Below are 70513 nucleotides of genomic sequence, written 5' to 3'. Positions count from 1 at the left end.
TGAAGTTCAATCCCATTTGGAATCAGGAAGCATCTCCCCAGGCCCCAGGTGTGGCTGGCTCCTGCCTGCAGAGTAGGGCTTGTTGTCCTCCTAGGTGCGGGGTTGTGGCTCCTCCTTCTGGCTGGAATAACACTCTGGCTGGTGCTCTAAAGCTGGCTGTGGTTCCACGTGGTCCAGTCTAGTGTCCACACTGAAGTGACCTTGGTGGACTTGGTGCCCACCATGCTGGGCACCTCTGTAGCCACACAGCCTTCTGGGTGCTGCTTACAGCACGTGGAATCAGGGTAGGTCAGGAAAACTAAGCTTCAGTGACCTTCTCAGCCTGCCCATGCAAGGTGGCCAAGGGGCAGGTGCATGTCCAGGTGGCCATAGGGCACTTGCCCTTCATTTGACTTTACTTAGCTTGTGATGGTTCTCCCACTCTGAAGTGGAAGACTTAAGAAAGAGTTTTCTCTTTATTTTCCTTCCCAGAATCCCTTGATGCAGGCAGAGCCAGCTTTTCCCTTCCCTTTTCCTACCCAGACCTCACTTACGTAAAAATTCCATACAGCATCCAACTCACCTGTAGGGAACCAGCCCTATGTCACCTGTGGGTACCCCAAGTTCGGTGGGACAAAGGAATGAGAAAAAGACAAATTAAGAGAGAAAGTGGGACCAGGGGCCATCATTTTATTACTCTGGAAGAGATAGCGAAGGCCCTGAGCTCTGATCATCCACACTATTTATTGATTACAATCACTTTGATCTACAGGGTACAAGTGGAGTGAATCAGTGAGCCAGAAGTGAATCAGTGAACTGGAACTGGTTGACAACATCCCAAGGATTGATAACAGTGGTGGTTTATAAGTTTCACAAAACAAGAACACGTGGTTATCTTTGGCTTATTATCTGTGTACAGCTGATGGAACTCGGGCCTTACAAGGAGCCTACAAGTCTGGCTACGTCATAGTGCTACGAAGGGGTTTTAGGTCCTTGGGCACAATGTTTATGGTAACACAGCCTAGGTCACCCTGCACTGGAACATGAGGCATGGAGAGGCCTTCCTCCTCAGAGGCCTTCTGCAGTTTGTTGTTCCTTGTTTATGTGTTACTCCTAACCAGTTTATGTAGACGCTCTGTAAGTCCTTTCTCCTTTGCTGCTTTTCCCAACACTCACCAAGCCTGGCCCTCAGCAGACTCCTAGAGATGATTCAGGAAGGTCAATCCTCTTCTTTCAGAAGCAAAGCCTGGGTTGCTACCTCCTGGAATTGCAGCAAACGCTTGCTACATACAGAACCAGGAGCTGATGATTATCTGCACCGCCTTTTTCATTCTTTCTAGAACAAACCAGAAGCTTCCATATCAACCTAGCCATAATGTCAGGCCACCTCTCTCTCCACCTGTATTCCTGGGTTTGTTCCCTTGCTCCTAGATGGCTTCTTCACATGGAAGCTGGCTGGTCCACCATATGGTGAATGTTACCCTAAGTCCATGAAGACATCAAAGCCCTCTCCCACACCAAAACCACCCGTTCCTTGCTCTTACGTATGGATTCAGAGCCCTGCCACCAGCTCCTCTGTACCGCCACACTCTTCAGCCAGAGGCAGCATTTTAGTCCCCTTCCTGTTCCCACCCTAGCCTCCTGGGAAGCAATTCTTGCCCTCTCTATTACCCCATTCTGCTAGTAGGGTACCCAAGTCCCCACCATCACTCCTCTGCCTTCCCCACTGTCAGGGGCCAAAGTGCCACAGATAGGTTTCTGCATTGGTGACTGTTTTGAGCTAATTCTTAGTTTCCATCCCCCTCAACTTCACCTTCTCTAATTTCCTAAGCCTGTGCATCCCCAGAAACCTGAACAGCTTTAGCTGTTAACCCCTTAACAAGGATATTTTGCATCTCAGAAAACATAATCGCTGATCCTTACAAAAACAGCATTTCTGAAGACTTTTGCAGTCAGAAACCCTAGCTTGGATTCCATTAGCCCCACCTAGTCTCCTTTAAGTCTCCTGTGAACCAGACCGTAAGGAGGCAAGATGGGTCCCCATGGGTCCCTACTTTGAAGGCCTTTTTGTAGGCATTTCTGCTGGGAAAACGCTCTCCTGCATCACACACTGAGGTTTGCATAAGGCCCTCCACCAGGCCTTCTCTGACCTTTGGGAGTCCTGTGGCTCTGGGGAGTCTAAATGACCAGTACATGGACCAGACCCTGTCACTGCCTCCACCCATCTGCAGCTCTCCACCCCAGCTTCCAACTAGGACAGCTGGCCTCACTTTCAACGGGGCCCAGCTGTGCTGCTTGACTCCTCTGGTTTTGGCCCCCATCCAGCCCCACTGACTTCTTGCAGCTTGTGAATCCACATACAATATTTAGGACAAACAAGATTTCAGGTAACCTTCAGGAGACTCCAGAAAATCCAAAGTGAAGAAGAGCCTGAAGACCCACGAGGAACCCACCTAGAGGAGATGCCCTTCCCACCCATCGATGTTTCTGGTTGGTCAGAGACAAATGTTTTGTGATCACTCTTGAGATTTCTCGAATCTCTGAAATATCCTTATGCTATCCCCTTCTCTGTTCTTAGCTGAGTCTCCTTTAAGTGGCACAAGGCCTCTGTACTTGACTGGGAGATAGCAGAAAAGCTCCCATCAGCAGCCGCTGTCGAGGGGCAGGGAGAGGAACCTCAGAAGGGTGGGTAGCTGGTGGCAGCTGTGAACAGAAGAGGAAGCTGTGATGCAAGGGTAGACGAGCCCCCAAAATTGGGGCTTAGTCCAGGAAGTTTCTTGAGTTCACCCAGGAAAGAATTCGGGGTGAGCCAGTGGTAGAAGAAAATAGCTTCATTAGGCAGCAGCGTTTCAGTTCCATGACTGTCCCGTCCCTGTGGATTAGGGCTACCCTGTAGGCAGCATGTCAAGAGTAGCACCTCAGGGACAATTGTGCAGTAGTCTTGACACCTGTTTTAATCACATGCAAGGAGCGGGTAGATTATGCAGAAATTTCTAGAAAAGGGGCGATAACTTCTGGGCATTGCCCTGGCAGTGGTAAACTGTCATGGTGCTGGTGGGCATGTCTGATGGAGCGAGAGGTGCTTTCAGTGCTCTTCCGTGTCGGCCAGTCTTCAGTCTGGTCTGGAGTTGAGTTCTGCCTCCTACATGAGCTGGCCCGAGATCCCAAGGCACGAGCAAGAAAGGGATCATGGGGAATGGACCCAACATCAGAAAGGAGGACAGGGCCTAACTGGCAGGAGCCCTGTCACTCAGGGAGACAGGGGACAAGGAATGAGAAGTTAGTGGGATAGGGAGCTGGGGTGACATGGGGGCAGGTTTGGAGGATGGCTGGTCCATGCAGAGGAAACCCCAACGGGGCACCTTGCTCGGAATTGGAGATGCTCACCAATTCTGAGCCTGATGGGCAAGGGTGAAGCGTCCAAAGTCATGGCTCATTCTCCATTTCCTGGATCTAGACACTGAGTCCCAGAGGTTCCTTGAGCCTCGGATTTGAGTGTTCTTTGGGGATGCTATGGGAAAAGGATGGAACTTCCATTAGTGATGTGGGGCCCAGCTAAGGCTGGGCAGGCAAAGAAGACACAGAGGTACGTGAAGGGCAATCTGCTCTCCTCTGCCCTTTCTCTCCTTTGTGGAATTCTGCTCAGCATTGCCCAGCAGATACATCTGCACGGGAAGGACTCCAGCCCCAAATATGCCCACTCAGACCAGTGTCAGTTTGGGGTTCCTCTTTCCCAAGCCCAGAAATTTTCTCTCTTAAAGAGAAACAATCCAAAGTCCCTAGCGAGTATAGAAAAAGGGTAAGCACTTAGATGTCTTAGAAGAAAGACATGGGTGTTATCAGCTAATTCCATGGTGAAGTTCTGAAGATCTTCCCCGAAGATCCCTCCCCAGTCCTGGCTCCATTTTCCAATATTTCCTGAACTCTGAGGTGGGGGAACCCTGTGGGCTGGCGGGTAGAGGGGGATCTCAAGGTGGCCTCTCTTCCTTTAACTCCTCATTGTGTTGGGAGCTCTGCTGTGGCAGTGATGGTGCAGCTAGGAGAGACAATGGAGCTGGGACTGTCGTGCTAAAGCTGGAAAGGGGTCAGGGTAAGCCTCCATCCAAAATCCCCAAAATGCTCGGGGGCACGGGCAAGCAGGTGAAACTGCCCTGCCTGTGCACAGCACCGCACTTTCCACTCCAGCCAGAGGCCTGGGACCACGCCTCTCCCTCCCCGGCCCTCAGAGCCTCTCTGCACTGTCTGGTCCTCAACAGCAGCAGGCCTGTGCTGGGTAGGGGAGCAGGACTACACAGTGTTGGTCCTTATTCTTCCTGCCTGTGAGGTTCAGGCTCAAATGAAACTGGAGTTGCATCCCATTTCACAGACCGCTTAGCATACCATCTGTGACAGGCAAGCAGTGGCAGGCCCAGGCCCAGGAGGGATTTTCTACCAGGGCCCAGCAGGCCCTCTCCTCACTGAGCAGCTCCCCTACAGGGAATCCTGGGATGAGTGACAAGGAGGTTTGCTAGGACCCCACCCCACATGAGACTTGGTGCCTTTCCGTGTGCTGTCATCCAGCCACTCATCCATTCAACAAATACTCATTAGGCACTGTTGATGTGAGCCCTGTTCTAGGAGCTTCGGGGGACAGCACAGTTGAGAATGGCCACGAATCTGCCCGCATGGAGCTTCCCTTCGAAGGAAGCAAGAGAGATGCCCAACAAAGAGAAGGGATGGATGAGATAACTCCAGACCATGATAAGTGCTGTGAAGAAAACACGGCGACCAGTGTGACGGAGCAGACTTGGGGGTGGGCCCAGGAGCACCAGCACTCAGAGACGGCCTTTTCAAGGGGGACATCTAAGCGGAGCTGGAGGCACAAAGACGAGCCAGTAGTGCACAGAAGAAGAAATGTTTCGGGAGTAGCCAGACGGTTTCTATTCTGGGAGTAAGTCTATACCTCCTGCGGTTGCAGGAGCATAAGATCACACAGGGAGAAGGGGAAAGAGGCCCAGGGGAGGAGGAATGGAGGGTGGAGCAGAGGCCTCCTCCCTAGGGAGAAGTGGCTGGCCATCCTGCCCTCCTGAGAGGCCTCTCTGGGCAGTGTCTGCCCGGCCTGTCTCTGATGGGGTTCCTGCCCTCATCCTCTCACCCGGAGCCACCCCTGCTGCCTTTCCGTCAAACTAGTATCACAAGAGAAGAAGCATAACAGCTTAAACCAAGCCCTGGCTAAAATCACATCTGAGTTCCTCTCCCCCACTTCCCACTCTGTTCTGTCCCCTCCTTAAACTGTAAGACAATGCTAAGGATAATCTATGAATCCCTCGTTGTTTAGTTCAATCCCACAGGTCTTTATCGACCACCTGGGATGTGCCGTTTCCAGGCATGCCAGAGCCTGGCCATGGACCCCAGCTCCAGGCCCTGGACGGGGTGTCCTACCTTCTCCCCCGGTACCCCAAACCTGACCGCTTCCCTCCTCAGTTCTGTGCCCTGAGCTGAGCTGGCAGGGATGACAATGGGTTCTATGTCCCCATGGTCTCATATGCAAAGCAGCGACCCCAAAGCTCTCATCTTGTCCAATTCAGATGAGAGGTCTGACTCAGGAAGCCTCTTGGATCTGTCCCTACAGTGTCCGAGCCTACACCCTTCCTGAGCAGACTTTCCTCTTCTTGGTTCCCTCAACCCCCACCCTGGGGTGCCTGAGCCTTCTCTACATTCCCTTGGTCCCTTGAGGGCTATAAGTGCCCGGTCTAACTCCTTCATCACCTCGGGGGTCTCATCGCTTCCATCCAGAGATGCCTGCCATCACCCTGTCATCTGTTGTGAGAGCAAATGTCATTGCTGTCTCCAGCAGGTACCAGGCTTACTCAGTACCCATTCATATTGAACCATCAGCCACCATTACATACGCAGGCAGGTAGCATGTAGGCCAGCTTCCCCGATTGCCCCCACAACCCTTCATTTATCCCTCAAGTCAGGAAGGGCAGGGCAGAAGGAGTTTATCACCTTGCTAGACAGAAAAAGATGCCTAAGGAACTCTTAGAGAGTAAAACAGAGTGACGCCTAAACAGAGCGTGCTAAAAGCTAAATGAACACGGGCTGCAGAAAATGCTCTATGTTGCCAGAGGACTGGGGTGACGGAGGGCTGGAGTGGACGAAGGGGGCTTCGTGGAGGGTGAGGGCTTCATCCAGGCTTTAAAGAGCGGACAGAGAATGAGAAGGAAGAATGGGAAGTCACAGAGTCCTAGATTCCAACGAAAAAACAAAAAACGTCGCCCCACTCTTTAACAATGCCGATGCCTCGGATCCCTATCAAATCAAGAGGAGCAGTTTGCTGAGAACAGGGCTCCGCCTCCTGCCGTCCTGCCCGCACAGGCTTCACCTCCCCTTGGACAGTTCACACCAGCTGAGAGCTGCTGGGGCTAAGGAAGCAGGTGGGGAAAGGCTCTGGCTGCAGGAGCTCAGGTCACTGGATTTGGGGGCAGGCAGAGGGAGGGAGGTAGTGTGTGTCCACCTCATTTCCAGAGAAGTGGCTTTACCACCTGCCTGGGAGTGGGCTGACATGGGCTCTGTGGTTGAGGCAGGCAGGTAGGCAGGCAGGCAGGCAGCGGGTAGGCAGGGGAGGGGAGGGCAGCAGCTGGAGCCACAGCCAGAGACAAGCCCCCAGAGTAGGCCCGAGGCAGCCTGCAGAGCTACAAAGAATGGCTGCAGAAGAGAGGTTCCGACTGCATTGCTGAGCCTTTGCTCACCAGTGGCCCGGAAGTGTGGCATAATCTCCCAGGCATCTTTCCCTGCTACCCCCCAGGCCCAATGCCCACCCACAGCCTCCCTGAGCTGGCCTGCACCGCCACGGAGGTCTGCATGACCTCACATCTCTCCCTCTCTTCACATCATGGGGGTCTTCCCAGGCGGCTCCTCTCAGCCTCCCGCTCGCCCTCTCCTCAGCCCCTTTATTCACTTGCTCTTGAATTCCATGATCTCCAGCTCCAAATCAATCCATACTGAGCAGGCGTCGCTGCCACCCTCTCCACAGGCCCGAGGCCGTTTCAGGCTAAACCACAGTTCCATTCTATCCCTCCCGCCCCAGGCCTGGAGGTGTGCATTTCAGCACCAGTGCTTCCATCCCACTCTCCTGCACATCCCCAGTTCCAGTGCAGACTGCAAGACACAGCAGCCCTCTGAGACCAAACGCAAAGGCTGGATGAACGGCTCTAAGCTGCTGGGAGTGGAGCGCGAATCAGGGCAGTTTTTCAACCAAAATAGGAAAAAAAAAAACAAATCAGCATCAAGCTGCACAAGATTCTGATGGGCACCAACCCTGTGATAGTCAGTGGTCAGGAAGCTGTGGAAGGGATTTGAAGAAAGTGGGGCAACCATAGAAGTGACCCACCGACTCTGACAACTGACAGGCCCGGGGAGGGGCAGAAAAGCAAAGTGTGGAACAGTTTCTCCACAAGCACCCTCAAACTAGAAAAACAAGGGCTGGCGTGGAGTGGTTGGTGCGGCATCTCCCCGGAGGCAGGCAGGAGAGGTCGGGCGATGGCCCTGCTCAGTGGTGAGTGGCCACAACCGAGCAGAAACTCTGCAGTAAGACAGAGAATAGGAGGCTGCCAGGGTCTGGTTAAGCACACAGTTCTACTGTACACAGAAAGCAAACCGCTGCGGCAAAGCTGTGTCTTCCTTAATCCCGACATCCGATCTTACTAACTGCCCTGAAATATCCCCAAAGCTTCCTAGAGGGCTGTCCCTCCAGGGGCACCACTTTTCTGGGTGATGATGAGTCCAGTGACTCCTCCCTGAGTGAGGCCACTTCTGCCCTTGGTATGAAGCGCCCTTCTCTTGGCTCCGACTACCAACTCTCTTATCTGGACTAGATACCTAGGCACAGCTCTTCATTAAGACACCTGGCAGCTCCCTCAAATACAGAGTTTCCAAATCCACAGAGAGGGGAGAGGAAGTAGGCTCATTCTCCAAAGGGACAGGCCCTGGAGTAGGAGGGCTCTGTGGAGGGGCATGGAGGCTCCCGATGCCCATGTGATGATATTGAATGCTCTGGTGGCAGAGGGGGCCCCAAACATACCCCCCTAAAGCACCAATTTCAGGAAGAGGAACGATGATGAAATGTGGTCATTGGTAAGGGGAAAAATCAAAAGGAGCTGTTTAAAGAGCAAAAACTCCACAGGAAGGCTTGGAGAATATTTGAAAATAAAAAAGGAAAAAGAAAGCTGTGTCCTGCAGAACAAAAAGACGAGGCCCATGACCGGATGTCACAGGCAGCTAAATGTAGAGCCTTAGGGGCCCTTGTGAGCAGGAGCCTGTTGGGAGGCAGGGCTGGAGAGGGGGCAGCTCCCCACCTGTACCTGAGGGGCTTCTCACAGACTCAGAAGCAGGCACTAAAGAATGTTCAGCGCTACAGAAGGGTCCCATCAGCCCAGAATGAGGGCGGGGTGCACAGAACCCCAGAAACACATATTTTGCAAACGAATTGACAGACATCCATCCAGTCTGCTGATGACGCACAGAGGTGGGGGAGAAGGACCGTTGACCACCCTGTCCACACCGGCCCTCTCACATCCAGAGCCTGGCCATCCCGAGTAGACACTCTAGCCAGGAGTGATGCCTCTACCTTTCTCGCCAGAACTTGGGCAAAGTGCTGGTCACAGATGATGTACACCCAAGTGCTTTGACCACAAGAAACTTCTTTGATCATAGATACTATGATTATTGTTAATGTAACACTATCATGGAACACTAAAATTCCTTTTTCTGGTCCAGACGTGCAATATATCAGCAGCGTTTGCCCCCAAGCCCCCAGCAGGGCTGTTTTGAATCTGCCGCACATCTTTGGGCATATTATAAAAAGGTAACCCCCTCTGGGCGGACCCAGGGCAGCTGGACCCTGCTTGGCCTGCTGCGTGGCGCTGGGTCTCTGCCCCTCAGAAGAGCCCCCAGTGGGGGGTACAACTTGCAGAGCCACGGGTGGAGAGCGGAGGCTTCCAGAGGGGAAATGGCCTGTCGTGTTTATGGTTTGGTTGATCATCTGAATGGAGGACAGGGGACCAGGACAAAGATCCCTTCCCCAGAGCAGGGGACAAGAAGGATCATCACCACTTTGACAGTTGCCGTTTCTGGCTGGCTAGAGGGTGGACCAACAGCTACCAGAGGTGACTGCAGAAGTGACTGGCCTTGAAGCCCAGTGGACTTGCTTCATGTTAGTCTTTTTGGTTTTAAGTCAACTTTTGGCGGAAATTGAATAAACACATGGAAAAAATGCACACGTGTGTCATAAATTTCCAGGCCAGTGCATTCCAATGACTGCATGGACCCATGTGACCAGCATCGAGGTCAGCAATCAGAATAGTACCAGCCCCCCTCCCTGGACCTTCCTGTGACCTCCCTCGACAAATGTAATCCCTGTCCTGAATTCTAACCCCACAGATTACGTTTGCCTGTGTTTTGAACCTTACACAAATGATTGTTAATAATATTTAGCCTTTTTATGTGTGACAGTTATGTTTGGAAGCTGTATCTTGCTATTGTATTCCATTGTAGAAATACATGATTTATTTATCCATTATACTGTTAACGGGCATTCGGGCAGTTTGACTTTTCAATGGACTTTTTTTTTTCTGATTACAAAGATAGAGTCACTGCAAAAAAAAAAAAGTTCCCATTTTCCAATCTCATGGAAAGTTCCAGGGTCCCTCTGGTTCTCGACATCCAGGCTTCCCTTTCTTCCTTCACTGCTTGGAGCTCCTCTCACCAGCGTCCACCTCGCTGGGCGTTCGTCCCTACAGCTCAGGTCAGCCTCCTTTCCAGCCTCGAAGCAGGCCAGTGTCCGCTCTGCCTTTCCACCCCAGCTCCACAGGTGCTCAGGCTGCAGGAAAGCTGATCCCGCACAGCCACAGTGCCAGGAACCTCTGCCTCCCTCCCTCCTCAGCTGGGCCTCAGGGCCTGCCCTTCCACTTGGCTTTGATCAGCTGCCTCGCCTCTTGCAAACTCCTCTGGGCTTTCTGCAACAGCTAGCCAGAAACTCAGAAAATATTCTCAGCCGCTACTTCACTGAGGAAAGGAGGTCCCAGAGCCCAGCGGCCTTCGCCTGCCTCCCACATGCCCGTTGACAGGACCTCTTCTCTCCCGAGGTCTGGCTCAGGATCCTCCTCCCCAGCCTCTCCAGGACTTGACCCCTGCAGTCTTCTCTCTATATCCAGAAATCCCAGCCCCTCCCGTCTCTAGGGCATCTTCTCCTCAGGCTGCTAGTGGCCCACTCCTTCCATCCCTCCTGGGGCCACCAGTGCGCCCTCCACTCACCCCACAGCAGCAGCTGGAGCTGAGCTCCCCAGCAGCCTTGCTAAATCCACAGGACACTGCTCAGGCCTCCAGCACATAATCTCTAGGTGGCATTTGACATTGTCACCCACGCTCTCTGTTGAGACGCGTCCCTTGACTTCAGTTTTTCCTAACTGCTCTCTGTACACTGGACCTCACCCTTTTTCCCCCATTTTTTTTTTTAACCAGTTCCTTCACCTGCCTCTTAATGACAACTTTCTCCAACATTCTGGGTTAATCTCTTTCTTTCTGGGACTTCTCTGTCAAGTCAGAACATGGAAAACTCATGCCTGTGCCATCCCTGGTCCCACCCTTCTTCCAGAATTCAGGCCTCCTATCTAACCACTCTACCTGGAGGTCCCAGGAGAGCCTCAGAGTCTCAGGGCGTTTCCTTTTGAATCAAAGCATATTAGAGTTTTTGCATTTAGGGAGTAAGCCAACAAGTGTTTTTCGCAATATAAGCCACACAATGTAGAGCTCAGCAAAACCTTGGCGGGTGGGCTACAGAGCAAACAGTCTGTCCTTCCCGAGCCTCCAGGCTGCCAATCATCCTAGGTAGGGTGTGTGCTTCTGTCAGGGAGCCAGCGGGAGCCAAGACCCTACCAAACCAGGTATTTTGGACAGAGATCAGCGATCTATCGTGACAAAAGTTTGGGCCTGCGGCAGTGAATAGAAGACAACCTAAAAGAACAACGGATGTGCAAGGTGGGTAAAGAAGCTTTCATATCTGACGATCAGACTCAGAAAGGGCAGCCAGGCCAGAGCCGTGCCTTCCCCTGAGGGATGCAGGCAGTCCACGCCCCCCAGTGGGAGAGACCTGGAGAGATGTCCCTCCGACTTCATTTTCCTGGTGCAGCCAGCGCCTCTGCAATGCAAATGCAAGATGTCGGGCACAAGGACACAAGGATCTCGCTGGGAACAAACCCTGGAGAAGAATGTGAGAAAGAGCAGAGACGGGGGGACTGTATCAGCACCATTCAAGACATCTGAGACAGACTGAGGATCTTCATGGACACTGCACTAGAGACCAGGAGGTAAACTGGAAGGACCCAGTGACATTCCTGGAGCCTCTGTCCCCTCCGCTATGGACCCTCCTTTTGTATTGTCTGGACAAATTGCCAATGAAGCCCTCACTTGAGAGGGTCTATGTGTTTGTACCAACCTAGGGAAGGCTAAGGCAAGGCAGGGGTGGGCAGGACGCAGCCCACCCGGCTTCCTCCCCTTCCACGCCATCCCTAAAGTGTCAGAAAAGTATCTCCTAGCTAAATGAGAAAGCCAGTAGAGGCGTGGGGTAAAGATGAAACAGGCAGGTCCCTGGGGGCTGGGTTTTTAAGGAGGAAGAAATCTGACACAGAAAGATGCAGTTTCAAAAACTAAGGATAAGAGAAATGGTTTATCAGAAGCAAAACCCTGAAGCAGGGCTGAGCATGTGTGATTCGGAGCACAGAACCATTACAGTGGGTTGGTCACAGGAGGACTGCTGGAACCCGTCTTATTGAACGCTATTTCTAAAGGGGAAATGGGCTACACGAAAGACAAATGGCAACTGTGGGTGGTTAGATTTCCAGCCACAGGGAGGGAAGCTGCAGGAGGCCCAGCCCAGGGCACAGGGAAGTAAATGACAGAGTGGACAAGCGTAAGGTGTGGCCTTGAGATGAAGAGGAGGATCTGGGCGCTTGTGAGAACAGGAGAACAACAGAAGGGTGGGGCCGCCAACTGAAAGCAAAATAGAGCCTCATCTGATACTTCACACAAGCAAGGAGCTTCTCACAGGACACCTGCTCACTGTCATCGGTGAAGCGAGATGCCACGGGGCTTTTTCTAGTCCAGAGAAGGTGCCAGGAGCTGCGGATGAGGAGAATGGGGGTGTTCCAGGAAGAAGAGGGCTGGGCTGAGTGGTGTGTAGCCTCCACCCAGTCTTTTAAGGATATGGCAGCAGGGATCATGAATCAGCCTCCAAATTCTACAGTATCAGGGCTAAGGCATCCCCCGGGCTGCAAGAACCCATTGAATAAAGCAGGTAAGCTCTTTGCTCTGGAGAGTTTTCCATGCTAAAAATAAATTTGAAGTAGGACATAGATCCACTCAGAGAGAGCCCTATAAAGGTAATTGTTCAGTCAGTTACAGATAGAATTTCTTGTTCTACTTCTAGTGGAGGGAGCAGTGGGACCCTGCTGGGGGCTCAGCAGCAGAGGGGCCTCGTCCTGCAGCTGACTGTGACTGTCCTCAGTGACGCTGCCCTGGCAGAAGCTCTAGCTGTGGCCTTTCTCACGTTCCAGGCCACACAGTGTGCACTGCATTGCTAGCTGCGGGCTCTTCCTGTGTGCGGTGAATGAAAGCCAGGTGAAGAGGCTTGGTTTGTAAGAAACCAGAATGGTTTCCAAGCAACCATGAGCCTACTGGTTCCTGCAGAAAGCAGTGTGCACTCGTGAGCTGAGCCCGAGGCTCCAGAATGGGCCTTGACCAAGGCCAAGCCCGGGAAGGGGTGGCGGGGAGGCGTGGCCAGGCAAGAAGTCACTCCACACTTCCAGTTCATGGCCCAGGCTCCAGGCACAATGCCCACCCCCCACACACAACCCCTGAGAAACCACTGGCACTGTCCGTGAGGCCCTTCTGAGAATCCTAACTGCTCGGACCGCGAGCATCCGCACAGTGGGGAGGTGGGGAGGAGAAAGGAAGGAGCCCCATTCTCCACAACGGTGTCCCTTCCTTCTCCCCAAAGGAGGCCCTCAGAGCTTAACTACATGTCCACATTCCCGCTCCGACCCTGGAAGCAAAGGCGCTTCCAGGACTTTCTGCTTTCCTCTCTTCCACCCTGGACCCTCTTCTAAGCAGCTTTGCCCTATCCCGCCTGTAAGCCTGTCATTATCCCCTAGGATGACCTACTAAAGCCGCTCCTCGGGGCCACCTGCAGACTGGAAGAGTAATAGATCTTCCTTCCAGTATCCCCTTTCCTTCCAGTGTCCTCTTTCCTTCCAGTGTCCTCTTTCCCATTGCTCTCTCTTTCCCTCCTGCGCCTCACATCCTGCTGGCCTTCTCTCCCCTTCCATTCTGGGAGAAGAAAGGGCAACACTCCATCACCTTCTGGCTGGCTGATGGGACACCGCCCAGCCTCGAGGCCATCACAAACTTTCCAGAACAAAGGGAGGAAAATGTTTCCATCAATGACTTTCTACACAAATGGCTCCTGCCTCCAGCCATTCCAGAAAGACCATTCCAGACTCAAAGCAGCCTGCCTGCCCTCGCAAGCAGAATCTTCTCGACTGGCAGGTAAGCCAAAGGCTCCAGGTCATCCACAGCTCCATTTGGAATCTAAAAAGCAGAACTTGATAGCAGCTGTCACGCTGACGGCCACGAGGACATGGGGTGTCTGCCCCACCCACTCCTCAAGGGACAGGGAATGAAGACCAAATAGCCAAGCCAAGTGACGGAGACCAGGACACTCAAGTCAAATGACGAGGTTGGTGGTAGAGGAAATGGGACTGGTAAAAAAGCAGGCGACGCTAGAAAGGGGAGCTCAATCTGAAAAGTAAATGTGGGAGAGGCCAATGTGTCCACGTGGAAGGAAAGGCAGCCTCCCTGAGAGCCACAGTGTGAGCCGAGGCCGTCTCGTCATCACCACCCACCTCCACCCAGGCTCTTCTGCACCACTGGCCCCACCGCTGGCCCCTGGACCTCTTCCTCCCCATGCTTCAGAGTGGCCCAATGGCAGGAAGAAGCCATCAGAGGGACGGCTGCCGTCTAATGGGATCCCTGAGACCTGGTGGAACCAGATGTGTCTGTGGTTGCCTTGCAGTAGCCCTGACTTCCGTGGGGTCACATTTCCCGCTGTGTATGACTGTCCTCCAGCCCTGCCACTGTGTGCATCCACCCCTTCCCTCAGGAATTTCCTGGGGCTTCTGCTCCTGCGTTCGCCACATCTAGCTCCTCATGGAGCCCTGTATCTTAGCACTGTATCTGCTCGGTCCATTCCTCTTTAGCCTTCTTGTTTCTCAGCACTTTCATTCAGTGGGCGAGGGCCAAAATCCAGGGCTGGTCACAGAGAGTGCCACAGCCCTGGGGATGGAGCCTCATGCTATCTGACGGCAGAGGTGCCCTGCTCCTTGCCCTGCCCTTTCTTTCATCCTGGTAGCAGCCTGTGAGCCCCGGGGGGCTTGGGAAGGCAGGCCACGTTGCAGGAGGAAGCCGAGGACACTGACTTCCTGACGTCTCTTCCCCTCATCCAAAATCTGCCCTTCCCTGAGGGTGGCTCCTCTTCCAAGTCTTCTAAAACAGCAAGGCTCCTTTCTTTAGCATCTCCCTCAGGCGAGGTCTCCAGGCCTGTGGTTCACTGGCATCTACTGGCATCTACCCCTTCATAATGATGCCTCCTCTTCCCTTGGAGCCCTCTCATGCCACATGGCCGTCTTCTCATCTTCATCTATCAAAACCCGCTGTACCTCCACATTCATGTCCCCATAGGAGCTTATTAGAAGCGTGCCTGCACACAGTAGACACTCAATAAATATTTGTTGAATGAATGAATGGAGATCCCCAGTCTCAGACTCACCAATTTCATCTCTGCCCCAGTGCTGCTCAGCCTAAACGACGTTAACAACCCCCAAGGAGGCTTGTTGCTCATCTCCACTTCTGCAGCCCACCCCCAAAGCCAAACCCTGATCCCAGCGTCACCTACGCAGCCCTCACCTCGGCTTCCCGCCACTCCCTTCTCCGGCCAACTTGAAGCTCTTCAGTTCCACATCACGTTCTTTCTCCAGTCAACCTGTTTAAAACCGTTGGTTCCCTATTCCTTATTCTGGGCTTGCCTTGCTGCTCTCCAACCTCGGAACCATGGGACCGTTCATTTTCTCAAGCCTTGCACCTTAGCTCTGCCAAGAGAAAAGCGCATAACCACCAGTCTCTTCCATCACAAATGTATGATTCCCAGCTCAGCAGGGCGGGGCCCCCTCGGCTGCTGGCTAGCAGTCAGTTTTGCTAACTCCTGCTGGCCCTTCTCCCCACAGTTCCCAGAGTTTATCATTGCCCTCAAACCCTTGTCCCTGTCGGTTGACAACGTCCACTCTTAGTTCACTGACAAATCCCCCGGCCATCAGTTGTGAACTCCCCCCTCCCCATCCTGCCGCCAGCCCTCCTACCTCACTTCTCCCGCCACCTCCGATGTGCCCCCCGCCCTTCCGTAGGGTTATGCCTCTGCCTGGGCTTTGGGACGTGCTAGCCTTTCTGCTCACCCAGGCTGGCCCTCCAGCCAAGTATCCCTCTCCCCAGATTTCTGTTAAGTTCCCTCTGCCTTCGCCTCCCTCCCCTCAGCCTGCCTCTCATTAGATTTAAACCCTCCCTCCAGTACCCCGCTTCCTTAAGCTCACATCCTCTTTCAAAACTGCCGTTTATCAGAAACCTCTGGAAGGATTTTCACAGCCTGTGGAAGGCCTGTCACCCTTCCTATCCATCTCATCTGGTGTAACTGGTCTCCTCTCCCCCCAGCTCATGGGTCTCATCCCCACCAGAGACTCAGCCCCCTCTTCGTTGCCACATCCTACAACCTTTCCTTTTCCTTTTTATTACGGAAGAAATACATTCTTATCTCAACAACACTAAAGAGATAGTCAAAAGCATGAGTCCCTCTCATCCTGCCCTGAACGGTGTTCAAGGTGGAGCTGGCGTCTTCCCAGACTTTACTACACACAAACATAACGTAGTTTTATGCACACATGCAGAAGTGGGTCTCAAAAACATAAATGAGATCCCAGTACATGTATTATTCTGCAGCTCGCGTCATAATTTTAAGCCATGCACCAACCTGGTTCCACATCAGATCAGTACGCACGCCTGGCCACACCCTGCGAGGCTGCACTGCACCCCATTCTGTGGATGTGCCACGAGCTGAAGGACTCCCCAGTTCGCAGTCACTCAGGTTGCTTCCCATTTTTTTTAAAACACTACCAGGCTGTCACAACTGTCCATGCATCTTATCCTCACGGAGTTCTGTATTATTTCTGTTGGAGAGAATCTCAAAAGCGGCTCTCCTTTTTATTTCTATTTAATTATTTGATTTTGTTAGATGGCCCTCCAGAAAGGCTGCACCAGTTGAAACCCTCAGTTCCCTTTTCTTTGTGCTAGGTGTGCACTTTATCTCAGCCCTCCAGGGTGCCCCTGCCCACGCCTGGCCTGGCACCCAATAACCGTTCCCTCGTGGCATCTGCAGCCACAGCCCTGCCTGCCCCTTCCAACTCTGCCCCCCCTCCATGGCATAGACATTTCTCATTGAGTGACTACTTTGGTCTTCTCGAGCCTCCTCTCCCTCCCGCTCCCCCTGACACTAGCGGTCTTCCTCTGCCTGCCCTTCACTATTGTTCTGTAAGTTTCCCTGCATTTCCCCCGCCGACGTCTTTATGCCCCTGGCTGTCGGATGGATGTCCTGCTCCCTTCTCCTCATCTGTCTTGTCTCCCTGGGCCACCTTGCATTGTGGAATAGGGCAGCCAAGTAATTCAAGCAAACTGCCCAATGAACAAGAGCGACACAGGTGAGTGTGCGTAAGAGGAGGGAACTCACATCGACCCTGGCATTCATGCATTCTACAAATATTTATTGAGTATCTATTAAGTGCCAAAGGCGGGGAAAGATGTTCAGCTGAATTGGGTGAGGTCTGTCTTGGAGGCGAGAGAGACATTAATCAAATAATCATGCAAATCAATGTTGGGTTTCAAGTTGTGCTGGGTGCTATGAGGGAGTGGCTCACAGACATGTCCCTGGCAGCGCCCTTGCCTGAAGGGGCAGGGAATGTGTTATCCAGGGACTGGCATTGGAACTGGGATCTGAACAGAGGACAGGGCTTGACCAGATGAAGCAGCAGAGGAGGAGTTCTCCACATGGGCCAGAGGGCAGTGAGGCACTTTACAGAGGCCTGGGAAGCCTGGGGGAGGACAGCAGGCAGTGGGGGAGAGGAACTTGTGTTTGTGAGGCAGCTGCTCTCGGCCCTGCCTGCATTTCTAGCCAATCTAGAAATAAAACAGGAAATAACTCGCTCCCCACGCTGGCCCCTCTGAGACCAGGAGACCCTGGGTTCAGCATTCACCGATGGGAAAGAAGGCTTTACCCTGCCGCTCGCTGAGTGTGGTTATATCCCTACACTCTGCCTTGCAGATGCCATGCTTTCCTTCGGCTGGATGCTCAAAAGCCTCCTAAGTCACTGGAGAGAGAAAGTCAGCCTCTGGGCCACAGGAAGAGGGACAGGCAAGGGTCAGGACAGTTTGGCTTTTGGCCAATCCACTCTCGTGTCACCAAGCCTGCCCCTGGCTCCCAGAGGCATGCCCTCCCTGTCTGGGAATGTGTGCCGGGCAATGCTTTCTTGCTGGATGTGTAGGGAAGGGTTCTATTTTTTCATTTACTTAGTGTGCTCTGCTCTTGGAGTGTGGGCACTTCTCAATCGAGGCTAAGAAATGTTGATCCCTGTGGATAAAAGAGAGCCACTTAACGTGGCCATCGGCCACTGGCCCTATCATACAACTTGTCTCTCCAAATGCTGGAGAGAAACCTCCACTGGCTGCTCGGGGGTTTCCATAGCAGTCATTCTAAGTGGCAAGACATGCGACAGAGTCTGGAGCCCCAACCCAGGTGCCCTTCAGCCCTTCAGCCAAGAACCACCCACTCTTCCCAGAGAGGCCACATTGCCCTCCAGCCAAGGAACCCCTTTCTTTCCTCCCTAGGAAAGAAGTTCTGTCCTCTGTCCCCAAGGAGACTGCATACCCCTCACCACCTCCGCTGAAGATCCTAATATGTTAGGTGGCCCTTCTCCTCTTCCCAGTACCTGCCCAAGTCTGTGTTTAGATACTCAAGCCATATGCAGTTTACCTTGAAATGTAAAGGCCCGCATAGTTCCCTGGCCATCTCACACCCTTGTTGAAAGCCAGAGGCTCATGGACTTAAAAGTTCTTAAAATTGAGGCCAGCTAGTTTCCACCCCCATGCCACAGCCACCCTGCACATATGAGGAAGACAACATTACTCTATTGAGTCTACCCTCCTGCCCATCTACACTAATCACCAACCACTAAGCCTTGCCTGCGGGAGTCCGAGGCACTCACTAGGTCTCTGACTCAAGCTGGAGTGAAGAGGAGTTCCCTGCAGTACCTATTTGGGTTACTGCCCCTTCTTTCTGGATTTTAGCTCTGAAAGTGTGGAATGCGAGAGAGCTCAGAGATGATCACTTCTCAACCCGAGAAGCCTCCATATAGTTCCATTCCATTCCAAAGACCTCTGATCAGGAGGAAAATGACTATTGCAATAACACAGCACTGAGAGATTCTGAAAGAATTAAGCCAGGCCCTTTAGGAGATCAAAGCTTTCAGGAATTCAGCGCTCAAGTTAATTCATGGAGAAAATGACGTGTGGGTAATTTCGGGAATCTCTTCACCTGGGCAGACTCCCCCCAGCGCTCTCCCACCTGTTGCTTCTGATGCCAACCAGAGGCATTGTCTGAGCCCAGGCTGGGTTCTAGCCCCGGGTCAGACAGGCTAGAGTCCCAATGATGATGGAATTCAGCAACCTTGGTTCAGCAGCAGAACCTGACAAAACCTCTTGTGCCACAAAGAGGGGGCAGCCCCTCGAGGTCAGCACCTGCCAGTGAGTGTGGAGCCAGCCTTCCAGCCAAGAACCACCCAACCTGCCCAGAGAGGTTCTTACAATACTTAAATCTCCAAAATTTACCTTCTGCTAAAATGCTTGGTCCTTACAAAACACCCTGTCCTTACAAAACTCTTACAAGATTTGACAGAGAGGAAGCATCGAGTGGGTGAGGTACTTTTCCTGTGCTGCTCCTCAGTTCCCAGGTAGGCTCATTGAGCTCAAACTATTCACCCAGGGAAGGCAGTATGAACTAGCTTTACCCTGGCCCCTGACCAGCCTGGCGGTGGCAGCTCCAACTCCATGCAGACAGGAGCTGGGCTGCCCTACCTGGAGAAGCCAGCCACCCATTCTGCCCAGGAAGGTCTTGGGTGTCCCCAGAGGCCCTGCTCCTTCCAAAGTTGAAAGCAATGGTGATCTGCTAAAGACACTGGAACTCCACAGGAAACTGCTGAGAAAAGGAGGGAAGGAAAAGGAGACTCTTGGAATATCCAGAAAACCAAGTAGGGAAGAGGATGCTTAAGGGAAGAGAAGGGGCTGTCTCCTAGGGAGTGGTCTAGGCTCTTCCTGTCACTGACACCCAACTTCTGCCCATTATCAGAGGTGCATATGTCCCTTGGTGAGGGGCAGGTAAAGACTCCAGCAGAGCTTCAGCCAACAGAGCCGTCCGCCTGCTGCAGGGGAGGGTGTGTGTGTGACAGGGAGGGCTGGAGAGGGGGTTGACTTCCACCACTTGTCGTTCTAGGAATCCATGGACACCCTTATTGTGGCTGCAGGCCGGTGTTTCCAGGGGCGCTGTTGTCCTAGGTGGGAGAAAGCGGCTGTGAAGATGCCAGCCTACTGGGGACAGGGGTAGGACCAGGTGTGCAGCCTGGGACAAGGGGCAGAAGAAGCAAGCAGCACTATCAGTACTTTTTCCTTAACACCTGGGTGTGGGTTTGCGTGTGCATTTCTTGGCCAATAAGGCATCTTAGTGCATGTTTCAAGCTGCCATTGTGCCATAGCTAACCCAGAATTAGAACCTAAGCAATGCCACCTTAAACACTGTACCTTGCAAGCACCAAGAAAACCGGTTTTTTTCCAAAAATAAGTTGTACCTGCTGCCCCGTTTCCTTTGTGATAACTCTTTGCTGCCCTGTTTTCCTTGCAATAACTGCTGACCTTGGCTTCTGTAAATAAAAACAGCTAGCTTGCTGTAAAGTTGCTTGTCCTGCATCCCCTTCCCCCCTTGGTCCTAAAACCAGGATGTGGTTTTTCAGTTTAAAAATCCTGCTCCCCCTGAGCTTGGGGCCATGGGTTGGAGAGACGTGAGTCCTCTGTGGCCACCAGCAATGAAGACCCTGCAATTTGGCATACTTTTGCCTTGGTGTTAATTTTTTATACTCAATCTGGTATAACATTTTGGAGGTCCCACAGAGGTTTTATTTATATTCCTCCATCAACTGGACAAAAGCCCTTAGAACTTTGCCTGGGCAGCTGCTCCTGCCTTGGGGATCTCTGGGGGAGGCGTCCCCTGATGATGTTCCAGGGCCCCAGAGTTCCGGCCCTGTGACGAACAAGTGACCATTCAGCTGACATTCGCCCCAAATTCCTTCAGGGTCCTGGAAACCTCCGGAGGTAAATCTGTTCTGGGTCTGAAATCTGGGGACTGGTCCATCTGTGTCTGTAGCCTGAGTCAGGGGACCGGACACGGTCATTGCAACTCTGACCAGGCAAGCCTCCCCGAGACGTCGCCTGAGGCTCTGGTATTTCTGTAACCTCTGATTGTGTGGAGGTTCTGGTATTAGTTTTCGGTTGTTTTCTGTAACCTCGGTGTGAGTGAGGGAGTGAGTGTGTATATATGTAGTCCCACAGCCAGTAGGCTACGGGGCTTGTGAGGGCCTTCACCCACGGTTCCATGGGAGTGTCATAAGGCATAACGGTGATTCATCTCAGAACTAAAAATTCTGAGGTGACCAGGCCCGGGGTTTATATGGGTACACCGTAGCCAAGATGTCCTGAAATATCCCTCCAGGGATGTGGCCGGGCAGGCATCAGACTGGTCTCCCATCTGGGGGCACCCATCCTTTGCCTGTCAATCCTGTATGTGGTTCTGCCTTTATTGTAAATTCACCAGTTTTGTTAGACTCCTGTTGGCTGATATACAGTGGTTTAGACCTGTTACTCTTGAGGTGGATAATGTTCTCCATTGGCTAAGTGACCTCTGACTTCAAGGAACTCTTAAGTTTACACTCCTGGAAATAACTCTGTTCTCTTTCCTTTTCTTCTTCTTATTCTATCTTTGAGGCCTCATTCTTCCTTTTTTTCATGTCCGAGAAAAAATTCTGCCCCCAACGACTTGGATGTAGTTTTTTTCTGTTTTAGGGAATTAAACCTTAAATAAGAAACTACCAGCCCTCTTTGCTCACTTACGGTGAAAAGGAAGTAATTGTCTCTTCTGTCAAGAAAAACTGGGTGTTGTTATGAGTGTTGCCCAAACACTCACCACAGGTCAGCAGTGGCACCATCCTGACCGTTGGGAAGTAGGCTGCCACGGTTTAATAGAGAATGATTGGTAAAACCTTCACAAGACTTACTACTGGCCCTTTTGGGGCTTCTTAGGAAAATCCTATCCTTACCCTTGGCCCCTTCTACCTGTTCCCTTGGCCTGTACCACAGACAGACCCGTTAATTTAATTATACTTTCCCTGCAAGATCTAGCTGTAGAGGCACTCTTAAAAATGGCGCCGGGGAAAGCAGAACATAAGTATAACACCTGCCAAAATTGGAAATACCACAAAAGCCACGAGACCCCACTAACCATTGAGAAAAAGTAGAGGAGAGAGGAGACAGAGAGGAGAGAAGAGACAGAAGACAGGAGAGAGGAGACAGGAGAGAGAGAGAGAGAGAGAGAGAGACAGAGACAGAGACAGAGAGAGAGGAGGGAGAGAGGAATTCAATGTTTTTCAGTGTTCCTGTGTCAAGGCGACCAAAAGCTGCAGGGGCGGGTAACTCAAAGCCGGCCCAGCGGCTGCGAGCTAAGTTTTAAACTGATATGAAAAAGCATTTTTTTTCCTTTCTTTGCCGGCCGCCAGCCCCACTCGGCTTTCAGGCAGGCCACACCACCTCAGGGTGCAGTGTTTGTATCCAAAATACGACTTAAGAAAGTGCTCTGCCCACCTTTACTATAAGTGGCCTGTTAGTATAGTAGTTAAGGTATAGAGTCTGCAACTGCAAGGTTGCTGGTTCAAATCCTCAGTGGAGCCAGTTTAACAACAACAAAAAAAGCCTCTTGGGAAACTTCAGAAGATGAAGGCTACAGGACTTTATGTTTAGTATAATTTGTCTTGCTTAGAATTGGCTCTCTCTACAGCAGAACTTTTCCATCTGAATTGGCTTAAAAACAAACAAACAAACAAACAAACAAAATAGTTAAAACCAGTTCTAGGCCCCCAAGAAAAAACAAATGGGGTCATCTGGCTCCTGGCCCTGCACCCTCCTCCAATGCATGATGGCCAATCTCAAAGTGGGGTTTTCAGGACAATACGGGGAAAAATTAACACTGGGAAAACTTCGCACATTGTGTGAACTAGAGTGGCTGTCGTTTGGAGTGGGGTAGCCTGACACTGGGACCTATGACCCAAAAATCACCCAGGCTGTATGGAAAATGGTCGCAGAAACTCCTGGACACCCTGACCAGTTTCCATACATTGACCAATGGTTGGATTTAGTCCAACAACCCCCTCCATGGCTGAAACACTGCATAAAACAGGCCGGACTTCAGGTTATGTTAGCTGGCCCAAAAAAGGTCCCTACAGTGCCGACCATTCTCCCCTCCTCAGCAGAGGATCAAGAGTTACCTCCACCTTACTTTAGACCCTCTGGACAGGGGCCCCAGCACCTCCCTCCAGACAGTACTGGTAGCCAGCCCTTACCCTCTGAACAGGGGTCCCAGCTCCCCTCTCCAGACAACACTAGTAGCCAGCCCTTGTCCCCACTGCATACCCGCAGTGGGACCCCACACCCACACGGGCTTCTTCCCCTCCGAGAGGTGCACCCAATGGAAGACAGAAGCCAGGGTCACCCATTCTTTGTCCACATCCCCTTTTCCTCAAGTAACTTGTACAACTGGAAGGCTCAGTACCCTCTGTTCTCTAAAAAGTCTGGCATTCACAGGGCTCCTGGAATGCGTTCTGCAGACTCACCGCCCCACGTGGAATAACTGTCAGCAGTTACTTCTCATTCTGTTTACCACCGAAGAGAAAACCAGAATTCGACAGGAGCCCTTAAGTCCATTATAGGTTCAGTGGAAGGTACAATAGAGGAGAACCGGGGCTGGATTAAAGACATTTTTTTCCTCTTCCAACACCTTGGGGTCACCAGGCTCTGAACACTTTTCACCCTTATCTTTTAGCAGGGGTTAAGTGGGTGGCTAGGAGGCCCACACCCGGGCCCATCCTGATGTGTGGGTAACACCCCCCATGGGCACCGAGGAAGAACTGTCCAGACCCCAGGCACAACCAGTGCCTGAAAAATATCTTAGTTTATAGTGATATTACTCAGCTGTTTCCTTTATATAATCCTGCATGTAGTCGGAGCTATACTGACACATTTAGTGCTAATTTATAAAGTCCTACTGTATAACCATATAGTAGCTTATAGTAGGAGGAATGTCTGGAGCAGTCACAGAGCAGAAGCAGTACATGGGAAAACAGCCAGACCAGGACAAGAACCAAAGACCCAGGCGGTGGCGTCCCTGCCTGAAAGGACATACGCTGTACAGCAGGCTTGGAGTAAGAGCCTCTCCTCCTGATAAAGGAGTTGTAGTACCTTGCATCCAATTCCTGTGGAAAGTAGGCCTCAGGCCTGAGATCCTGGAAGTAACCGAGGGAGAAGAACCCCTCTGGTGTGACCAGCCACAGGGGCTGTACACCTGTCAGTCTTATCTCGATTCTGTGCTAGCTCAAAGAATCCTCCCATAAGTATCTTAAGAAAAAAGCACAAGTCTGTCAGCTCCCACTGCATTAAGCTTACAATATCCTTCTATTAAAAATCCATTGAAATCTCCAGCCCCCTACTGCGCACGGCCCACCTCCCTGCCTGGGTGACACAGTATGGTGGCCCCCTCGCTTGTAACTCTGCCAGCCTCAATTCTGTTCCCCCAGGATGGTGGATTCTGCCAGACACAAGGATTGTGGTACCCGAGGCTCTAGGACAGGCTCTAGTTAAGGACACACACCAGGCCACACACTTAGGACAGGCAAAACTAACTGAGCTGCTGAGGGCCAGATATCACATTCCATGTCTACATGAATTTGTCAGGGAAACTACAGCTCGATGTGATGTATGTGCCAGGGTAAATGCAGGAGGCAATAGGTCTAGTCAGGCAGGGATAAGACTTAGGGGTACTAGCCCAGGAGAACACTGGGAGGTAGACTTTACTGAAATAAAGCCCCCAGCGTGTGGCTATAAATTCCTCCTTGTGTTTGTAGACACCTTCTCTGGATGGGTTGAGGCTTTCCCTACAAGATCTGAAACTTCACTGGTAGTAGCAAAAAAGTTGTTACAGGACCTGGACCCTCGGTTCGGCTTGCCCCTGACTGTGGGATCGGATAACGGCGCTGCATTTACAGCACAAGTTTCTCAGGGCCTGGCCAAGGCCCTGGTCATATCTTAGAAACTACACTGTGCCTATCGCCCCCAGAGTTCAGGGCAGGTTAAAAGGATGATCCAGACCGTAAAAGAAACGCTAACAAAGTTTATCCTAGAGACCGGTGAAAACTGGGTCAGCCTGCTTCCTTTTGTCCTCCTCCGTGTCCAATGCACCCCCCCTACCAAAAAGGCTTCTCTCCCTTTAAAATTATGTTTGGAAGGCCCCCTCCTTTACTCCCCAGACCTGCGGATACCATACATGCTGAGGTCCATAACCATACACTCCTTAAGTCCTTACAGGCATTCCAGTCTGTTCAATCCCAGGTGCACCAGCTCATCAGAGACACCCGTCCCACTCCAGTGGACCTCACTGCCCAGTTGACACACCCCTTCCCGCCAGGAGACTCAGTCTTTGTTAAAAGATTCACCGCCTGTGGCCTCACCCCTCGTTGGAAGGGATCCTACACAGTCATCCTGACCACCCCCACCGCACTTAAAGTGGATGGACTAACAGCCTGGATTCACCACACCCACGTCAAGACTGCCCTGCGGGAAGGACAATGGAGCATCGACCACTCCTACCTCAATTTGCTAAAGCTAAAACTTATGCGCTCGCTATTCACGGTCACCACCTTCGCCTCTCTAATCTGTACTGTCAGCCCAGATAGATGACCCCCGTTAAAACCCCGCCCCAACCTAACCACTCTATAGGGCCAAATGCAGGAATTGTACTGCCCCAGATATCCCCTTCCCTTGCTGCCATCACCCCCTTAACTGAGGAAGCCCCCCTTTTCTCCATTGTTACTCCCTTCACTCAGCCCCAACGACCCTAACTTTAACTGTGGAAAGCCTTAACTTCTAGATTTATTGTCTTCTACCCACCACCTACTTAACCAACCAACCTGGGTTTAGGTATAGACTGTTGGTTAAGTTTAAATCTTCGACCTCCATTTTACACGGGCCTAGTGGCTCAACTTCCTTTAACCCTGTCTAACACTCCATGCTCTGGAAAAATACTCCACTTAACTTTGGTAGATCTTGAGATAAAGGGTAAATGTTACCACTCCCCTGATTACACCCTCACCAATTCCCCTTACAAACACTTCTGTAATAAGGCTCTTCCCCTAAGTTACAACGGAACAAATTTTTTCCTAAAACAGGGTGGGCTCTGCACTGCCCTCAATGAACAATGCTGCTTTTATGTTAATAAGTCAGGCCTTATCCAGGACAGTCTCTCCTTAGTCAGACAAAATTTAGAAACCAGAAGACGGCTCCAGGAAGCCTCAGAAAATTGGTATCAAAAATTGTTCTCCTGGTCCTCACGGCTTACTTCCCTACTTACTGCAATAGTGGAACCTCTAATCCTACTTATACTAGGACTTACGGCTGGACCTTTCCTCCTAAACCAGTTACTCAACATAATCCAGGCACGAATCAACTCTGTAAAACTAATGGTCCTCAGATCCCAATATGAGCCCTTGTACCAAACTGAGCAGCCCCTCCAAGTACAAGGATCAATGATTTGATTCAATGTACAAAGAAACCGGGGGATTGTGCCATAGCTAACCCAGAGTTAGAACCTAAGATATGCCATCTTAAGCCCTGTATCTTGCAAGCACCAAGAAAACCGGTTTTTTTCCAAAAATAAGTTGTACCTGCTGCCCCGTTTCCTTTGTGATAACTCTTTGCTGCCCCGTTTTCCTTGCAATAACTGCTGGCCTTGGCTTCTGTAAATAAAAATAGCTAGCTTGCCATAAAGTTGCTTGTCCTGCATCCCCTCCCCCCCTTGGACCTAAAACCATGATGTGGTTTTTCAGTTTAAAAACCCTGCTCCCCCTGAGCTCGGGGCCATGGGTTGGAGAGACGTGAGTCCTCCGTGGCCGCCGGCAATGAAATTTGGCCTACTTTTGTCTTGGTGTTAATTTTTTGTACTCGATCTGGTATAACACCATCTCCTCCTTTTAAGCCTCCTACTTAATATCTGCTATGTGATTATTTACTAGGAACAGCTGTTTTGAGTTTAAAGAGTGCTGAGCAGAGATCTTTTGCTAACCAATTTATTTTAACAGGTTTAAGTCTTTACTACAAACCCAATTTCCCTGCCACTGGAAGCCTGTACTCCTACAAGCCTGTGTTGCCCAGATCCCCAGCTCGCCCCCAGCTTGCTGCCTGCTCTTTAGCCCCTCCCCATCCTGGCCTGAGTGCCTGCCTCTCTTGGTGTTTTAATTTATTCTGCATAAGTCCAATCTGATCTGGCGAAAGAATCTTTCCTTCTGACGTCCGTCCTCAGGATGGACTAAACTGATCACTGAGTAAGATCTGGCCATGTCCTTCCAGGCTTTGAGTCTCGTTTGGTAAAGCCATGCCATTAAAATAGTTCTGGCATTGAGAAGAAGTCAGCCTGACATTTAAAACAAACAAGGGCTGCAAGACTAAAAGCCTCCCCTCCTCTGCCTCTCCCCAGGGGTGCTCCTCACTGGGTGGACAGGGAGGGGTTCCAAGCAGCCTGTGAAGTGCGGGGCAGCTTGGAACACACGGGGCAGCAAATGATCCAAACAGGCAAAGAATGTAGTCTGGGAGGCGGCCAAGCCCGTGCCTTCGTGGTTTTCCGGCTGATTAGGAAGAAGAAAGGAAAGGTGAGCTTTGATCCTGAAACTTCTTCCCTGCCCTCTGCTAGCTCCCACCTCACCGCCACCCTGGGTTCTGGAACCATGCCAAGCAGGGCAGAAACCAAAGGGCTTTTGGAAGTCCACAGGGACTTCCCACACTTAACCACTGCCTAATTTCATCTGCCGGCAGTTGCTCCCCGAACTCAGTGGCTCTGGCGCAGCAGGGAGAGGGTCTGACGGACAGGCATGGGGCCGGAGAAGGTAAGTCATAGCAGGGGGATGCGCCCCACTACTAATCTCATCTCTCCAACATCGACTCCACCCAGGGCCATGGGCCAAGAGCCCCTGGTGGTTCCGTATCATGAGGTTCTGCAGTTGTAAAGTGTGGTCTCCTCCTGCAAGCCCATCTTTACGCAGATCGCTGAGGGAGGAGGTAGCCCAGAGGCTCGCTTTTGTTTTCTGCCTGACCCCTCTAGGGTAGCCCTGCCCAGGACCCCTTTTCAGATGAATTTCTCGCTGTCTTAACCTTTGGGACTAACGTTCGTCTGTGGGTCCCACTGTAAATATTTATTAGAGACAAGTATCCAAGGAAGGACGAAAACAGCAATAACTGGATATGTGGTTTTGCCACCCACAGGATGAGGCCAGGGAGCATTTCTGTGCAGGAATAGGTAACTTGGGCTCATAGGAGTCATACCAGGAATCATGCCTTCAGATAGCTGACCCTCAAGCTCCATTTTCCCTGCGGCACAGGTAGGGAACCCTCTATCACATACTTGACTTGGCCTCCTCAGAGGCCAACTCATGGGGAGGAATGTGCTTCCCTCACTTCTTCCCGGGCAGAGCCGAGGTGTCTGGGGCTGGGGGGCTCTGCCTCTCGCTAAAGTCCAGAGGAAACCATGCCTGTGGCCTCAGACATGACAGAGTCTCCCTTGGCCTCAGCCAGTATTTGGCAGTCATCAATCCCACCTGCAGAGGTGCCTGTGAGAAGGGCTCCTGTCCCCAGCCCCTCACATGGATGCTCTCAGAGACCACTATCCAGAATTCTCTGACAGTACCAGAGGGTTTTGGAGCCCTAATCCCACTATTCCTTGTCTGCCCTGCTTGGAACAGAGCTTATCTTTCGGGGATCTCTTTCAGTGGGCAGAGCAAGGGACCATCGTCTGAGTGTGGGCCAGGGCCTGTGCCACCTGGGCCAGGGAAAGCTCCGTAGGTCCTTCTGCCCAAAGGGAGCTTGGCTGGACAGGCGAGGGAAAGTCTGCCTCTGAAGAGGGTCTGAGAAGCAGTCATAGTGACCCAACCTTTGCATGTGGGTCACTGACAGCATCAGCACCCACGGCCCTGATCCCTGTGGGAGACTCCCCACTTCAAAGCTCTTAAAGCCCTCACAGCACACGTGAGTTCCTGTGGTTCTGGGGCACCTAGTTGCCTCAGGCCCTTGCTAGGCTCTGTTTCCTGGGCCTTGTCAGGACCAAAGGTTCTGCCACAGCTAATGAAACAAGACCAAGCAGAGAACAGCACAGCATCCAGGGAAGGAGGGGCCTGCAGGCCAGCAAGGGCCCATTGCCCCTGGGGAGGGGGCAGCTGCAGAGAGCTCCAACAGCTGAGAGGCTCAAGTCCCCAGCAAGGTGGCAGGCCCTTCGCTTCTTTCCAAACCTAAGGCTCTATGCACCATCAGGACCATTTAATCCATGTGCTTGGTTTCCACTCAAAGATGTTTCCCTTTCAACTCTAAGCTCTGGGCGGGGCAGGCAGGCTCAGGGCCCCTTTACTTTATGAATGAACCAAGGCTGACTAGGCAGGCAAGGATATATAGTCGCCATATATTTTTTTGGGGAGCAGGAAGATACTTTGGTTGTGGGAGGTGGGGTCTTAAGCCATGGCCCATAGACAATCAGTGCCCATCCAGAAACCCTTTGTGGTTCAGGATGAGGGGAATTTCCTGCTGGCTCTTACATTCCTGGAAGGTATATTCAATTAGCAGTAAGTGTGAACAAATGGGGCCTGCTCAGGCGCCATTCTCCAGTAGTTAAAGCTCAAATCCATCTACTTCCTTGGATGCATTCTAAGACGTCACTCAGTTTCCCACCCTTTCGCTACCCCACTGCTGATACAGATCTTATATATGTGCCTCTGGGTCTGGTTCTGGCCTTCTTTAAGATCTAGTAAGTGTGTGCATTGCCAATGCCAACTATGTGTCAGTTCCATGCCAGGAGCCACCGGCGGGCCCAGTGGGGAATGAGACATTCCCTGCCCTATAGGGAGTCTGCCCTCTAGGTTGGGAAAGCAGATGAATGTTAAGGGCACAGTGCTGCCTTGGTGACCTTGCACGTATCCACATGTGCCATGCAGGCAGTCTTGAACCACAGCTAATCTGAATCAAGGCCATAGGAGTAAGGCCTTGACATCCTGTGATCCTCTCAGGCCACCAGAGGATGGGAGGCGTGACAGTCCCTGCTGGGAGCCCATCTCTCACTCGCTCTTTCTCCCGTGGGAAGCTATCCTCACACACTGTCTTATCCCCTCTGGGGTCAAGCTAGAGAATATCGCAATGGAAAGAGCTCATTTCCACATCTCGGGATGGAAAAACTGCAGCACAAAGAGCCATGCTGGTAGATTCAAGCCCTGGTACCTAGAACATTTGGAACACAGACTCAGACTCCAATTTTCCTCTGGTTTATTCTACTCTGCGAATGAAAGCATTTCTCTGGGTATCTTAGTAGGGAGCCAGTTCAGCATGGGGCGGGAGGAGTTGAGTTGAGGCAGGGTGCTGCGCCTCACTACTTCTCCTCCCCACTACTTCTCCTCCCCACTTCTTTGCTGACAGACAGATGGCCTGGTCAGGAACTGTCCCCTAAATGTAGCTGAGGACTGATAGCAAAAAGCTAATAAGACTGCTGGTGCTGGGTGGCTTCTTGGAGCACGTCCCCTCCCTTGTCCCCTCCCCACCCTCCTCCAGCCTCTCATCTACGGTGGCCCCTCCTGTTATTATTTAATAGCCCTGGCTGGCATCTGCCCCCCACGGGAGCTGTCAGTGTTGTAAGCTGGTAGAAGCCCATCCATTTTTTGCCTTTCTCTACCCGCAGGCCCCTCTCTGGTGAGCGGCCACTGACTTCTGCTCTGTAAGAACACGCTTTAGTGCATTCTGGGTATCACACATTCTCCTTTTTGCCTACTGCCACAAACCCCAAAGCATCTCCTCAAGATGCTCACAGTTGTCCCTGAAGAGGCAGTGACAGCAAGCTCACTTCACAGGAGCCAGGCTGTGGGCTGACCCTACAGACTTGAGAAGACAACTCCAAAAGGCATGAAATTGTCAGATCCTCACCCCCAAAGTGTTGCCCCGTATTAACGCCTCTAGGTGGGCACCACTGCGTGCTTTCCATGTGGGGCCTAAATCCTGCCTCCCTGGGCTGAGCGGCCTCCATGCCAACATGCTCTGATGAACATGATGCTCCTGCAATGCCTGCAACGCTGCTGAGGCCCAGCCCACCTCCTCTCCCTTTGGGACCAAGGGGTCCGGAACTGAGAAGCTTCGGGGGCCTCCCTCCAGGTTTCCCAGCCTTCGGAAAAACACCTCCCGGCCCCGCTTCATCCCGCGTTCCCATCCGAAGACCCATCTGGTGATTAAGGACCGTTTTCACGCTCAGAGGGGGAGTTGCGGCTCTGCCAGCTCCAACCCCTCGAAGGGCGCGCGGCAGGACGGAGGCAGCCTTTAAGAACAGTTACGCTGAGGCCGCAGCGCGCGGACCGTGGGCATGTGGGGAGGGACCTGGCGGTCCTCAACCCCCGCCCTCCGCCGCACCCCGCCCGGCCAGTCTCCCCGGCTCAACCCGCCTGGCGCCACGCTGCCCCTGTTAACCCCGGGGGGCGGCCACGCTGCTCTGGGTGGGGAGGGGTGGATGGTGCGGGCCTCCACCTTCCTGGACTCCTTCCCATCTCCCCAGCAGCAATCCTCTCAGGGCCATGGGCCAGGACCCCCTGGTGGTTCTGCATTCTGAGGTTCTGCAGGCGCAGGGGGTAGTCTCCTGCGAGTCCATCTTGATTTGCGAAGCTGCAGGAGGAGGTGGCCAAGACCCCTCGCCTAGACCGCGAGGCAGGATGAGGCAGCCGAGGCAGCCGTTAGGAACGGTCCCACTCCACCAGCCGGCCCGCGGGGCGGTTCCTCTGTTCCTGAGGTCCCTGCCGCTGGGGTGGGTGTGTGGGGACCTCGCCTTCCTAGACTTCTATGCCAGGGGCGAGGGCCACCTTAGAGGGTTTCCCGAGATGTCCCTGATTTCACAGGTCCTGCCCTGCGGGCAGGCTGCGCCTTGCCTCTGTATTTGTGTTGGAAAATGGTGCCTTCAAGGCTTTGTAAGAGGTCTGGGACTGAGCTGAAGAGAAGTGATTGACAGTTACTGTGGAAAGTCTCAGCTAATTCAGGTGTCTTGACTCTCCAGATTGTCTGTAGGGTGGAAAACAGCTCTGGAGGGGGCTGTAGAAATTACTTTCTCAAGTCTTTGGGCTGGAAGGAAGGAACAGTGCCTGGCCGAGGACTTTGGGCAGGAGAGAGATGGGGCAGAGAGCAGCCAAGGCCTACTATTTTCACTTCTACTAGTTAGATCAAAGCCCTGCCCAGAGCTTTTGCGCACCTTCGAGTCCCATTCCTCCCCTAAACCATCCAGGTTCCATCTGCCTTGAAGCCAAAGGGTCTTCTTAGCTTCCTCAAGAAAAATTCAGGCCTGAGTTTCTCCACCAGCACCCTCCTCTCCCCGACAGAGTGGGTGGGCTGTATTTCTCTTCATATTCTGTTTCATTCCAGACTGTCTTGGACAACCAGCTTGTCCTCCACCCCTCGGGACCTCCCCTCCTACTCTGCCCCCCTTGACCACTCAGGCCCCAAGCTGAGGAGAGGAGCAGAGAAGTGAAAGAGAGGAGGTGAAAAGCAATGTCCTTTCCGCCTTTTAACCCGTGCCCCACTGGGAACTTGCAGGAAGTAGACGTTGATAGGCTGAAGCTGGTCTCACCAATCTCTACCACCCTCCCCAACCCCAAATCATTCCTTTGAAATAGTGAAAGACCTTTTTAAAAATGTAACATGAATTGGCTATTTCTTGAGGCAACCAAAAGGTAGCCCGGAAGCGATCGCCTTTGTACTGGTATAAATTCATTAAAATAGAGAGCTTATCACCACCCAGCTTTCATTGTCAGCCCCAGTCCGTCTGCCTGCTTGCAGAAATGGTCCCCCCAAAACCATCTGTGACAACTGTTCTCACAGATCATCATGATAAACTATAAGGGAATCTACTGAGAAAGGAAAGGAGAGCGGGGGAGTCCGTCTTTAATCAGCGGTTGGAAACGAAGCAAGAGTTAGCGAGCCTGACATTTAAAACGCAGATGTGCGTTGTGGTGGTCTGAAGGAGGAGCTATTGACAGAGAAACCGAGGTGGTGAACTCTGCCCTGGTGAACGTGGCTCACCCAGAAGCCAGACAGGGACAGCCCTACAGGAAAGAGGGGTATCAGGCTGGAAGGAAGTGCAGCTTGGCCCTGGCGGAGTGGCAGGGCAGCTGGAGGGACTGCCGGAGGAGGGCAGATCTGGAAGCAGGTCTGGGCTGTCCTTTGGTCTCAGCCAGGGAGCAAGAGAAGGAAGGCTTGTGTTTGAGGGGGGAAGTTCACTCTCCCAGACTGCTTTCTCAGGAGCGCCAATTCAGATCACCTGAAGACAGGGTCTCAGCCCCATTACGGCATGGTTTCCAAATGGGGGTGTGCTTGGAAGCCTTGGTGATTAAAGGGTGTTGACAAAAAGAGTCAAACTCTGTAAAATATTTAAAGAGATTTATTCTGAGCCAAATATGAGAAAGAGTGAAGAAGAGAGTCCATTTTTAGTTAGCAGTTGGAAACGAAGTAAAAGTTACAGGACCTTAGGTTTAAAACGCACATGTGCCTGGTAATCACCCACGGCCGTGACACAGCCCTCAGGAGGTCCTGAGAACATGTGCCCAAGGTGGTCGGCGTTCAGCTTGGTTTTATGTATTTTAGGAAGGCACGAGACATCAAAGACATTTAAGAAATACATTGGGTTGTTTCAGAAAGGTGAGAACTCAAAGCAGGGGCTTCAGGCTATAGGTACATTTAAACATTTATTTTTTTCTGGTTGACAATTGATTGAGTTTATCTAGAGACCTGGGATTATGGAAAGGAATGTTCAGGTTATGGTAAAGGATTGTGGGAACCAAGTTTTATGGTGCAGAGGAATTTTTCAGGTAGCCGGCTTCAGAGAGTGGGTTGTAAAATGTTTTTTTTGTTGTTTTTTTTTTTAATAAACAAAAAATTTTATTTTTTTCAAATGGGTCAAATATGTTGTTATTATTACTTTAATGAGATACAGGCACATACAATGCTCTCAAGAGTAGGAGAATCTAGTTCTCCCTCATATTATGTTGATAAAAGAGAACACTAATATGAAGCCTGAGAATCAGACCTAAAAGGGTGCCTGGCTCTTAATTGATGATTTCTTGGATCTGGGAAGGAAGGAAGGACAACAAAGGGGAAAGGGGATTCTCTATAGAATGTGGATTTTTCTCACAAGAGGATTTGCAGGGCAATTTCAAGGTATGGCAAGGAAATATATTTTGGGGTAAAACATTTTGATTTCCTTCCTTGTTATGCCAGAGTCAGGTTGGAAACTAAGTCACAATATAGAGGGTCAAATAAAACCCATCTGATGAGAATTTATGGTTTGTAGGGCATGTCTCCTCAGACCCCTTAGATAGGAATCTGGGCAAGGTAAAAATCAGAGCTAACTCCTCAAGGGAAGGGCTGCAGCGCTGTCGGAGGGCTAACCAGGCACCAGTTACTGGATCGCCAACTAGGCTTGGGAGAGTAGGGGTGTCAAGGGCCCCGAGAACAGGGAGGGCCTTGGCCCCACCAGGAGGAAGTCAGAAAGCAGGAAGCACTTGTAGCTCCCCATGATTCCCCTCAAAGCCCTGGGCCAGCTTCCTGCTGGGAAGGGCAGGAAGGCGTCCCTGCAGGGGCAGGCTTGCTTTTTTGGCCAGCCACCCTCTTCTTATGAGAAACAGAGGTCCCCGCCCCGGTGGTGCTGCCAGAAGGAAATCAGAAGCTCTAAACCAGGGGCCAGAACCTGCAGAAGCTTTGAAGAGTCACATCTTGTCATTTCTAGATGTTTCTACTTTGGTTGACTCTTTTATTTTCCTGCAGTTAAAATCTATAAAATAGCAAGGAAGCAGGGGACAGGCGGGAAGCCCAAGCCTCTCCCAAAGAAAACGAGAAAGACTGAGTCCTCGGGGCTTGCTGTACAAAGGCGCGGGTGGGTTGGAGGAGGGCAGGCAGAGACCAGGGTGATCTGGGACTTTAAGTACAAGGCCCTGGGGATTTCGCGGGGGGTGAGCCATGCGCAACGGAGAAATTCAGGAACCAGGGGGTTCACACAGAGGTCTGGGTGCTGTGAGGTACAGGGAAAGAATTAGTGGGTCTGGACCAGTGGGTAGGTGAGTCACGATGGAGCGCTGGTTTAGTTTAATCTCTGATGTGTGTTGAGTGAATTTGTGTGTAGTCCAACCACCAGCCCCTGCCCCAGCGAGACCATGTGCCCCTCGGAAGCTGAGACTCTTTCATTTTCTATTCCTCGTAGCAGTCTCAGTGCCTGGCACTCTAAGTTGAATTTTATTGAACACATTGCATTTACATTAAATGGTCTATTTGTAAGTTCATTCTTCCAGACCTCCATTTATTCTTTTGTCCAGTCATTTCAAAGGGATTCTCTCAGCCCCTTCACTGGCTAAGGGAACCGAACTTCTCTTCCAGAATTGTCAGGAAATGGGACTTACTGCCTTAGCTGCTTGTTTTATCTGGACTTGACTCTGTCTAAAAAAATGTATATGCACTTTGGGAACGGGTGAGGTGCTGCACAAGTGCAAAATGGTATTATTCGCCATACAGTGTTTTTTATTATAATAGATTATTCTCTGCCAAAACCCAGAAGGGCTAGGTCAAGTCAGGTTGCTGAAAGGGGAGGAAGTCTCAATAGCAGAATTGGACTTTCCGTCAGTTACAGTGGGGCATGGACAACACTCAGGAGACCAGCCTTGAGCTCAGCAACAGGGGAGCCACCTCCACAGTAAAGACCTACTGCTGGGGCAAGGTTTGGCCAAAGCAGGCCTCCTCTGAAACATAGCCCCATCGTTCTCCCGGCCCAGCCACCCCACCCCAGAGGTGCCGTCTAGAAGCTGCACGTCTGGGGTTGTTCAAACCCCTGGCTCACAGCACTGGAAGCACCTGAGCAGGATGATTTTACATGAATGATTAAAAATTGCTCTTCTAGATATAGCCTTGCCTCAGGGTAGCCATTAAGAACATTAATTCCGAATTTAAGAAGCTCAATGTAGGACCCTTTGGGCATTTAAAAAGAGGGACTTGTACTCATATCTTTATAAGCTGTAAAATGTCTCCCACCATCTTCTTGTTCTGTATTTCCTCTCCTGCTTTCCACCATTGCACTCCCTGGCACATGATCCTTTTAAAGAATACAAAAGAAAAAACAAGGAAGAAAATGAGAAGCCTATTGTTTCTTAGTGTCCCCCGATGTTAAACACACACACGCATGCACAATTATGTATTTTGTGTATTTCTTCTGGGGGATGGAGCCATAAGGGGTTACACATTGGCATGTGATTTTGGAGCCTGCACTTGAAATGGGAATTTGAATGTAGTTGAACAGACTTTTAACACTGCCCTGAGAAGAATGACACTGGCGTTTGTCTGGTCAGCGGTGCCACACCCCGGAGTGTGGAGGGTCCTCACCAGCTCTGCGACTCACCCTGGCAGTTGCACCTTTCTTGGAGGGAAGAGGGAATTACTTTTTATAAGCAAACCCCAGGGAGCAATGTTTCAGCATCAATCAGTTTCTCAGCAAGTTTGAATGCAGATTGTGCTTCAGTCTCTATTATTGGGGTGCTCTCTGAGCTCTCTGGGGTGCCACCGAGCCAGGATCTCCCATTCTGATGCATCTTGGGTCTCTTCTTCCCTTACCTGCCTCTTCCCTGCTCTCCACTCTGAGCCAGCTAGATGGGTGAAGCAGAGAACCTGTCTAGTCCAAACTCCTTATTTTACAGATGAGGAAACTGAGGCCCAGAGAAGGACCACCCTCACCTCCTCCTGCATCCTCTCCTCCTCCCCTCCTGCCTTCACCCCAGTACCTTCCAGTGTGAAAGATGCCCACCTTGTCTCTCTCCTAGTTCCGCGTCCTGCATTACCCTTTTCACAATATTTTTGAGTAGGTGGCCTGCCACAGTCTTATATTTGGCATGGCAAAGGCAGACCCCTTTTCCTCCCTCCAGACCCCCAACTCGGCCACTGTGGGTGCTGTAAGGCCAGTCCCCACCTGGGTCCTTCTGTTCATCACAAACTCAGCACATGCTACTTTATCTTTTACCTTGTCATGTCCACAAAACAGGCCACAACCTGGGAGGATGGTAATTGACAATTTACGCTAAAAATTGTATTGAACAAAAAAATTCTCTTCTATTTGAATAATGACAGGAGACACAAACTTTGCCATTATGTTGCTCTCTCCTCAATTGGGACGCAAAAAACTCAATAAAAACGTTCTATCAAAGGCTGGCAAACATCATGCCAGTCTTCCCTAACCCATTGCTTTCACTTGAAAAACCAGCATTTCATTAAAAGCAGGACTGTTGAGTGTGACGCTTGGCAGGACGTTAATTTGTTGTGGGAATCTGTCAGTTTGTGGACAAGTACTTGCATGTTTTGTGCAGATGAGGAAACCGCTTGTAGAGTGGCCACACCAGAAGGCATTTGGGTGACCTGCTTTGGCCTTTGACTCTACAGAAGGAGAAACTGATGCCTGGTGAGAGGAAGGGACTTGCTCAGCACCACTCACTGGTAGTAGAACTGGGGCTAGAACGAGAGCCTCCTGATTCCCAGGCAGGGTCCCTCCTTCTCACAGTGGCAGAACCACAAGATGTTGACAATGGAAAGGAGTTTGGACCAACTGCATCGAGAGAGAGCTAACTACACCAAAGAACTTGTCATCACCTCCTGAGAGCTGCCTGAATTGAAGGCTCAGGTCCCAGGAAGAGGTGACTCCTCTTCAGAAGCTGAGTCTGCCAGCCCATGCAAACACAGGGTACCTGGTTCCCTCCCTCCGCTGGGGGAAGCTGCTAGAGGGCAGACACTGGCATCGCGATTCTTTGCTGTCACCCTTCAGCTGCCAGCTCTGATGTTTCCTCCCAGCTGCTGGGTCAGTTGCCAGCAACCTGAGGTGTCAATAGAAAAAGAGAAGGACCAGAGCTGAATAGCCAGAAAGAGCCTGGGAGAGGCTATAAAACGAAAATAAAACAGGATGGTAATTTATGATGAGCAGTAAAAAGGTCTGGGAAGCTGAGCAGCCAGTGAAGGTTCATTTCCCTCTACCCAGTAGATCTTAACCATGCTGAGCATTTCCCTGTCCAGCCTGGCAGCCCCCAACATTTGGAAAGCCCCCCGTTCCCCACCTCAAGGTGAGAAAGTAAGGGTGTCTTGACAGCCCTTGCTATGCTTGTTCTCTTCTGCAAAGGCACCCGCCCACTGGACCCCAAAACCCTTACAATACAATCCCTTTCCATTGTACACACCATATAGATGATGAGGCATTTTCCCATCCATTATCTCATTTGATCCTTACAGAAACTCTGGGAGGGGCCTTTATTTTTTCTTTTTTGAAACAGTCTTACTCTGTCGCCAGGCTGGAATGTGGTGGTGTGATCTTGGCTCACTGCAACCTCCGCCTCCTGGATTCAAGCCATTCCCCTGCCTCAGCCTCCTGAGTAGCTGGGACTGCAGGCGCCTGCCACCATGCCCAGCTAATTTTAGGAGGGGCCTTTCATGAAGATATAAGAGTACTGAAAGTCACGCGCAGCGAATCAAAGACCCAAGACCTGACAAACCCCAGACCTGGACTCTGGATGACCTATTTCAAGGTCAAAGTCTTTCTCAAACCCACCCCGTGAGCCTTGCTAGGAGCAGAAGACTTTGAAATTTAAGATTTAAGTGAAGGCTGTTCCCCATTTTCATACTCCTCCCATCCAGGAAGCCCTGGAGGCTGGAGACCAAGTCCAGGACAAAGGGCACCCGGAGGCAGCCTAAAGACCCTCAAGGTGGAGTGGGCCAACTTGAGAGGGAGGCCAGCAAACCCCTCAGTCCTCAGACGGAGACTTTAGGCCGTGATTAGGGCAGGTGGCCTTTCTGACTCTCCCTGGCCCCATCAGCGTGGTCACCCATGAGTCACCGAAGTTTATGGAGCCCATGGGCTGTCCCTGCTCTGAGGAGCCCAGCTGGGTCTCCACAAGGCCTGGCCAGGTATCCCAAAGGGCTAAGCCAGCCTCTTCCCCACTTACTGGCAGATGTGAATTGCTCCTAGCGGCCTGTACCTCTTGTCCTGTGCTGGGGGGAGAAATGTACCCCCTCAAGCTCCCAATCAGCAAAATTCAAAAGTGAAGGCATGTAGCTGCTGCTGAGAGGGCTCCCTCACAGCCCTCCGAGCTGGGCTTGGAAGGTGTCTGAATGAGGTGGGGTGCCTGGAAGCAGAGGGGCTCTGGACACCCTCACATTCGTGTGGCTCTTTCTTGGGTTGACCTGGGTGTCTTCCTATGGGACTGCCCCTTTGTAATTTGGTGGAGGAGGAGGAAGAGGGTCGGAACTGAGAGCTCTGGGGTGGGGTCCAGTGCTGGTCCTACCACTGACTCATCATGTGTCCCCAGAGAAGTCACCTCTCTTGAGATCCAATCACCCCTACTTGTGCATTTCATAGTACCCTTGGAAAGCTCCAGTGAGACAATGGGTGTGGAAGGGCTGGTCAATGAATCAAGTGGCCCTGAGTGGTAGGGTACTGTAAGTATCATTGGCTGAGCAAGGAGGTCATCAACAGGCCCATCCCAGCCACCATCCATCTTGGGGCTATTTATGGCGAGTCCCCAGCCCTGCTACTGCCATCATATCCTCACCACATCAGGGCCTCCATGTTCGAATACCTCTCCTTGCGTGCAAGCCTGAAACTCAGGGAAAGCAAATGCCACTCCACATCAGGCCAAGGTGGAGGACCTGAAGGCCACTGATCCCAAATATTCCCAAGCCCACTCCTTACCCCCACAGACATCCTTTCTCTTCACTCATCCTCTCCCCATGATTCCACAGAGGAAAGAGGAGGCCATCCAGCTCAGAGCCCCTCACTGCTCTCTGCTCATTTACCTGAACCTCAAACTGTCCCGATCCCCATTGCTTTTCAAGAACAGGTGTCAGCAAAGACCTCAGGCATCCTCAGCAGAGGGCCTGAGAGCTATGGTCTCTAATTGAGGCTGCTCCCCTGACGCTGACTTAGAGGTCTGAAGACCTCAAGACCCAGAAGACGCCTTCTAGTTACTAAGCTGGGCAGCAGCTGCCCTAAGCCTCTCTTTGGTGTTAATTTCATAATCTGCCTCTGCCTCAGGAATCTCAGAGTCTTCATAGGGTGCATTCCCCTGGCTGTTCCTTTTTATTTAACCCAGAGTGCCCCTTGGGTCACTTGATATTTGAGAGGAAAATTCTTTGTTAACCTAGATCACAGATTTTCAAACATGATTTTTCAGGGGCATGGACGCCACCGCCAGGATCTTAGGGGATGGCCTTCCCTTGCTCCCCAAACACCCCAATTCTCCTCCTGCTGAACTCTTGGGTGTCCAACCCTACCCAGCCAGTCCCCAAAAACGGCTTCTCCTTCCTCTCTCTTACTCTGCAACACCTCCTGGCCCCAACGATGCCTCTATTTCTTGACTGGTTTGCCGTAAGTAACAGGTATAAAACAGTTGAGTTTTTACGTAATCGACATAAGAATTTGGACTCTAGAGAATTTCCCAGAGGAATTAAAATCAGCAACGTGGTGGTCTCTTTGGAAAAGACCTGCCATGATGAACAAACCCTAAAATGCTAAGCAGGTCTGTCTGCTCCCTCCAATTCCTTTTTTAAAATGCTATCAAAGAATGTGTGACAGAGAAGCCCCCCAGACCTGATGATCTTCACCTCTTCAGAGGAGCTGTGCCATAGAAACCTGCAAACTGCTGGTCAGGCGCGGTGGCTCAGGTCTGTAATCCCAACACTCTGGGAGGCTGAGGTGGGCGGATCGCCTGAGGTCAGGAGTTTGAGACCAGCCTGGCCAACATGGCGAAACCCTGTCTCTACTAAAAACACAAAAATTAGCTGGGTGTGGTGGCACATGCCTGTAATCCCAGCTACTTGGGAGGCTGAGGCAGGAGAATCACCAGAACCCAGGAGGCAGAGGCTGCAGGCCATTGCGCTCTAGTCTGGGCTACAGAGTGTGAGACTCCAACTCAAAAAAAAAAAAAGAAACCTGAAAACTGCTTCTTCTTGGTCGGGCGTATTCTCCCAAAATCTCTAAAGGAAAGGATAGAAGTTTCTGTGGCCCAGAGTCCAGAACTGAGCGTCCTGGAGCCCCTGCCAGTAGGCTGTTGGCATCCTGCTAAGCATTCCTTTGCACTGCACCCCCACAAAGTTCTGCAGAGGAGACCTCATCCAGGTGCTCCCCACGCTGGCTGTGGGCACCAGGCCTGATGGCCTTCCAGAACAGATGCCTTTGGAGATTTCCTGAGGCTGACTGAAGCCAGAGTTAGTTCCCATCACTTGTCTCGACATGGAAAGCTGGACTGCTGCCCTTGCTAAGGGCCTTTCGTTCCGCACCCAAATCCAAGGGCTTGCCCTTCGGCTTCTTCACTAGCTGCTTGCTGCACATCTAAGCTGCTCGGAGCTCGGCCACGGCTGTTCTTAGGGCATTGGCCAGCTGCTTGTGGCTCCAAGGCACCATGCTTGGCTCAGAGGGCTCCCACTCCCAGCACTTATGGAGCCCCAAGAAAGGAATAGCTAGGAATCCCACCTGCAATCCTCCTGTGAGGCCAGTGTAGAAAAGCCTGCCTTCAGGTGAGCCAGCTTGTCAGACCTAGAATGAAGGCAGAATTGAGCCTAGGCCAATCTGAAGGGGTATTGTTTGTTTGTTTGTTTTTGAGACAGAGTCACCCAAGCTGGAGTGCAGAGGTGCAATCTGGGCTCACTGCAACCTCTGCCTCCTGGGTTCAAGTGATTCTGCTCCCTCAGCCTCCTGTGATGGTGATTCTTAATTAGCAGGGCCTGAAGTAATGAGCCTGTCCCCTTTCTTTAACAGCGCAGGTGATATGTTCTCAGGAGCATGGATCCTGATGGGACTGTCTGGCTTTTTTTCTCTGCAGAGTCCATTTATTGCCTGCCCCTTTTCCCCTCAAGCTCCCTCTGTTTATGTTCGAGCTGACGTATCTATTGATGTATTGATCTCTGCTAGCCGAGGAACATTTCTGCTGAACATGCTGACTGCGCAGTCGGGGGGGCGGGCAAAGGGGCAAGCTCTGCAGGGGGTGCCAGGGACAGCAGCCTCAAGTCTGGCCTAGGGTGGGGAAGGGTGCCTGGGATGGAGATGCTGATGGGAAGCAGAGGAACGATTCCTTGTAAAGACAGAAGTGGGCAGAGGGGAGAACATGATCAACAGCTGTGGCCTCCCACGGATGCCCTGGGCCAGGGCTTCGTGTGGGGCATGGAGACCGATTGGCCTGGGATCGTTTACTTCACTCCACTTTTGAGTGGACACGAATCAGCCTTCCTACCTGCATTGGGAAGCTTTTTTCTTCTTACTCTTCGTCCGTGGTTGAGACTCAAAATAACGTGGGAATGGGTATTAAAACCTGTAAACTGCCAAAGGACTCAACGTGAGCTAGGATGCCTTGTTGCCACTGCCTGAGCACCTGCGAGGTGGTCAGCCAACTGTGATCTGGGGAGCATCCTTTCCCCCTTAGCAGCTGGACCCACACAGGTCGGCAGCGACAGGCTCATGAAGAGGGCCCATCTGCTGTCCCGAAGAGGCTCACCTGTCTCAGCTCAGCAGGTCACAAAGCGCTTCCAGCCACTCTCTCCTCACTGCTGGAGCTCCCGCCCATCCTCCACCCAGTGGAATTTGGAGTGATCCAGGGAAATCTTTTTGCAAAATCCCAACAGGCATTTAACCAAAGGCAGATTCAGGCTGAGGGGAGGGGAGGGGAGGGGAGGGGAGGGCGGGGCACACAAAAACAGGCAGCTTCCTTGTCTTCAACTTGCTTTGCTCCCTTGAAACGTTTCCTTGTTTTGGCTTCTAGCTCTAGGTACCTGCTCACAGAGCCCCTGCCCTCAACACTGTGGTCTTTCCACGCAAGGAAGCCTCGGTTGGCTTTTTGTGGGGAGGTAAGACATTGCTTGGTCATGACGTGGTACATAATGAGACATCACCTTCCTTCGTACTCACCGCCATCTGGTAGCCCAGTACATTCACACACATAACGTGGGAAGAGGTTAGCAAACTGCATGTCAGGAAATACCTGTTCTCATTTTTGTGGCATGGGAAGGAGGCGGCAACGCCTGGGTCCTCGTTTCAACTCTGCCGTCGCTGAGTAGACGAGCAGTGACTTAATGCCTCCACCCTTTGGTGTTCTCCAGCGAGGGACTCAAGGCCAATCCCAGAGTCTTTTCTGTGGCTCTGACATCCGAGGTTTTAAGAGCACGCGGGACCCACTCATCATATTTCAAGTCAACTCCATGAAGAATCAGTCAGAATTATCGCAGAAGGCTCGGCTAGCCCCCTGGGCAGGTCTCCCGCAGCACTCTCACTGGGCCCTGGCACCTGTTAACCCAGAGGACTCATGGTTAACATCCAGGCAGCAAGAGAAACCCGGGACGCTTATGATTGGCAGATTAGCATTGGGAAGCATGGAAGTCTTGATCAAAGGACAACCTTGGGCCAGGCTCAAAGCAAGAGTAATTGGGAGAAATAATTAGGCAGGGTCAGAAAGAAATTTAAATACACCTGGACCTGCCTCTCCCATCCACCAGAGTCCTACGGCAGATGCCTGCACATACCTATGACCAGGAGCTGGGTCCCCCATTCACAGTCCTGACCACCACCTGCCCATTGGGCCCTCCTCCACACGCTGGCATCCATTAGGCACAGCTTTACACACTGCACCCCACCCTCTCCATGTGAGATGTCCTCAAGGTCACCTGACTCAGCAGTCTTAGAAGGAGGCCTCTTCACATGGCATGGTTCCAAACCCCAGCACCTGCGGGTTCATTTTTCCCTGAACACTAATTCCTGGTGGGTGTGATTTAAAGCTGCTCAGAGCTCCAGGACAGTGTGTCTGGCCAGCAAGGGGCCAGGAAGCCAGCCTTCCCCTTCCTTATCCCGAGGCCTGCCCCCATTTCCCACATCCCCGCCCCTGGCCCCCAGCTCCTCCTTCCCAGGCCTGGCTCCCGCAGCCTGTTTTGGCCCTCTTGCCCTCACCCCACCCCATGCCCATCTTCTGCAAGAGAAGCTTATTGGACATGATGTCACCACAGAGATGAACAGGACGAAAATTCTTCAGAGAAGAGCTCACGGGAGCTGATCCTTGATCTGGGTCAAAGCAGGGCATGGGAAGGGGTGGGTTCCACTTACTGGCTCAGCCAAGGTGCAGTCTGCCCAGGAACCCTCCCAGAGAGCTGCGGTGGGGTCGGGCTCATTAGAGGAGACTGCCGGGAACACCCCACCCTGGCCAGGGAACAGATACAGTTTGAGTTAGCGTAGTGCGGTGGCCAGCCAGCGAGGATGGGCATAAGGGCTGGTCAGATGAGGGAGCAGTTGATTGTGCCTGAGAGGGCCAGGCAGGGCTTCATGGAGCTGGGCTGTGGCCCGAGTGAGGCCTGGATAGAGAGGTCAGCGCAGAGCCGGAAAGGAGCAGAGCCAGCAACTGGTTTTTTTTGGTGTGCAGATGACTGTGCCCCTCCCCTGCAACCCCTTCTTTCTTTTGGGTACCTGAAATGGATGTCAGCATGACAAGCGGCCTCCCTTAGCCTGTGGTGTGGGCTGGGGGCTCAATGACCCCAAGAGGTGGTGGCAGCAGATCTGGGGAAGAGGCGGGAAAAGGGAGAGTTGGAGAGGGCAGGCTGGCTCTGCAGGGGTGGTGGGGCCGGGTGGCTGTGGAGGCTGGAGGAGCGGATCTCTGGTGTGGGGGAGGGGAGGAGTACTGAGAAACACCCAGGAGAGCAAGCAAGCTATGAGGCTCCCCTCCCCACCACTCCCCACTTTCAGCACTTGTGTGACATCATTCTGGGAACACTACCATCACTGGCATGGACAGCAGCTGGGACTCCACGGGCGGGTCCCCAGCCTGGTCCTGGTACTTGGACTCCGCCTCTGGAGGGGAGCATGTCTCCCTCTCCTTTGCTTCTACATGGAAGGCACAGTCCCAAGCCTTTTCCAGCAGTCCCCAAATTATCACTGACTGCCCTTCTCACCAATGCCCCATCCTGACCTTCCCACCTGTCCTCCACTCCACTGGCAGCCTCCACTGCGTGGGCATGCGGCCATCAGGGCCTCCTGAAGTCAGTTCTGAGGAATAACTCCGGACAGAAGAGGGAAGGGTACTGTGTGACTCAATGTGTCCCTGAGCTGCGGCCGGCCAGGGGTTGGGAGGGGTGTGTCCTAGAGCACCACCGCTGCTCCGTGAAGGTGGCCTTCAGCCTTGCAGTCTGGATTCCTCCCTCCCTGGGCGGAATAGATTAGGGTGTGGTGTATGGCTGAAAGTCACTTAGGAGAGGGCCCTACAGTCTGGGTCTCTGGAGTGGGTGTAGGGTCAGTGGAGGAGCTCACCTTCCTAGTCACCTGGAAGGCAGGTGTATGGTTCCTGCCTTCCAGCCCCATCAGCCTCCCTGGCCATGTGCTCAATGAGGTGCTTTTCCCTGACAGGTGAAAGTCCAGGTGGGTTGCTCCATTTGGGTCCTGCTGTGTTGTAGTGTCCTCGGGTCAGACAGACCCAGTGTTGCCTTGTTCAGCAAAAGCGCCAAGATGCCGTTTCATCCTGCGCAGAGGAATGGGAGTGCCCATTCATTCCTCAGGCTTGCCAAGTCTCTGCTCCCTGCCTGTTACCACCTTCCCCCTATTTTCTCAATCCCCTCAACTCTACCCTGCAGTGGGGAAGTTGTCCTGGCAATTAACTTTCCATTCTCCTGCTGGGGCCCTTCAAGTAATGCTTGGAGCTTTCCCCTAATTCCCAGCTTGGACAAATGGTCCCCTCACATGTCCCCAAATTATTGTTTGGTCTCTGAAGTTGGTCAGATTCTGCTTTCGGTACCCCGGCTATGGAAAGGTGCATCCACACCCTGCCTTGGTCATTTCAAGCTTGCCTTTTCAGGGCTTGCCCAAAGGTAACTGAGACTGTAGGGAAAGATTTCTGCACGGGGAAGGGGTTGCCAAAGTAAGCAATGCAGGATGCTGAGGGCAGGCGGACGCTGGAGCAGAGGGCGTCCCCGCCCAGCGAACCGGATTCTCTTTCCACTCAGGACTGCTGCTCCTGCCTGCTCCCTGCTCCGTCCTCACTTCCACCTGCCTCAGCCCTTCATTACTCACCTCTCCCTTTTCTTTCTGGTGATCTTTTTAGCTTCAACCCCCGACGCTAATCACCTCATGCTCAGTACTTCCCAGATCCACCTTCTGAGAAGCAGAACCCATTTGCCCTATGTCATTCCTTATCCCAGACCACACCTCAGGTTGATGTGCCTTGATGGGCCACCCTTAGGTCAGCTGGGACCAGCCACAGACAGAGACCTGGGGTCTCCCTGTGGGGCAGAGCGCCTGTCTTTAGAAGGAGCCATGTGCCTGGCAAAGCAGCAACTGGCGTGTCTATTACATTTTCATGAACTTGACAGACGCCTGTTGAGCTCCCTCATCACATGGCAGGCACTGTTCAAGGCCTTGGGTAAACCCTAGGCAAGGACAGGCCCGACAGGGTCCTCCGCCATCCCTTCCCCAGAGCATGGCCCTTCAGAGTCTAGTGGACTCTGCTCTAGGAAACAGGAGAGGGTGAGCCTGGCAGAGCTGGATGAACTCACCCAGCCGCTGCCAGATAAGGACACAGATGCACAGAGAGGAGGCACGGCAGAGCCAGGCAAGCATGCAGGCAGCAGGGGCTTCATGTCTGTGCTGCTGGGGCCAGCCTGTGTCTGTCTGCATTTCAGGGAATTGTCTCTCAAGCTGCTTCTTCCAGTTGGAGAAAGGGAAGCCCTGATCTCTTGATTCTGCAATTCTTCTGCCCTTGCATCTTCTTCCCCCAACCCACCCTCCCAGCCCTCCTGGAGTGCACCCAGTCTCGGCTGACACCAGTGAGTGTGGTGGGGAGGATGCTTCAGAACGAGAGCCCAGGGGACCCAGCCTGCCAGCTGAGACACCCAGGACCAGCCCTCGGCCCTCTGGAGAGCCAGATGGGCTGCCTCTCTGATGGTTCAGACTCTTCCACTGTCAGCTGTGGGGCCATTTCTGTCACCACGTGCTGATAACTGAGTTTTCAACTCGGTGGGAGGTTCCCTAAAACAGGACACCCTCTTGCACGGATGTGTATGAAAGATGGCTGCGCTGGAGGCACAGGCTTCCAGGAGTTCCTCAGCTCAGATGGATGCGAGCAGAAGTGCTTCTCAAGTGAATCCACTCACTTGGTTCTAAGCCCCCAGTTCCGCATATGGCTTTAGCCCAGTGAGTTCCCTCCAAGTTGCTGCTGCTTGTGCTTCCATTACAATTCTTCCTGCTTTCCGTGCTCAGCTCCCCAAAGCTGCCTCTGCCCTCACTGTGCCGTAGGGCTGTCCCTTGGCCACCCAGTGCCTCCTGTCCTCCTCAGCAGCCTAGTCCAGCCAACCCCACTGGCCTCCAGGATGGGCCAGCAGAGGGGGATGGAGGAAGAATGAGAGTCCCTGACAGTCCCATCAGCAACATGGAGGCCCAGGTCTGTGTTTCTAACCAGGACTGCAGACCAACTTCACAGGAAACTCTTTTAATACACATACACACGCACGCACGCACGCATGCATGTGCCACCCCTCAGAGATTCAGATCAGTGGGTCTATGCTGCATCTATCTGTTCTAAGTGGTGGATGAGGGGAGAAAAGAGAAGGCCCCCCTCTCAGCATACAAATGGCAAAAAAAAAAAAAAAACACAAACACAAAAAAAAGAGATGCAGAGAGAAATTTCATTAGGGAACAGTTGCCTGTAATTGTTACCAAACTTTTGAAAAACAAGAAATAACAAAGAAATAAAATCAGTAGATAATTAAGTACATAATTGTACACACCACTTGTTAATTAAGCTTTTACTCCTAAAACCTGACAGAATCTGCTTACAAGGTGATAACGTGCAGGAACGTGGCATATGGCGAGCCATCTGCAATACAAACGCTTTGTCGATGAAAACTTCCCTGCCCCACAAAAAGAAGGCGATGCTAAATGTAGTTTTCCGGAGCAGAGTGATTTATCTTCATTCCGTGCGGAAAATGAGTTGATGGTACAGTGTGCAGATGAAAGAATTGTCAGGAAGGGGCCACGCGGTTCCCTCTGTCCTCACTGCGGCTCTGCGCGTCTATGGCCCATGCTAGGCATCCTGGGAATCACTCGGTTGGCTTAGCTGATGCCTGAGAGCAGTGCCTTCAGAACACATGAAGAGCAACCCGTCTCTTAAATGCTCCAGTTCTGGGTGTGCAGGGAGCAAAAAAAAGACCGACGAAGGTCTGGAGAAGAGTGGGTTGAGGGCAACGATGGTGCCCCAGGTTTTCTGCACTGCAGCCCGCTGCCCACCACCTCGCCACTGGAGCTGTGGTCTCCAAGCCTCCTACCGTCTTCAAACCTTCCCCACCTGTAAAATGGAGATAAATTTCTTACCTTGTCAACAGCCCCGCGTTGATGGCAAGGCCTGCTGAGATTTTTCCTGGACCAAACTGAGGGCCGAGCTGCTATTTCTCATGGCCCAATAACGAGATGCAGATGAACTGAGGAGGAAGAGGTGTTTATTTCTAGAGCCGGTTAGAGGGAGAAGTCCTGGAAATTAATTGCCAGACCAACTCCAAATTACAAAGTTTTCCAGAGCTTGTATACCTTCTAAGCTATACGTCTATGTGTAAGTGTGCCTTCATCCAAAGACATAAGTGATTAACTTCTTTTAATCTATAGCTGAGGTCTGAGTCCTGAAGATCTTTTTTCCGGAACCTCAGTAAATTTACTTAATCTACATGGGTCCAGGTGATGGGGTGATTAACCTTATTTTGTCCCTTGCTAAATCATTGGAGGTTTGGGCAGTTCCTTCAGACCCCCAATAAACTTGTCTGTGGAGGCGTGGGAGGTTTCTTCAGATCCCCAGTAAAACTTGTTTAATCCTAAATGGGTCCCGTTAAGATTCCTTTGATATTTCGTCATGCTTTAAGGCCCAGGAAAGGCCTCGGCAAAACTCCTGATGGGCCTTTATTACATCCCAGCCTTTGTATAAAGGCACTGGCCTTTTTAGCTTTTAATATTTGACTTAACCACTCTGGCAGTACTGAAACAGTTGTGATGGAGGTCTGCGTTAGTGAAACCTGGCCTGCCACGCAATGAAGTAAAAAGCAGCGTATGTCCGGTGTGAGATTTTACAGATGTAGGGAATTATTACTGATAAGAAGCCCTTGAACCCTGAGCGCGCATACCTTCACTTCAGCTTCATCTTTAACCCGTACCCAGAGCTGCACAGCAGCAAGCCCAGGGCGACAGGCTCTATCCTTGATCCTGCTGGGTTCCAGGGGGCGCTGGGGAGGGCTGACCTTGGGAGGTGTGGCCGGATGGAGCACGATGGAGCACGGGTTGGATGGAAAGGGGCCCTGGGCAACCACGGTGCCTGCGTCTCCTTCATTTGGAGGGCCTTCCTAGTTCTCCTGCTTGTGCTCTAAAGAGTCTGACCAAGCAGCCCTGCAGAAACTGTGGCAGCTGCAAGAGGGGAGGGCCACCTGGGGGATGGGCTTTGGGCCCAGTGGGTGGGCCGACCTCCTGGAGACAGCTTGCTGGGAAAGCAGTGGGGGCGGGGAGGCCTGCCCACAGCCACCCCGGTCTCCTGGCCCTCACTCTGCCCTTCCTCTGTGACTCTGCTTCTCCCTCCCATTGCTTCTTCCAGGTCTTCTGAAGGAGGGGTGGGCTCTGCTCTGTCTGGCCACACCTGTTAAGGACACATCCTCCCCACCTCTGGGCCTCAGCCCCTCCCACCCCAAAAGGGCTGCCTTGGGTCTCACACTCATCCTTGTCCGCCTCAGTGGGGCCACATACTCCAAAGCACAGTGATTCGTGTGCGTGTGATCCGACCCTCCTCCTGCCTCCCACCCTCCTTTTGCCCTGTGGCCCCCCATGTTCAAAACTGCCCTCTGCTCAGACTCAGGCCAGGACCCCAGCTTTTTGCTTCCTAGACCCCAAAGGGGGGACTCTTCCGCCCCTGCTGGGGAGCATCCATCATATTCATTGATAATTTTTTTTTATCAAGTATTCCATAAAATCCCTTGTCGGGCTATGGAGAGAGGGCTGCCTTGCTCCTGAGTGCCTTACTTCTGCTCCTGCCTGCCTCTCCTGCGGGGCCCACTGCTCTGTACTCCATGGCGGGCCCACTGTCCCTGTCCTGCCACTGCCCTGGCCCTTCCTCCAGTGATCAGTGCTTTTGCAGGAAGCCCTGGGAGGCCTCCATAGCACCACGCCTGCTCCTATCGCAAGAGAATGGCACAGTGCAGACACAGTGACCACTCCCTGGAAAGCAGGGCCGTGTCATGGTCGCCAGACCCACCAGGTGGATTGAACGGGACAGAGGATAGTCCCCAAGTATCTGCCTGGGCCTTCCTGTGGGCAGGGCATCTGGAGATGGAGCATCTGTTTCTTCCTCTCAACAGCCCTGGAGGGAGTCGAGGCAGGAGGGAGCAGCAGGGCTGTGGGGGGATGGGCACGGGCAGCCCTGGGTCCCAGGCTGGGATGTGTCTGCACATGGGCGCTGCTCCCTCAACCAGGGCACTTTCTCCCTTGGAAGGGTGGGTAACAGTGTATATCCCAGAAAAGACAGAGAGGGAGTGCTCTTAATACTCAATATTTCACACTTCTACGGGTTTCTTAGTCTCCACATCTTGTAAATAAAGGAAGCTAGGTCTGCGCAATCCCCAACATCACCACAGAAACAGAGTCTAAAGCTGGAAGGAATCAGAGATGATGAGGTCCACTCCCCTCATTTTACAGAAGGATAGCCGCGTCCCCAGCGCAAGTGTGATTTGCTGAAGGTCATGAAGGCCTTCCCTTCTGCCTCGGGGTCACACTCCTGCTGCTCCAGAACCCAGGGATAGCGTAGCAAAAGCAGGATGCCTGGTTCAGCGAACACCAGACAGTGGAGACGGTGGCTTCGGCAAGGAAGTAGAAATGGAAGAAAAAGCCAACTTCTGGCCACCACTGGGAGGGCAGTTTCCTAGGCCAGAACAAGAGGGTCTCCAGGGACAGGAAGATGGCCCTTGCCTGGGAGTGCTAGGGAGCCAGGCCCCTCTCCCCAGCAGAAGGGTATGAGGACATTCTCTTGGAGCACCTGCTTGCTGCTCTGGGCCACCTGCCAGGCCCTCTGCCCCTCACCTCCAGCTCCTCCTCTTGCACTGTTCCAGTGGTCCCTCCAACCCAGGCCTTGATGAGTGGGGAGTGAATTCGGCCCCTAGCGGGACCGCTTGGCCGCCCTGCAGCTTCTCCCCGCAGAGGGAGGCGAAGGTAGGAGCCGAGGGCCGTGTCCAAGACCCACTCAGCTGCCAGCCCTTCCCAGCTTCTCCCGACCCCACCCCCAGGTAACTTCCTTTTCAGGCCAGTTCTAGAACAGAGAAACATGCTGGCAGCCCTGTGGCTCCTCCTGAGCCCCGCAGCTGGCCACGGCCCACCTCCCCTCCATTCTCTCTCCCTCCCGCCGTCCCCTTGTGGCCTCCCTGCCCCTCTCCTTCCTCTCCCCTCTCCCTTGCCCTCTGTTGTCACAGAACAGCACAAGCCTGGCATTCCAGGGTGCAGGCTCACTCATCCCACGGCCCCTCTTCATGCTGCGGGGCTCCTGCAGGGATTCCAGTGGGGTCTTTGAGTCCGTGGGCCCTCCTCGCTGGTAGCTGCCCGGAGGAGAAACGCTGGCCTGGTGGGATGGAGAGAAGGAGACCTGGAACAGGAGTGAAACAGACGAGTTTGAAATAATGCAACCGTCAGAAGAAACTGCTTGAATAAATTTGGAGTTTAAAAACATTCTCCAGCATAGCAAACGTACTCACCCGAACCCTGGATGGCAGAGATTAATGAACTATGGGATGGAAAGTTAATCTCTAAAGATCTTGCTCAGGAATAATATAAATTGGTTGCCCTGGGTATAGTAATCAAATGGACAGCTAGCTCTACAGTACAAATACTTGTATCCTTTCTTTGTTAGAAGGCACAAAATTTGAAAAAAAAAAAAAAAAGAAGAAGGAGTTTTCAAATGTCCTTCCTTTCTCTTCATTCATAAAGAAAAAATAATGTGATGCCTTTGTTAGGCCTTTGAAAGCAATGCACGCAGGGGACAGGAGAGTCCCGCTGCCTGCTGCTTTAATCAATTCTGTGTCTGTGCCCCTTGTTTGACTCCAGTCTTAAATCTCTGGACATCTTCAGAAAAAATTCCCAGAAACGGACCAGGAAATCATCCCATCCATCCCCTACCTGGATTAGCCTCCCAGCCCTAGCCCCGGCAAAGGAGCAATCATCTTGTGCTCAAAAGTTTCATTTACCCCTTAATCCTCTCCTCACTCAGACTGTTGGAACCCTGTCTCGGGCTAGGAGGGCAGGCTCTTCATCCACTTATTCACTCATTCATTCGTTCGTCCATCCCATGGTGCAGAGCTGGGAGGCGCCCAACATTCAGCACGGTAGCACCGAGGAGCCATGGGTGCTGGAATTTCCCGGAGTCCCAACTGAACATTTCATTTTTTTAAAGTGAAGGTTGATGTTTCAATAAACCCCTTAATGGATTTTAAACCTTTCAGTGAGTGAATCCACAGTCTGCACGTTCTGATTTCTGCTTCTGCTGCATGGTAACTAAGGAAGAGCCTGCAGTTGCATGAACAAAGGGACCAACGGCTCATGGTCACGGTGGTGCCAGCCGGGATCCGCACAGGAACCAGCCTTGGTAAAAGGGAACCTAAATGGCTGGCAGCTCAGAAGAACCTGGGCCTGGGAACATTGCCTCATAGGCTGTAGCCTCACAAGAGACCAATTTCTAAACCCAAAATATCAAGTATGTCATGTTTCTTATTTTTGTTTTTTGAGACAGAGTTTGACTCTGTGGCCCAGGCTGGAGTGCAGTGGTGCAATCATAGCTCACTGCAGCTTGTATTTTTTGTGGAGCTGGGGACTCCTGTGTTTCCCAGGCTGGTTTCGAACTCCTGACCTCGAATGATTCCCCCAACTGCAGCCTCCCAAAGCACTCGAATTACATGTGTGAGCCACCATGCCCAGCCCCAGTTATTTATTTACACAGAGAAATACAACTGTCGTGGGGACCAGAACCCTCGATGCATTCTCCCTGTAGATTACGGACGGGGGAAAGTGAATCCTAAGTGGAAGCTCAGGGCAGAAGTCGGATTGGAGGAAAAGGTGTTTGGAGCTGCACTTGTATAGCTCATTACTGAGAAAAATGTTGACATTAAGCACAACAGCTGTGGAAGATCTTTGGCAACCAGATAGAGAGAGGCCTGTGACCTCAGTGGGGCTGTCTGTCCTTCTTTTTGACTCCCAGCAGCTGAACTCTCCTTATGTCTGGGGACCCCTCCCCACTCTGTATGAAGCAGAAAGTCTGCCTCCTTTTACAGAAATGCAGAATGCCAGATACTCACTTTTTCATGCTCCTTTGCAGGTTGGCTGTGGTAGGTGTCCCTCGCCCGTGGAGCACCCGGGCCTCAAGCAGCACGTTGGAGAAGGGAACCCCCCCCCATTCTGGTGATGGAGGTGGCTGTGACCATGTCTGGTCTTCCAAAGCAGCTTTACAAAAACGGCAACCAGCAGCTCCGCAACGTCTGGCCTTGTCTGCTGTGCAAACCACAGGGACCAGGACCTTTCCGGGGTGCCAGTGGCATCCTCTGGAACCAACTTGGTAGTGGAATTTCAGGTGCTATTCCTGGTCAATTCCCTTTGCTACCTGGTGTCCTTTAATAAATTCTGTTTCTGCTCATATCCACCTGAGTCATTCTCTGTCACCTGCAAATAAGAACACTGCCTGGTCGATGATCCTTGCTCTGCCACCTGTCAGTTGTCCAGAGTCACACAGCTGATGAGTGGCATATCTTGGGCAAGCCCAGCTCCCTGCACTGCCCCACCTGCCCTACACTCTGCCACACTGCCAGGTGTGGCAGCCAGAAGAGGCATCTTGGAGACAGTAGGCCAAAGGGTAAGTAAACTCTAAATGGGCTGACAGCAAAAGGGGAGGTTATGTTGGGGAAGAGATATTCTACCCAGCCTGACTCCTTGGGCGAGGAGAGCTAGGAATGGTTTCAGTGCCAGGGACGTGGTCACTGCGCCTCCCCAGCCTCTGGCTCTGAGCTGACAGCAATAAGGATCCCAAAAAATGAGCACAGGCAACAATTAATTGCTAAGATGCAAAGAAAAATTGTTTTGAATATTAAAACTATAGATATAATGCTATTAGGAGCATGATTCAGAGTTTATGGAAACATTACTTATATTGATTTATTCCCAGAGCCATCAAGACTCTTTGGAAATAATTAATGTTGACATTTCCATTGCCGAAGCCAAATGTTGATATCATATAATGAAAAGTATATACTTGGGATGGGCTGTGCTCTAGAAAGCATTAAAACAAACACCACATCTACACATCTTCCCCAACCCCCATTACTAATGACCCAGCCACCAATGAGCAGGCCTCCGAGGCTCTTCCCTCACAGGCCTCCAGCCCAGCACCATAGCCATCAGCCACCCAAGGACTCTCAGAAGCAAGGACCAGCACCCCAGGGTAAGCATGGGGCTCATCCAGGGCTATGAGCCAGGTGGTGGGTCAGGGTCTAGAAAGGAAGGCCCTCTGGCCAGATCCTGGGTAGTGACTGAGCCTCTAAATTGCTGCTGGCCTCAAGAAGTGAGGGAAGGAGAAGGACGAGAGGTGACGGGAGTGATGTGGCTGTGACTCACCCAAAGTCTCATCTTGAATTGTAGTGATCCCCACATGTCAAGGGCGGGACCAGAAGGAGCTAATTGGATCATGTGGCAGTTTCCCCCACACTGTTCTTGTGATAGTGAGTTCTCACAAGATCTGATGGTTTTATAAGGGGCGTCCCCCTTCACTCGCTCTCATTCTCTCTCCTGCCGCAATGTGAAGAAGGGTGTGTTTGCTTCCCCATCTGCCATGCTTGTAAGTTTCCTGAGGCTTCACAAGCCAGGCAAAACTGTGAGTCAATTAAACCTCTTTTCTTTGTAAATTACCCAGTCTCAGATATGTCTTTATTAACAGCATGAGAACAGACTAAAGGAGTGAGGAAGAGAGGAAGAATGAAGGGAGGGAGGGCATCCTCCATGCCTTGGGAAATTCCCTACAATGTGACTATAAAGCTGTGACCCTCAGGCTGGCAGCAGAATGCCAATCTCCCCTTTTCTTGAGGCAGCTACGGCCAGTCAAGTCTTCATGGGCTGATGCCTTTATAAGAGCCAGCCATCTCAACTCAGGGAGCTACACCCTCTCATCTCCCCACCCTGCACCTCACCTCTCCCCTTGTTTCTCCACCAAGCACACAGGACAGCTGGCTACTCGCATTCACCCTCACAAAGCCCTAGGGAGGGGAGATGCTCAAAGATGATGACTTGAACAGCTAGATAAGGACCCATCCGTGGGTGGGTGGTGAAGTCAATTTCATGGACTGTGACCAGCATTACAAAAAAAAAAAAAAGGGAGAAATAAGTAGAATGTATCTAAGTGTATGACAAGCTGGGGAAGGCAAATTTCTAAGAATCCTCCTTGAAGTTATGTGCATGGATGTATGGGTCCTGTATAATGTTTATTTTGCCTAACAGTCTGAAGACTGTTTGTTGCTCTAGAGTTTTGTCTGGATTTTAACATTTCTATGTCAGTTTCTGAAGTAGTGGTGGTCGGTTTCAGGGGACAGAAATGGGTACGTTCAACCCTATTATTCCTGTTAATTTCTATTTTGATTCCAGATGTGCTCCCAAGGGCCAGGGATGAAGTGGTGTGGGGGATGGAACCAGGTTAAGCTATACACACACACACACACACACACACACTCACAACCCCCCATGGGGATGTGAATACTCCCACACATACTCTCTCGCTCTCTCACACACACACCCATACATTCACAACTGATGCAGGATTTTTCTCAGCCCTTTTGCCATATTCATGGAAGGGGTGCCCTGTCTACTTGGCCCACCATGCTCAGCCCCTTGCAGGAGGGAGCACGTGAGTGAGTGTGGGATGCAGCCGGCCACTCCAAGCACCAACACAGGAGCAAGTTCCACGTGGGGCCTGCAGCGAGACCAGGTTTGTCAGCTCAAGGGGAATGCAGCAGGCCTAGACAAGGGTGCCCATGACTCCAAAGCCCCGGAGAAGGTGTTAGTGTGCTAATTAGCTCTCTTAGTTCCACCAACCACAGCCTGATGGATGGTGGCATGTTAGCAGCTCAGTTGGCCCCTGGCTCCATTGCATGGTGTGGCTGCCCTCTGCCAGTGAGGGCAAAGGGCCAGTGTGACAGCCTCTCTGGGTACCTTCAATCAGTGGATCCTGAGCTCTTGGGCAGCACCCAAGAAGAATAAGGTCATACTGACAGTTGAAGGGTGATAAAGGTGGAGAATTTTACTAAGTGACAGAAACAACTCTCAGTGGAGAGGGGACCTGGAGAGGGGACGGGAAGGGCAGGTTGTCTTCCCGGATTCAGCTTGTCTCTTTTCCAAAGTCAGGTCATCTCTCCCCTGAAGTCAGGCCACCTCCGTCTCTACCAACTGAGTCTGGGGTCTTTATAAGCACAGGATGGAGGTAGGGCAGGCTGCAGGTACTATTCAGAAACAACGTTTGATTGGTTAAAAGGCATTATTCAAAAAAAAAAACCAGGGCATTATTCAGAAAGAACCAATCAGGAGAGAGCAGGCAAACAGGAATAGAAGTTTTCACTCTGCGCTGCAGGTTTCAGGCTGTTTTTGGCTTGAAGGTGGGGTTTCACCAGGGACTCACCGCTGTCTGCCTCCTGCCTCTGTCACAGCCACACTCACATGCCCACACAGTCACACCCATACACCCACATGTTTACCCACATATTCACATACACATCACACATTCACACCCACCCACCCAGTCACACACAGTCATCCACACACTCACACATATTTGCACACACATCATCCACACACAAACGTTCATACACATAGACCCTCCCTCTCTCACACATACATTCACCCACATTCACACCCACACACTCACCCACCCCCCATATTCACACCTACCCATTCACGCACACCCACACACACACTCACAGATCAGCAGAGACTCAGAATTTGTGATTTGCCTACATGTTCTTCATGTGCATTTATTTTCCCTGCACAACCCCAGCAGGAAAAGTTAGTCAAGAGAACAATCCAAGCACCCTGTTTCATGCTCATTTCTGCAACTTTCGGAGATTTGGGTTGGTTCTGGTGAGCCACAAACAAGATCACCCCTAATAGACGTTCTCTGATGGGGGACCTCCATGGGCAGAAAGCTTAAAGCTGGCACCCCATGTTGCTGCTATAGAGTCAAGAAACCCCACTGCCGTCAAGGGTTTCTGGGCTTTTGGGTGGAGAGGGAGCCATCACCGTGGGATGCTAATGCGTGCATTCATTTTCCAGCAGCTCTGAAGCATGTACTGTGTCCCATGCACTGTGTCCCATGCGCTGTGTCCATTTTGAGCCACTAGAGCCAGAGGTGCCTTGAGTTGCCTCCCGCAGTGGGGAAGAATAGCCAGGCGACCACGGCAGCTCGGGGTCCTTAGTGCGATTAGGGCTGGAGGCAGGTTCCAGCAGCTGCGGGTGCTCCGAGGAGGGGAGGGAGAGGGCAAGGGCATTCCTGGTAAGGAACAGCACGTGACACAAAGGCTTGGAAGCCCCAGCTTGGAGTAGGAGAAGGTATTTGGCTGACAGAGACCTCAGGAGCCCACGGTAAGATGTAAGTCCACAGGAGCCGGAGAGATCCAAGATGGCTGATCACTAGCAGCTCGGGATTGTAGCTCCCACTGAAAGAGCAGAGAACGAGAGGACGACACACTTTCAGATCAATTTTTGTTGCTCACACACCAGGAGATTCCCAGCGGAGGAGCCCCACCTGTCGCCAGCGTGACTCTTGAGGCCGGTGAGGCGGTTTTGCCGCTGCCTTGGTGTGGCGGTTCTTGGTGCAGAGTCAGAAAAGCACCATCAATCTTAAAGCCGCTGTTTTGGCCGGAGCAGTGGGTTGCTCAGATTCTAGCGCCGGGAATCAACAAGTTGGACGTCCATTCAGAAACCCAACTATAAAGACGGTAATTATAAAGACCACAGATGGATAAATCTATAACGAAGGGAAGAAAACAGCCTAAAAAGGCTGAGAATACCCAAAATCAGAATGCCTCTCCCTCTACAGGGGATCACAGTTCCTCATCAGAAACAGAACAAGGCCTGATGGAGAAAGACTGTGTTCCATTAGCAGAAGCTGGCTTTAAAAAGTGGATGATAAGAAACTTCTGGGAATTAAAAGAACTTGTTCTAACCCAATGCAAAGAAACTAAGAACTTTGAAAAAAGGTTTGACGAAATGTTAACAAGAATACACAATTTAGAGAGGAATATAAGTGAATTAATGGAGCTGAAAAATACAACACGAGAATTTTGCGAACTATGCACAAGTTTTAACAGCCGAATTGATCAAGTAGAAGAAAAGATATCAGAGGTCGAAGACCAACTTCATGAAATAAAACAAAAAGACAAGATTAGAGAAAAAATGATAAAAAAGAACGAGCAAAATCTCCAAGAAATATGGGACTATGTGAAAAGACCTAATCTACGTTTGATAGGTGTACCTGAATGTGACGAAGAGAATCAATCCAAGCTGGAAAATACGCTTCAGGATATTATTCAGGAAAACTTTCCCAACCTAGCAAGGCAGGACAATATTCAACTCCAGGAAATACAGAGAACACCACAAAAATATTCCTCAAGAAGGCCAACCTCAAGGCACATAATTGCCAGATTCACCAGGATTGAAATGAAAGAGAAAATACTGAGGGCAGCCAGAGAGAAAGGTCAGGTTACCCATAAAGGGAAGCCCATCAGACTCACAGCAGATCTCTCAGTAGAAACCCTACAAGCCAGAAGAGAGTGGGGGCCAATATTCAATATCCTTAAAGAAAAGAACTTTCAACCCAGAATTTTACATCCAGCCAAACTAAGCTTCATAAGCGAAGGAAAAATAAAATCTTTTGTGAACAAGCAAGCACTCAGAGATTTCATCACCACCAGGCCTGCTTTACAAGAGCTTCTGAAAGAACCACTACAAATAGAAAGGAACAACTAGTATCAGCCTTTCTAAAAAAATACCAAAAAATAAAGAACATCAACATATTTAAGAAATTGCATCAACTAATGGGCAAAACAGCCAGCTAACATTAAATGACAGTATCAAACACACATATATTGTTATTAATTTTAAATTTAAATTGACTAAATCCCCCAATCCAAAGACACAGACAGGCAAAAAAGCCAAGACCCATTGGTATGCTACATCCAGATCCATCTCACATGCAAGGATACATAAAGACTCAAAACAAAGGGATGGAGAAAAATTTGCCAACCAAATGGAGAGCTAAAATAAATAAATAGAAAGCAGGAGTTGCAATTTTTGCTGATAAAATAGATTTCAAAGCAACAAAGATCAAAAGAAGCAAAGAAAGATATTACATAAAGATAAAAGGATCAATGTAACAAGAAGAGCTAAAGATCCTAAACATATATGCACCCAATACAGAAATACCCAGATATATAAGACTTACAAAGAGACTTGGACCCCACACAATAATAGCGGGAGACTTTAACATCAATATTAGATAGATCAATGAGACAGAATGTTAACATCGATATCCAGGACTTGAACTCAGATCTGGAACAAGTAGACTTAATTAACATTCATAGAACTCTCCACTTTAAATACACAAAATATACACTCTTATCAGTACTACATCACACGTATTTACAGGTTTAAATGAAATATTGGTTGGCTGCTTGTTAATTATTTTATTCCCTCATTTTTTTTTATGTCTCTATTATTAAACACAATTACAGGCATACCCAGTTTTAGACTGCATTCTAGCCCGGGCAATAAAGCAACACCCCTGTTCTCTCTCCCTCTTCCTCTTCCTCTTTCTTCCTTTCCTGTATTCTTTTTCTTTTTTTTTTTTTTAAATTCCAAAAAAAAAAAAAAAAAAAAAAAAAGTCCACAGGAGCCAAGTGAAGTCCTTGAAAGGCCTGGGTGGCTCCTGGGCAGCACAGAGGGAGCGGGAGAAGAGGCCCCAGAGGGAGCAGCGGCTCTGCTCTGCAGCTTTCAGAGATTTGGGTTGGTTCTGGTGAGAACAGCTATCTGGGAGGTGCCCAGGGTGGTGGACAAGATGGCTGCCTTGAAGAAGGAGATTGCATGAATAAAGAGCCTCTCCATGGGGGTGAGGCTGTGCAGGACGGCACAGCAGGCTCCATGAGGGTCCAGAGAATTCCACCAAGGGTCCCTCCTCAGAGCGTCGTAGGCCTTTCTCAGGTCTTCCTGTTCACAAGCCTCCAGACCTGCCCTTCCTCCTCCACCTCCCCCAGAATCCTGGTTAAAGCCATGAGGGTGGGGGCAACAACCACGCAGCAGTCAGACAGGGCACAATGGGCAGGTGCTGTGGGGATGGTTGGGCACGGAGATGAAGATGTAGGTTGCCTAAGGGGCCTCTTCCCTAGGATTCTGGGCCCTCCCCTTCACCACCCTCCCATCCCCAGGCAGGCAGGAGGTGATTCTGGAGCCAACAGCTCTGGGAAGCTTCTAGACTCTGTAGCTTCATGATTGCAAAAGAGGCAGCCACTCTCTTGGCAGCCCACTTCTGCATCAAGGCTTCAAGAACTGTTCCCGGAAGCCCAACCTAGAGTCTGTGTCATCAGCCCTTCTGACAAATCTGTAAACTAATAACCAAACTAGCTACAGAGGAGCCTTCTCTATCCTGAAGGACATCCTGTCTGCAGATAAAGAGATACCTGCTGTGAACTCTCCTAGCCGGAGGCTGGTGGGATCAACTGCAGGGCCCCAGGATATGTGCCCTTTGGGGAGTCTCAGACTTCTACGGCTCTGCTCTTCTGAAGGTGTCTAGGGGAACAGCTGGGCACTGGCAACAGGCGTAAGGAAGTCTCTGCTTGGGAGGATGAATCTGACTGGGCGGTGGCAGCAGGAGGGGCCACCAGGCCAGGGGGACGACAGTTGAAGGCTGGGACTCTGGGCGGGGTGGAAGGGGTTCTCAGCTACAGGTGGCAGGATCCCATGATTCTTGTTTAAGGAAAGGGGATCTCTCAAGAGGTGTGGATGGCTCACAAAGGCACCGGGAGATCTGAATGAACAGACTAACTGAGCTTCCACAAGCAACCCCCAACTGCATGCCCAGAACTGGGCCACCCAGGGGCTGCTGCCTCTGCCGCCTCTGTAAGTTGCAGGATATAGAAATGTCGGACGACGTGACTGGCTGTAGTAACACGGACTCCTCATGCCCTTCCTCCCTCCCTCACAGCTCAGCTCCACACCAGTCTCCGTGTCAGGCTGGCAGAATCTCAACATGGCTGGAACCCAAGAATCGCAAGAAAGTCTGGGAGGTGTAGTTTTAGCTTTCCAGCCTCCCAGGGCAGAAAGGAGAGCCCAGCAAGGGAGAGAAGAAACAGAACTGGCGGAGCCAGTGCACCGTCCCCACCACACACCACTTCCACTGTCTCCGCTCCTCATCAGTCCTGTGGGGGCTCCAGGGTGTGGAGCAGGGGTGCGGGTTTGGCCGGCCCCGGCCCATGGCCCTCGATGTGGCTTGTGCAGCAGCTCTATGTGAGATGGTCGCAGGATGAAGGCCCTACCAGCCCGGCCGCTGAACCACCACCCCCACAACCGCTTCCAAGTAGTTTAAGCAGAAAAGGAATTTATTCTAGGATATGTGGCAAGTCACAGAGTCACTGGGAGGGCCTGAGACCATTCAGCAGCTTCACTATCAGCAATATCTGAAATCACCGCAGGGTGGGATCACAGAGACCCCTCTGCCTTGGGAGCAGGCCCCGGCATCCGATCTCACCCCGCCGTGATCTCACCCCCCGCCGATCTCACCCCGCTGAGGCTTCGACACTGAAACCCCTGCCACGCCAAGGTGCCTGCAGCCACCCTCACCCCAGCAGCCTGCTCAGGGCCTTTCTCTCTGATCACAGCATCCCCTTGGTGGAATGTGGCTCTGTGCCTCTGCCCTGGCCAGAGCGGGGTCTGGAAAAGTAGCTGTTGGGATTCCACAGTGGGAAACAGGGACATATGGGGTGAGGAGGCGATTCCTCCAACTTCTTAGGGTCTGAATGGTCAAAGAGAATGACAAACATCATCTCCAAAGCCTAGACTAGATGAGGGTTAGACAAGAGACTTTGAAGTATGGCTGGGGTATGGTTGGGGTACGGCGGCCCTTTTGGGTATACTCTGCCCCTCCAGGCCAGGCCATTCTCCGTCTTCCCAGCCCTTCTCTGCTCCCGGGTGCCAGCATACTGCCTGGCACCTCATAGGTGCTGGCTAAATGTTTGTGAATTGAGCTGAACTGTCTGCATAGCTAATCTGCCCGGCTCCTGTCAACACGAGGGCGTTTGCCTGGCAGTGGGGCCCAGCCTGTTTTCCATTTGGAAACACTGTGGAGAGTGAGAAGATCTTGACTTAGCAAGCTTCCCGTTAGCTGTCACTGTGACCTTAAAGACTGGAGTTGGCTCTGGTGACCGGGGAAGGAGAGGAGGGAGAAATAATATGACACAAATAGCAGCCGCCATCCATCGGACACAGTAGAGCGGCCGCATGGAGCGGCTGGAGTCAGACTGCCTGAACGTGCACCCTGCTGCCTCCAGCAGCTCAGCCCTGCGCAAGGTGCTCGGCCACCCTGTGCCTCCGACATCTCACACATCGAATGGGGACAGCAACAATAACCAAGTGGCTGTGAGTCCTATGTTAGTTCATGCCAGAAAGGCCTTTGGAAGGAGGCCTGGCATGGAGAGGATGTCAGCTCTTCGGTGGTGCCTCCCGGCTGTGCTGAGTGCTTGCATTAACACCTCTAAGCCTACACCTCTCTGGGAGGTCAGCTCATTAGCATCTCTCCTTGAGGCTCAAAGAGAGTAAGTCACTTATCTAAGGTCACCCAGCCATATAGTGGCAGAAGTGGGATTTGAACCCAGATTTGCCTGACTCCAAATTCTTACCCCAAAGCCCAGGAAAGAGGGGGTATGCTCACACCATGCCCTCTCACCCAAGCACATCAGTACCAATGTGCCTCCCACATGCCCCACACCACGGGGGCTTGGGGAGTCCAAGGGGAAGGGGTCGCAGGCCACACAGGAGGCTGCCGTCATCGGATATTGATAATCCAGGCTGGTGAATGGCGAGGCAGCAGTGGTCTAGGGTCCTGCGGGGGCCAAGCAGAGGGCTCTTAGCCCAGCCTGGGCACCCAGGATGGCTTCCTGAAGGGGATGAACCAGGGCTAAGCTCTTGTTTAAATTGACGTACTGGGGGTATGATTTATAAATAATAAAATGTACCCATTTTAAGTGAACAGTTGAATGAACTCTGACAAGCATGCATACCTGGGTACTCACCATGACAATCGAGACATAGAACAATTGCATCTCCCCCAGAAAGTCCCCTCCAGAAAGTTCTCTCCCGCCCCTTTCCAGTCACTATCCCCCAACTCCCACCCCAGGCAACCACTGTGGGCTGAGCTTTGAAAGATGAGTAGGCAGGAAGTCTCTTTGAACCTATTCTGGTTCAAGGGTTGCCAAAAAAATATGCATTGAAAAAAAGAGAGAGATGAGTAGGCTTCTTCCCCCTCATTCCCCGTCGTTTTGGCTCCAGCCAGGGAAGGGGATCTCAAACGCCAGCCAACAACTCCAGGCTGGCCGTGGGCCCTCGGCCGGAGTGACGGAAGCTGTTGGCTGCCCACTTCCTTCCTGGGCCTGATCTCCGGCACCTGCAGGCTCCGGTGCCCCCTCTACCCTAGCGCTGGGGCTCTGAGCTGCCAGCCTGCCCAGTGCCCACCAGTGCTCCAGGAGGACAGGGATGGTGCCCGTAAAACTCGGTAGGGGAGAGGGAAGTGCTGAATGAATGGATCCCGGCGTGGAGGGGGCTGGGGAGGGCAGCCAGGCCGTTGCCCCGCTGAGCCAGACCCTGGTCGGGGAAATACTAGGCACTTCTGCTGCACCCATGCTCCCTACCACTAGGCCAGATCCCCTTCCCAAGCACCCTGGGGTGTGCTGCCTGGGGCAAGGTGAAGGGGAACTCTCTGGTGTCTCAGCACCCCATTGGAGATATTCCTGGGCTTGGAGCAAGACGAAGGAACGGGCCAGGAAGCCTCATTAGTGCCCAAAGCACTGGACTGGGCCTCTCCCATCCGCCACTCACTAGCATGAAGTTTGGAGCCAGCAACCTCACCACTCTGGACCCCTGCAGCTGCACACAGAGAAAGATCTCTAAAGTCCCTACCAGCCCCAGAGGCGGAAAACTCTCGTTAACCTCCACCCTTCCCTCTGGAAGCCCTTCCAGAAAGGTGTCTAATCTGAACCCTCCAGCTCTTTGCAAAATCCAACGGTTTGCTCTAGGCTGAGAATAGAGGCTGTAGAACCAAGACCCCACCCACCCTGGGCCAGCTGGAGAGGCAGTTTGATGTAGGGCAAGGCGCCGCTAATGGGCTGTTGTAGATGCTCATGATGCTGGCTGGAGAGTTAATTACCCTGGAGGCCAGAGAGGGATGAATACTTCATAAAGCCAGAGCCACCCGTGAATTATTCATCCCCCATTTGTCATAAGAGGGAAAGTGACGGGACAGCTCGGAGGATGCAGGCATCCAGATGGGGGTCAGGGGAGCACTGGGCGCTGCCTCCCACCGCACATCCAGGACTGGTTCCTCTCACTCCCACCCCAGCCCTGGCCGGGCCCAGGGGGTCTTGGCCCAGCTGCCTGGGGGCTCTGGGCCCCTCCCTTGCCCTCTCTGGTCTTGGCAATGCATCTGGGCTAGGTGGCATGCTCTGACATAGTGTTAAACCCCTGTGGGGCATCTACCAGGGCCTAGTCCAGTATCAGGGAAGCCCGGGGGATACAGGGGTTGAGACCTCACCTGCCACAGGAGCTGCACTTCTAGTCACAGCTGTGACAAACTCAAACCAGACCACAGCAGGCAACCGCAAAGAGAGGCCTCAGTGAGCTGGAGAGGCAGATGTGGGCACTGCAGTGTGGCACATGCCTGTCACCCCCGTCCCCAGCCCTCCCCACACGCAGGGCTGCAGGGGGTAGGGGGGATGCCCCAGACCTCTCCCAGCCCCTTTCCCCACCCCAGCACGTGTCCATGGCTGCTCCGGGGCCCTGAGGGCTTGCCAGGGCAGAGCAAAGTGGTGAGTAGCTGGGTCCGGAAAGCAAGTGCCACCCCACACCTGAGCATCTCCCACTGCCTCGCCAGCCTCAGAACTGCCTGAGGGGAGATTTTACCGTAACCTCAGAGGCCACTGTCCGCCGTGGGTCCAGTTTGTCCACCTAAACAACAGCCTCCTTCCTTGTAGCCTTTTGATGAGAAGCAGGACACAGCTCCACAGACGAGGGCAGCCTGCCCTGTGCCTGCACGGGAACCTGGGCCCACGCCAGCTCTTCCTGCGGGTGTCTGGCCTGGTCAGAGAGTTGCAGGTGGGAATCACTCTTGGAGAGGCCCAGACCCCCATCTGCACCAGCTGGGCCGCCCTGGAGCCAACCTGCCTCTCTGGGGATGGTCTCTCTGGACCTTCCAGGCTCAGCCCAGGGAACACTCTGAAGCCTGGGCCTCTCCAGCTCCTCCCCAGCCGGTAGACCTCGGCCCACTCCAGAGGAGCATCTTGCAGCACAGAGGGAGCATCCTTGCCTCACGCTGGCCTGGACCTGGCACCTTGGGGGTGTGCTGGACAGAAGGGAGGCAGGGAGGCCAGGAAGAAGTGAGCTCAGGGTGCAGCCTGGGGCCAGGGACGGAGGCGTGGTTGTTTGGGGAACTCCCACTGCTTCCTTCCCTCCTGGCTGGGCTGCCATTTCCCTTTCACACCTTTCTCAGGCAGCACTAGCAACTTTCCCATACAGAAGCTGAGATCCAGAGGGGAGGACTCTGCTGGGGGCAGGCAGGGATCCACCCTCGGGCCCCTTCCCTGGGGTTTCATTCCCTTCTCCACCCCTCTCCTGTCCTCACCTGTAAAATGGACGTTTTGGGCCTGGCGACCTCTCAGGGCCCCTCCCTGATTCTCCTGGGGCTTTCTCCCTCTGGCTGAGCTGATCCTCTCAGCCCCCCGCATGGATTCCATTTGGCATCTGCCCAGCTTTGCTAACTCAGGTAGGATTTCAGCCTCTCTGAGCCTGTTCATACCTTGGACAACAGGGTAACATTGCTTGCCCTGCCGACCTTGGCACCTGCGTGCAGGTGAGATGTTGTCAAGGATGGGATGGGGCTTGAAGCCATAAAGCTCTCTGCGGATGTGCAGTAAAAGGCTTACGTGATTCTGGGTCCCAAAGTGACAGCCCAGCTCTGCTCTATTTGGCCGGCCCCGTGTGGTTTCATATTTGCTGCCATGAGGCAGGGCTCGTGGCATCTGTTTGCTCCAGGCCTCCCCACTGCCACCTCCTAGACTGGCTGGCTGTGAGACATCACCTTGGAGGCTGGCCCTGAGTTTGGTGGTGTCAGAGCCCTCATTTCCACCCGGAAGCTTCTGGGTCCTGTGGGTGCCTCCCAACTGGGAGACCACACAGCTGGAGTGAAAAGCTGGCAGAGGCCAACCCGTCCCACCTGCAGCCAGCTGCCTCTGCCCCTCCCCAGCATCCAGGCGCCCCAGCCTCCCAGGCCTGAGGGCAGGAAGGAGCCCACGATGCTGCCTCCAGCCACCGCTTATGACAAATTGCTTCCACAGGCCCTGAAGTGGACACAATGTTTTCCCTATTTCCATTTAGAAATTTGCCAAGTCTCCCCCAGCCTGGTCCCCTCCCCAAATCTCAACCCTCCCTGCCTGTGCTCCCCAGACCTTAAAGAATATTTAACCACCTGTTAAATGATTTATCCAGTTGAGGCTCCAAAGCTCAGGGCATCTCACGGGCCTCCTCGAGAATTAACTAGAGCCATAAATCAAAGCGACATTTGAGAAATTTCCAGCCGCTTCAGACAGCAGGCAGCGGCTCCAGCCCAGACAGGGGAAATGGCATTTAGATGGGGGAAATGGCATTTAGAATGGAGAGGCAAGAGCACTGGCGGGGAGCAGCCTCCAGACCAGCTTGGAAGGCGGTGGAGGGCCAAGGACATTGCACAGAGGGCTCTGTGCGGAGGGCCGCAGGCACGTCCTCTCCGCTCCCGGCGCATCCAGTGCAGGCAGCATCTTAACTCCTGGCACGTGCAGAGTCCTCCAGAGTTGGCAAGAGCTTCCTCACCTGTTGTCTCTCCTGATTTCAAAACAGCCCAGGGAGGCAGTCGCTGCGAATGAATCCAAGAAGCCGATGGTGAGGCTCCAGGCATCTGCAGGGGCCAAGGGCAGTCTTGACTTGTGGCAGCCGGAAAGTGGACGAATATGGCAAGACTCAGGGACAAGACAGTGACATGGGCTGAGGCATAGTGGCAAGAAGGGACCAGGTAGGCTATGTTCAGATTCCGGGTCGGGGAAGGAAGGAGGGTAAGAGGAGCTGATGCCGAAGACCATTTATATGCTAAGCCAAAGCCAAGTGGCAGAGGTGAACCCTCAAATCCCACACGAACCTGAGGAGGTAAGTAGTTTTGTTTTGTTTTTTTGGAGATGGAGTCTCACTCTGTCACCCAGGCTTGAGTGCAGTGATGCGACCTCAGCTCACTGCAGCCTCCGCCTACCAGGCTCAGGCAATTCTCCTGACTTATCCTCCCAAGTAGCTGGGATTACATGTGGGTACCACCACGCCCAGTTAATTTTTGTATTTTTGGTAGAGACAAGGTTTCACCACGTTGGCCAGGCTGGTCTCAAACTCCTGACCTCAGGTGATCCACCTGCCTCAGCCTCCCAAAGTGCTGGGAATACAGGCGTGAGCCACCGCGTCCAGCCAGAAGTAAGTAGTTTTTTAAACCCCATTTTACAGATGACAAACTGAGATTAACTGACCTGGTCAAGGTCACAGAGCCAGCAAGTGTCAGAGCCAGGAACTGAACCTCGATTCATCTGGCTTCAAATTCTGTGCTGTTCTTCTCCACTCTCAGCTCTGCTCAACACGAGAACTCAGTGTTACTGGGCACTTGGTCGTTCACCCAGCAGTCCACTAAGGGCCTTATCTGTATTATCTCCTGTGTCTGTCCGACAGCCCCAGGAGGTTGGTTCTTCTATTCTCTCCATTTTACAGATGAAGAAATTGAGGCCCCCAACCCTCAGCTCTAAGGAGCAGTGCTGGGGCTTGCAGCCAGGCAGGATGGCCACAGAGCCTCTCTGTACCCACCACTCACTCAGGTCCCCTGTGCTTGGAGCCCCAAGCTAGCGGCTTGGTGTAGAAGGCTTGGCGTCCCTGCTTTCCAGGCCAGAGGGAGACAGTCAAACCATCAGGGGCTCAGACCAGGCTAGGGCCAGTAGACAGTGCAGAACATGGTGCCTGGGTAGGGGTTCCCTAGGAGGTCGGTGGGCCCCCCCAGGGCTGTTGGCAGCAGACGTAGTGGGCCCCACGTACCTAGCCATGACTGGCTGCAAAGCAGAGCTCAGGCCAAGGCCCAGTCCATCTCCATTCAGTAGAACGCTGAGGGGAATTCAGGGCCAGCAGGAGCTCAGCATGGCCCGATGGCGCTCTGCAGGGGTGAGGGGCTGCCCTGAACCTTAACCACCTCTCTCCCATTCCTTGAGAGCAAAGGCTCCGGCCCGAGCAGTGAGGGCCTCCCCCATGAGGCTGGAGGCAGGGTCCAGTGGACAAGAGTCAGGGCCCTCTACATCCTTCTCTTGCAGGACCCCTGACATGTCCTGGAAAAGCCAGCACTGGGCACCCAGATTCTTTCTCCCACATGGCCTTACCCTAAGAGCAGAACAGAAATTCCCTTTCACTTCTTAAGCCCCAGTTTGTAATTGAAAAAAAAATCCCTTTTTATTTTTATTTATTTATTTATTTATTTATTTTTTGAGTCGGAGTTTCGCTCTTGTTACCCAGGCTGGAGTGCAATGGCGCGATCTCGGCTCACCGCAACCTTCCCCTCCTGGGTTCAGGCGATTCTCCTGCCTCAGCCTCCTGAGTAGCTGGGATTACAGGCACACACCACCATGCCCGGCTAATTTTTTGTATTTTAGTAGAGATGGGGTTTCACCATTTTGACCAGGTTGGTCTCGATCTCTTGACCTCGTGATCCACCCGCCTCGGCCTCCCAAAGTGCTGGGATTACAGGCCTGAGCCACCACGCCCAGCCCTATTTTTTTAAATTATTAGAGACAACCTGCTCTGTCGCCTAGACTGGCGTGCAGTGGTGCGATCTCAGCTCACTGCAACCTCCACCTCCCGGGTTCAAGTGATTCTCCTGCCTCAGCCTCCCAAATAGCTGGGACTACAGGTGTGCACCACCACACCCAGCTAATTTTTGTATTTTTAGTAGAGATGGGGTTTTATCATGTTGGCCAGAATGGTCTTGAACTCCTGACCTCAAGTGATCCACCCTCCTTGACCTCCCAAAGTGCTGGGAATACAGGCATAAGCCACCACTCCCGGCTGAAAAATTCCAAATTTGAGATGACATCTAATCATTATGGTCTCCCAGAGGCCCCTGTCCTGTCACTCCACGGTGCAGGGAGCACGGGAAAGCCACATTAAACACGAATGCCCCAGCACCTGTGAGGCAAGGCGCCCTCTGTCCAAGGTGGCTGCTTTCACCACAGCCTTGCCCCTATATCTCCTCTCACCCCTTCTGAGCCCCTGAGCCTCAGGGTTTTTCAACCCCACCAGGGATGACCCAAGACTGGTGCCTCCAGGCAGCTGGGATGAGCCGAGGCCATTCCCATAGGGCCGTGGTGAGGGGTCCGCAGGCGCAGGCGCTGGGGCAGGGAGCCGGCTGTTTGCCTCCCACCACCAAGCAGGCCAGCCAGGCCCACCCACCCCAGAAAGCAGGACCTGGACTTGCCCCTCCCCATCCACCCTTTCCTGGAGTGTAAACTCAGCCAAGTTTGCAAGGAGCCCAGTGTCCCCTAGTGTCCGCTCAGGGCACAGCCCAGCCTCCTCAGGCTTGAAGACACTCTCCTGCTGCGAAGAAAGTGAGAGACACCACATGGCTCCCAAACACAGTGGTGAGGCAGGACAGAGGGTGTCCTTGACCTCACCTCCCCACCCGAGGGCTTCGGGCTGCCCTCCTGTCACCTCCCAGCCCCAAACCTCCCACTCTAGCACGCCCTCCACCCCCATCAGATCCTTCCCATTCTGTGCCTAAGTTTTGTTGGCCCAATCCTAGCTGGTCTCTTGACGCGGAATTTCAGGGCCAGAAGGAGCTTGGAGACCCATCGTCATCACAGCTGTGACGACAGAGGCGCCTGGGCCAGTGATTCTGGGGTATGTGCAGGTGTCTGGTGAACACTCAGTTGGCTGACTGTCAGTTGGTGTCTGGTTTACAGAGTCCTGATGATGCCCCTGAAGCCACTGCTGCCTCTGGGCTCACATGGCTTCCAGGCCGCCACCACCACCACTGAGCAGAGGGAATCTCTGTGTATTTAGGGAGGCCCATTGCTGCCCCAGAGGCCCTGAAAGTGGACCTAAGAATGGATACTTAAAACAATAGCCTCCTAGGCAGAGCGAGCCTCAAGGGCAATGACCTTGCAGCCGGAGGGGCTCATGGAGGTCTCCCAGCTGGAGCCCAGTGACTGTGCTGGGCTCCTGGGAGTGGGCTCTGAGAGCCACCACCCTGAGTGATGATACCAGAATCCGCATGGAGAAGCAAACCATTCAGGGCTTCCAGGTAAGAGAGAGGAAGGTATTCTCATATCACCTGTCATCTGTCCATGTGAGGAGAAGGGGCAGGTCTAAAGCCTTGAGCAGAAGAGGGGGTAGGCATGGTGTACCCCATACCTTGGACTCGGGGCCAGAAAGAAAATCTCTTTCTTTATGGCTTCTGTCAGTGGAGTCCAGGGTCACCTCCCTGCTACCCCCCACCAGAGTGGCTTTGAGAGGCTGGCAGGCTGTGTGGCATAGCTTGGCAGGCCTCCTAGCAAAGTGCAC

General features: G+C 52.3%; 3 long non-coding RNA genes across 3 annotated transcripts; 1 reads left to right on the top strand and 2 right to left on the bottom strand.

Annotated features, from left to right (window-relative positions):
- Positions 1–2918: 2918 nt before the first annotated feature.
- LOC116533630 lies at positions 2919–16508 on the bottom strand. Its single transcript, XR_004261377.1, has 2 exons — positions 16088–16508; positions 2919–3490 (listed from the first exon to the last, which is right to left on the bottom strand). It is a non-coding gene; the product is annotated as an uncharacterized LOC116533630 (long non-coding RNA).
- Positions 16509–31315: 14807 nt separating this feature from the next.
- On the top strand, positions 31316–48233 carry LOC116533628. The gene is made up of 3 exons (XR_004261375.1): positions 31316–31327; positions 40805–40807; positions 47966–48233. It is a non-coding gene; the product is annotated as an uncharacterized LOC116533628 (long non-coding RNA).
- On the bottom strand, positions 42719–46056 carry LOC116533629. Its single transcript, XR_004261376.1, has 3 exons — positions 45632–46056; positions 44876–45083; positions 42719–44128 (listed from the first exon to the last, which is right to left on the bottom strand). It is a non-coding gene; the product is annotated as an uncharacterized LOC116533629 (long non-coding RNA).
- Positions 48234–70513: the final 22280 nt, after the last annotated feature.

This window comes from Sapajus apella, unplaced genomic scaffold (assembly GCF_009761245.1).
Source record: "Sapajus apella isolate SASKATOON/1434 unplaced genomic scaffold, GSC_monkey_1.0 scaffold83, whole genome shotgun sequence".
In the NCBI taxonomy this organism is placed as follows: domain Eukaryota; kingdom Metazoa; phylum Chordata; class Mammalia; order Primates; family Cebidae; genus Sapajus; species Sapajus apella.
This window is presented reverse-complemented; position numbering and strand designations above follow the sequence as displayed.